Source organism: Rhopalosiphum maidis, chromosome 3 (assembly GCF_003676215.2).
Source record: "Rhopalosiphum maidis isolate BTI-1 chromosome 3, ASM367621v3, whole genome shotgun sequence".
NCBI lineage: Eukaryota > Metazoa > Arthropoda > Insecta > Hemiptera > Aphididae > Rhopalosiphum > Rhopalosiphum maidis.
In genome coordinates, this window is record NC_040879.1 from 42,589,398 (window position 1) to 42,661,486 (window position 72,089).

Consider the following 72,089-nt stretch of genomic DNA (forward strand, 5'->3'; position numbering starts at 1 on the left):
TTTTTTTCAGTCGAATTTCGTCTGCGATTCACATGCACATATGCACCGCTTTCCACCTTAACGACTCATAAACTTCGGCGTTTACGACCGGGTGACTGTACCCATCGTTATTATTACTATACGTATGGGCAATAGAATACCGTACAAACGGCGTGTATAATGTAACAATATAATATGGTCAACGTATGCTGCAAAATGCTAAAGGACAATAATATGATGTATATAATATAATATACACGCGCCAGACAACACTGACAAAACGTATAGACGTCGTAACACACGCGCACACCCCGCACATTGTGTCAGGTCTCGAGAGTAGAAAGTGTCCGGGACGCTGTAATAATACATTATATATATTTATTATTTACTTATATTATACATCATACACAATATAATATATTGTTAACATTTTGAGAATCATTAACGCAAAATTGTATTATGCGAAACAATAAAGATACATCATATTGTTTCGCATAATACACGAGATGAGCTTCGTTGTCCGCGGCGAGGAAACATTTATTATATAATATTATACAGGTAGGTATCTTTTTTACAAAAGTTTGCACTGATATAGAGACGTGTAAAAAACATATAAGTATTCATGTAAAAAATAATAAACAGATATTTGATTTTTTACAGGACGTTTGATTTAAAAATTAACTTTTCCAATATTTATTAGACCACTGTATTAGACTTATTCTTTTGAATCTAACATTTTTCAGAAATAAAACCAAACTATAAAAATGTTTCTGGTTAGACTTTTAACCCTAAAATATTCCGGTACATTGTGCCAATTTGGGCACTTAAATTTAATGAAATAAGCACCTCACTCGTGCAATACCGATCCATTACTAAATTAATTGTTTATAAATTATCATCTTTCAAATGATTTAAAAATGGTGTTCTCGACTTCAGTGTGTGTACAATGTACATACTATGTGATATGTATTACATGTGAAGTTAAAAAGTGACACAGTTCAAATATTTTTTTTAAGTACCAATATACTTTATATAATTAATAATATTATATGTATGATGGTAATTGAGATCATTAGAGTTTTATGAATTTCCCCGTATCAGAAATCACACACAGGTCGCTGACCCAACGCAATCTTTAAAAGTTCTTATCAGAAAAATATAGCTTACATTAAAATATGTTTTCAATAATTGGAATTCGTTAAAAAAAAACAACTTTTTGCGATTATCACATAAAAAGTAGACATTTTTATTCGAGTAATCTGTTATAATATTTTTTCAACTTTACTTACCCCCTTCCCGAACCACCCTTAAAAGCTTAATAAAAAAAACTTATTCGACAATTCTTAAACATTGTATTTAATTACGTTTCGATTTTACAAATTTTCCCTTTATTACATAATATGTATAAATATAATATGAAAATCTCTGTAACATAATGTTATGCAATTCTGGCCACCCTGTGTATAATATAAACTACTACGACTGACGAGACATTCCTATAGTATAGGTAATATTCATTACATTATTACACGAGACTGAACTCAGTGAAAGCATATTATTATAATCATCGGCGAGGCGACAATGGCATTAGCCTTGGATGTACAAATTCATTAAATGTTTGCAGTTATGTAAACTAATTTCCTATTACTTTCGGCTGGTGCGCTGAATTATTATATACGTTACAGTATGCGCTATAAAATATAAACTGCTATGTATACTTTTTTTGGATAGATTCGTGATTTTTTATCAATATTTCTCCTATTTTCTAATTTCTTCGGATTTTATTAGATGTACATAGCTTTTCATTTTATAATGATACAATACACTATGATATTACCCAAATTTGTATTGAAGTTATTTAGTTTTATCATAATGATGAAGTCGTACAAAGTCGTACCCACATACATAATATTATATAATGTCTGACATTTTTTATCTGAATAAATCAAATTGTTTTGATTTTCATTAACTCAAGCTTAGCAAATTGTGAAACATTTTTTGTAATATTAGATATACAGTGAAACCTCTAAATATCGGACACTCTCGGTTGTTGAAATTTTGTCCGCTATTTGGAGGTGTCCGGTATTTAGAGGGAGAAATATTATATTAGAAAAATAAAAAATTGAAATTTTAATTTAAAAATGTATTTATTTATTTAGTTATTTATACATATACAATGTATATTGTAGACATAGATACATAGTAAATTAAATTTATTTTTATGTACCTATTTTTAAAAATACAAAGGTACAAAGATAAAAAAATTTATAATATACAAATTAAAACTAACATATGATTTTTATAAATGTATAATTGTCGAGTTATTTTACATTTTGATGTCACTCTGCACATGTTGTTAAATAGTACGTAATGATTAAAAATCAATATTATATTTTAATAATATATTATATATGCTATGTATTGGAGACTAAAATATATTTTTTTCATACTACGCAATTTATATAAATTTTGCATTACCGTTAAATGCTTTTCCCCCTCACCCCTTAAAATATATTTACCTAAAATTTTAAACCATACATAATATCAAAAATTAGTCAGAGTTTCCGTTTAAATATTAAATAATATACAGTAGGTACGTTATTATTCTATATAAACATAGTTAACAGTTAGTATAGGTATATGTTATTATGACTAAAATTCCAAATTAGACTAAACATGAATTACTCATGATTCTTGGGCAAAATGTCATATTTCGGCATTTCCCGAGACAGACATAGTTGTGACCAATCTTATTCGGGAAAAACCATAGTCTTAACTACCTACACTAATAACTAATATTAAATATAATTATTGTTGTTCAAATAAAATAAAATATGTTTGAATGCGTATTAATAATAATAGTAATATAATTAATTAAGGTATGCCTATAATGTTAATTTTAAGGATGAAAAAAATTAATAAATTTAACTTTTAATTATTATAAAAATGCATGAAAAATAAATTTTTGAGGTTTATTCGATTTCAATTTTTATTCTTAAAATTTACAAATTGTATTAATATAATATAATTTGTTATATGAATCAATCAATCAATCAAATATAAAATGAAGAAAAAGCTATACAAATCAATTAGACTCGTTTACACTTTTTAATTTTGTATAACATACTTAGAATTTTGTACAATACAAAGTGTGTCGTATTACACACGATTTTAGCCTCGTAATATTACTGTAATATCTATTAAAGTATCAAAGTAAACACTCTTGACTATGAATTAGAATGTAAATTGTCTCCTTAATAATTTATAATAGAAAAGGAGGGTATTCATTTCAAAAACAGAAGTTTGTATTTTTAGAGAACATTACTTAAGTAGTACAAAAATCTTAAGAATTTGAATAAATAGTATTTAAGCATGCTTGGTGACATAACCCGTATTTATAAATTTTAAAAAACATTACTTTTATAAATAATATCATATACAAGATGGGCATTTTAAAATATATGTTGTATGATTTACTTGGGATTAGATTAAAAACTGAAATGAAAATAAGTATACAGTGAAACTTCTATGTAACAAAATATTGTTTGATTAATGAAATATTTTTAAGAATCAAATTCATTTATTTATTTCTCTCTAGTGAATTTTTCTAAAATGCGATTTTTAATTTTTTTTGCGACTATTCCTTTGAATTATTAAAGTTTCACTGCTGTTATATAATAATTTATATTTGACAACAACTATTTTGCTGAGTACAATTATTTTAAAACCAAAAAAGCTATTTTCGTTGTATATAAATTATTTGAGTTAAGAGTTGTATATGTATACTTACCTATAAAACATGTTTAATATGTTGTCAATAAAACCATCATTTAAGTGCCTTTAATGAGCATATAATTTGTATGGGTACTTATGATAAAGACCGTATATAGGCGGATTGGCTATATAGGTACCTATATCACTGCTATTATATTACAGTTTAAAAGATATAAAATCGAAACCAGAATAGATCTGTTTTTCGATAATATCATAGAATAGTCAATAGACAGAGCATATTATTATGGTAAAATAATTCCAATATTTTCTTTTCAACTTTATTATTTACTCAACTAATGTACTACCGTCTACTGTTATCTACGTCTCAGCGACTGTTTTCTATAATGTACATATAGCTGACATAGTGAAGCGCGTGGCGTGTTTATACTTATTTACTACGTGTGTAAACTATATGCAAACGTTGTAAAAATATGTTCCGCCGGGTTTTTAAAATTCACTCGAGTAGCCAAACAACCTATTCTCTTATTTGCGAACATTTCAAATTATTTTGAATCCAAGGACTTTTTATATTTGAATGCACACCATCGTATGTCTGTTATTGGTAATCTATACGTAATACATTAGAGAAACATGCTATACATATTGCAATAAGTCTGCGGGTACAACTGATGAATAATATTGTTCGGAAAGATAATAATATAGTATAATACACTTATATATTATACGGTTAACAAGCAGTGGTTTATTGAGAATAAGGCTGTACGGTGTATATTCACTTTTTAGTTTTACTTTTCAACGTATAAACAGCAACCTACTCACTAAATTTACAATGACTTCATATACCTATTAGCATTTTCAGTAACGCGTACAAAGCATTTTATAACTTTTTGAAATATCCAATTCTCAAGTTGGTGGGTTGCAGTGGCGTAGCCAAGGGGGTAGGCTAAAAAGAATATAGAGACCCCCTATTGGTCTTATTTTTTATATTGTTTTGAAATATTTAAATTTAAATATAGAAATTGTATTACAAATTTTAGTTGTTTAAAATAGTATATACTGTAATGGCAAATCAACGTTAATATGTTATCAGTATTTTTGTTTTGTTGATGTTTTGGCTTTCAATAACTCAAGTTAAAAGTATTTAGCCTTCCTATACAAAAAAATCATAACTACGACTCTACCTACTTGTAAGTTATAGTATGATGTCAGATAATTATAGAAAAATATTTTAAGCACCAATTATCAAACTCAAGTTGAGAATATATAGCCTCTATAATTCTATTAATTTTCATCAATTTAAAAATATCTATTGTTATATATTATGTTCAATTTATAATTTCAAATAACAATGTGTAAAAATTTCGTTGAACATTTTTAGCGTCAAATAATTTGAATTAGTATTGTATAATTCATGTATAAGTAATTATAAGGTATAAGTATAGTATAACGTAAACTGTTTATGAATTTTTAGGAAAAGTATTTCAAGCAATATCCAAAAACGTTTTTTTATAGTACAAATTATGAACTATGCTTGTACTTAATATGTACAATAAGGGCTAAGAGAAAACATTTTTTTTTCTAATAAGGTTTTCACCAGTGTTTTACTTACACAATAAGACGTGTTACATCTACGATTTTGTTTTAGACAATACAATATTGTTTACATTATTATATATAAACATGAATGTACACGAGATGTTCTAGGGAGATTTTAAGTCATATTTACTTAATAAACCCTTTATATATATATTATATATGTACATATTTGTTTTTTTTTAATTCATATTCTGTAGTCTATCTGCATATTATAGTAAAAAAGATAACAAGTTGTAGCTAGTGCACCATACTATATTATGTATTATAAATTGCGTATGTTTTCAGAACTATAAAAATACACGTTTAAATAAAAAAAACACACACATCAAATACCTACCCTTATAGGGTAGTTTTACAATACGCTTGTATAATATTTACAATATTTTTTTCACTTGAACCATACTAGCGTGTGGTACTAAAAATCTGGAAAAAAAATGAAAATACACTCACCCTCGTCACCGGAAATGCGTAAACAGAAAAAGTGTCGAAGATTTGTAGAAAAAATATAAAAGTAAGTATAAAAAAAAAAATCGAAAAAAACTTTTTTCCCATGCTCTGACCGTCTGAGTTATGGGTGCCGATAAAATATAAGGATGAAGGTAAAAAAATAAAAGTGAAATAAAGGGAAAACGATCGATATTGTATCTACTTGGTAATACGATATATGCATCCGACGAGTGTTCAGACAAAATCCATTGTTGTCTGTTTAGAATAAAAAAATAATAATGTAAACAAGAAAAAAATGTGGAAAGAACAATATGGATTTTATTTTTTTGGCCAGTTTTCGGAAAGCATATTTCAAGTATATGACTATTGTGGGACATCAGGAAGTATAATATTTGCAAAGGCACCTTTGGTTATTTAAATAAATGAAAATAAATGAAAATAACAACCGACGAATGTGTGTTTATAATAAATATAATTATAGCGCAGAGCAGGTCGTCAAGAGGATTCGAAACAGAAAAAACACCTGCTTTCGATTTCATGTTAAAAAAAAATCGAATAGATGTGTTAAAGGTGATGTAGGTGGTTCATTGCCGAACGCTGTATTCACTAGGCGTGTGTACAACAATATATGTATAAACAGTCATTTGAAAATGCGACGTTATTTTCAGAAATATATATATATTCACGATTCACTCAAAATTCAAGTTCTAAGAAATTATACAAGCCCGCGACTGCCATGCGTAAAACAAAATCATTCTTTGTATTTTTTTTTTTTTGTCTATTTTTTATGTCCTCGTCACGTACTGTATATAGGTAGGTTATCTATAATTATCACGCTATAACACACCAATACATTTTGATAAAAAAGTCGAAAACAGTCGAATAAAATGTATGGACACTAATCATTTGATTGCCGTGAAAATAATCATTGTACAAAACAAAAACTATTATTAATGTATTATTACATAAGATTAAATTCAAAGTACCTAAATAGTATGCATTTATTATAATCGCCTTGTAACCATAAAATATAAACAAAAATCTATAGATAGGTATTGTCAATTAATATTATAATAGTAATGTAATAATAGAATAAAAATCAACAAAGAAAAATGATTGATATTTATTTTGTATTTGGTGATAGAATGGCATAAAAAAATGACCATTTGAATGACGTTATTAGAAAAAAAAAAAATTATGATATTTCAAAATTATTATACAATTTCCCAAAACCGTATTTATGCGAATTTAATTAATACAATGACCAGAATTCGAATAAGGAAAAGGAAAAGATTGGGGTGAGCGTGCTCAGTGAATCGGGATGCACATTGCGAGACATACAATATTATTATGACCGTCGTATTACGGGAGTACCCTGACGTACTGTGTACGTATAAACTTTAAACCACGAGTTTGCATTTTGTTGTAAAATGCGATAATTCGACGTGTAAAATGTATTGTTCAATGACACGAGATAACAATATAATAACATAATATTACTATTACAGTGTATAATGGTAAAAAGCAATGGAAAAATACAACAGTGACGTCAACCGCGGGTCACACAGGTCCGTCGCGCGATCGCCTATCTCGTGTACCTATACATGGGCTATATGCTGCGGTACAATAATACTAATATTGTGTATTATTTGAGCGCAGTTTGCACCGTGTCACAGTGATCATCTCGACTGAGGTTTATTTTCGTTTGTTCTCTCCAATCCGATGTGCAAATAGGGTACAGTAAAATATATTTTCAGACGCTAACCGCCCGCGCGCGTTTACTGTTCGTATCGTTTATCGTACAAGTATAATAATATGCGCACGGTAACATCATATTAATATTATTATGTAGTTAAAAACTCGTGTCCGTATAATAAATAATTCAATAGAATTCCATAAAATACCCCACCCCTCACCCCCAAATATTTTTACCGGGGAAATGCCAATCGCGTTTAAACAAAAGAGAACAGCATATTAAATGGAATCGCTAAACAATGACGTAAAAAAAAAAAAAATAATAATAATAACAAAAAACAATTTCGACGGTCTGACGTACAAAATAATTTAATACACTTTCGTTTTTACAATCAATACTTGGTCGTCGTATAAATAAAATAATACGTACCCGCGTTATAGACGCATTTCTCTATTAATAATTTAATGAAATAAGATAGTTTTGTAAGGGAAATATAGCTAAGGGAGGTTTCTATATACATTAACAAATTATCGCTGGCGCCGTCTAATATGTCTACATGACAGGCATGGCGAACCTATGACACGCATGCCAAAGATGGCATGTATGCCAAATTTTAACGGTGTATTTTATTTAATTATTTAGAGTTGCATTTGATGTAAAAAAAATAAAATTATCAATTATACAAGTTTGGAACTCACTGCTTTCACATAAAATATTTTTTTACTTTGAAAAAAGTGGCTTGTTCCAAATAACTTAAATATTCGTGTAAAATATTAATAATATTATATTCGATAAAGTTTAAAAGCTTTTAATCAAATCACAAGAATCGGATGAAGCTAATGCTTCTTGCGTTTCATAAAAAAAACAATTAATATTAACAAAATACATAACTGATATTAAAAAACCATAGTAATTATTTTACTAAGACCGTCATCGCAGTAAGAAAATATTGTGTATAAATCCTTACTGTTTATGAATTTAATGTATTACTATAACGTGCATTTTTTTTTTAAACTGATTACAAAAATAATTTGGTAGGTACATCGTACTGAATTTGAAAAACATTCTTCACTAATGAATCTATGACGTTCAAATGTAACTTAACAGTTGATAGCCGACGGCGATTAATAATCAATAAATAATAATAATTAATAATCATAAATATTCAGTTGTATTGTGTTAACCATTCCGTTATGTCACGAATGAATTTTTAATTTTTACATAATCGAAATTTTATTGGAATTTTTGTGTACGATTTTAGTTGTTAAAAAAAATATGAAAGTCAAAATATCTTTCCACATGGTTAGTTACATGACCAATGGTTAAGGAATTCGGGGAATATATACATATATTTTTATTTTTTTCAACGTTTTATAAAGTTATTACAAGATCCGAACTCTAATGATGACACGTAATTGTTATTGAACAATAATAATAATATAAAATAAGAACAAAAAACATGGCATCCGGCAGATAACGTTGTTGCTGTGGTTGATTATTTACTGATTGGCGAATAACTGGGGCTAGATCGGCGTTTTTGCGTACGTTTTAGTTGCGGTTCATTTAGACGGGTATATCTAAATACCTACATCAATTATTAAATTCAAACATAATTATTATTTCAGACGGTTATATTGTTCCGTTCAAGAGCATTACCCTTGAGAGAACACTTCGCGGTAAGCTCGTTTTCCATGATATTCGCATACGTTATGACGGCTTTATAATATTATTATGTTAAACAAGCGAACCAACGAAAATAATCGCAACGACGGCTAAACAAATGCACATATCATAATGATTTAAAATCGTATATATATATATATATATAATTATAATGTGTACTCGCATAATATACATTTTATACAAATTGTACATGCAATATCTATACAGTATACGCACACGCCAATGAATTGAAATTATTATAATAATTATAGTGATCGCATAACTTATATGGATACGTGTGGGTATTTTTTTTATTTATAAATACAGCGAAATTAGAGGTTCCAGGTTCGCCACGACAAATGTTATACATAATGATACACATCACTAAACGATACCGACTCTCATATTTTAGTCCCTTTGAAATTGGTGATAGTAAAAGTTAACTTTTGATCTTGATTGTACAAAGAGATTTAACATGGTTTTCTAAACGATCTATAAAAATTAAGTTTTAACATTTTTACAAAGTATTATCTATTATTAATATTATATTATATATTTGTTTTTATTTCAGTACGTCAATTCTGACGTGTACGAAGGGTGAAAAGCTTTATACTATAAGTACGCGTCAAGAAAATTAACAACACGCCTATCAGTCTTAAATAATATTTTATTTTTTTTTATACATTTTCGTTTAATAAAATAATATAATAGACGATACAGTACTTCAATTTTAATTTCTGTGAAGTTAAAACGAGACGATTTATGAACATAACCATAGACATTTCATAATAATTCATAGTATTCGCTATTAAATTTATTAGCTGTCGAAAACATAAATATCCATATAGATTACCCATATATAATTCATAGACATTGCAAATGAAAACTTAATTAAATTAAAGTGCAACACTTTTTTGGAAATGACTTGTGAAAAGCATTTTTTTCGTTTAATCGTAAAGATTATTTTTAATATATGACTTATTCTTTGTTTTCCGTATCCCGTAGTAGAATCTAAATCCATTATTTCGTCACAAAATGAAAACTTTTAATATAATTAATTTGTCAGAAAAATGAAAATTATATAGGTAATAATTTTAAATTGTTTGACAACCGAACATAATATATTTACCTATGTGTAATATAATGTAGTTTTGCTTTTCGCATGTAATACGATACTTCAGAATTTCGTGTAATTGAAAAGGATGTCCGGGGCGAGCAACATCGAGTAGGATACTTAGAAACTGAAAGCGGAGGAGCGCAAATATTTTTTAGCACAATAAAATACACTTTTAAGGTTTTTTTTTTTACAATTCAATTGAAAGCGAAATCAATGGAGGGCGGAACAGTATTACTGAACGTTCGTGTTCGATTTCAGTAGAAGTACCATATGCTCGAGTTGCAGTGGGATTCGTAAAAATATCATAAAACCTTGTACCTATAGTATTTTTTTTTCACGTGAATATCCTCTTATATACCACAGGACACAGGTGATCAGTTATATGCACCACAATACAACGCAATACCAAGGTACACTGGAATTCATACTAAATACGAGATACCTTAGCGAAATATTTTATGTAGGTAGATAAAAAAAAAAATTATTAAAATTTTATTTATATAATTATCGTTTTTGTGTAACAATACACATTACTATGTATTATATTTGCTATCAAATGTATTAATTTAAACAGTAAGGTTATTTTTAAGGATTCATTAATTTATACACATGTAAAGCAAATTGTTGGAGTTTATAATGTATTATAGTTAACGTACTTAACACATATATATATTACACTATTTTACTATAATATAATTTCAAGATGTTCGAGATGTTCAACATTTATTTAATTTATATAAATATACGTATCACTTAGTATACTCAATCAATGGTAGTACCTAATGAGTATACGTGTAAATAAATTAGTATTTAAATTTCCATTTTTAGGGAAAGAAATTCATCGCAAGTAATTCAAAACTAAAATGCAATACAATTTCAAAAAATCGCTTTTGAGATTCTTCAAACTATTACGACTTAATATTATTATATATTATTATGCGGTTAACCTTTTACTAGAATATATGTATCCATTAGATTTTTAAAATAAAAACCTGTTGAGTTTTAAAATTAATCGGTGTACCTGCATAATAATAATATATTGTGCATAATGCATATATTATTATTGTGAATCTATATAAACTATAAATATTGAGTAACGCTACCGCCGTGAGATAAAATATAGTTCTGATAAAGAATATCCGTATTTAAATATGTCAAATATATTAATATATCGATTCTATGAGGATATACGTTGTTGATGGTTTGAAAAAAAAAACACAAATTAATTGTCACGCAAAGTATTAAACCCTAATCAGACCTATCTTACAACACATAGATCTTGCAACCACACTACTGCAGATGTCTATTAGTAATTTGTACGACTTTCTAGTTCTGATTTTTAGGTACCTACTGCGAACAATTCTTTTAACAACAAACAGTAAACACTTTTATTACCTCAGAAATTATTAACGTTTTTGAAAATATTTCTTGCACATATCCTGTAATTCTATATTCGAAATAACGCTTTTGAAAAAAAAATCGTTATTTATTTTACTATTCGTATCTTGGTATTTTTTGTTTATTAATTTTTTTACTTTTTTGAATGAAGAAATACATTTTTATTTTTATATTCCAAAGCATACATTAATTACAAAAATAATTCACAACTAGCAGCATTTCAGCAACTTACAAATGGATGGTATAAATAAAAATTTGAAATTCGAAAATCCTCATTACTCAATCTACCTTGAAAAATTGGTTTTTAATCCTCAACGAATTTTTTAAAAACGAGATTAATGATTTTACAAAATATTACGAACAGGTTATATAAACAAAGACTGAAGAAAAAATCGGAAAAGCCAATTTGTAGGTGCCGGGGTAGTATATTTAAAGTTCGCCTCATTAAAATGATCATTTAAAAAGGTTTTGATTTTATTCGGAATTAACTTTCTGTAGCCATATGTTTTCAAAACTTAAATTCTTACCCACAAAGACATGTTATTATTGAACAAATCGATTGTTTTTGGTATAAGAGTGCATTCATTGTATGCGTAATTAATAAAGTATCGATCGGTTTTAATATTATTGAAACACCTATTTATTTTTGTCAATCTGACTATAAAGTCACGTGTTTACTTCGAAGGTCTTTTTAGTAAGATTTTCGTTAAATTTAATGACTTTGTATAGTTACTGAAAATCCAAATTTTATTACTAATAATTGTTGCTATTGCTATGAACATAGTGGTATAAGTTATTATGCTATAACTTATGTTAGAATTATTATTGTACAACCTATTAAATCATATTATATACACATGACTATACTGAAATAGGTTCGTGTACATTATAGATTGTAACCAATTTATTAGGTATACCAACCATTTCAGTAATCACGTGTTATTGATACATCGATTTAGACAGGAACGGCAATATAATTTTCTATGGACAAATAATGTTATAATAATAGGTTGTAATAATTATGATTATTACGAATACACAATAATCGTAGGCAATAAATCCATTAGTCGTTTGTAATTTTAAAAACATTTATTTGTCAGAAGTCGCTACTCATTGGCTGTAGGTAAAAGGCATTTTCTTATTGAAAATATCACTTATTAAATCCCTTAATTCGTTGTTTTGCTGTTGCTCAACTTCAAGCCGTTTTTCCAGCGATATTTTGTGAATGTTTTCAGAATCGTAGCTGGTTAATATATTCAACAAGTCTTTCTTTTCCTTTTGGAGTTGCGCAATACTATTTTCGGCGATCTTTATGCGCCTCTTATTTTCGGCCAACTCCATTCTAAGCGCACTCATCTTGCTGTCGTAGTTTAAAAACGAACTCTTCTTTAATGCTTCATTTAGTTTACTGTCCAATACGATGCCGAACTTTTCAAAATACTGCTTGGATGAGGCCACGAGTTCTAATCCGATTAGTTCAGAATCATCGCCTGCTATTTTTAACATCGAATCGACATGAACTATTACGTCTTCCAGAGTCTTACATTTTTGTTTATCTATTAGCTGTTTCAAACATTGGTAGTAAGCATTGTTAATACTGACCACGGAAACAACATTTTGCCAGAAACGTCTAACCATACACAAAAAAATAAAAATAAAAATAATTTTGTTGTTTTATTTATTTTGATTTTATCTAACTCGGGCGTTCCAATTTTGAAATCAAAGTCTTTAGATTTCGACACAATGTGTTTTTCTACCTGCAGTGGTTTTGGATTATTTACTATGTGGGCAGTAAAAACATCATACACGTGATTTTTCACCTAAAACATTTTGATTTAATTTTTCAAAACATTAACTATAGAGTATAAGTATAATAATAACAAATGTTACCTATTTTTATATTGTTAAAAATAGATATATTTATTGTGAATTGTAAATATATACATAATATATTATAATACTCATAATGTTCTATTTTACTTTGAAATTATACGTATATTAATAAAATGTACGTTTATAAATCTAATAAATACACTTAGCTGGATAGCACCAACTAACGATAAAGGTAAATCGATACAATATAATAACTTGTTATTATAATATTTAAATAATCATATTATAATATGTTGTATATATTTATATGTTGTATTATAACCGTATCATCCAATAAATAAATAGCATATAATAATCTCACAACATTTTCGACGTTTTCCGTCTGCTTCGTGTCACCTTTCATTTGTATACAATCGTTGTCTGATGCACCTACATTTTTACAAGCATTGGTAAACGATTTCTGTTTGGTGTTGAAATCATTAACTTGAGAATTTAGTAAGTTTTCTTGAAACGACCTATGTTTGTCGATCAAAGCTTTTACGTTTGAACGTACTTCAGTAGGTTTCTGGATTTCGCGCTCATGAACCGTGTTGAAACTTTTGTAAGATGCGAACGAATGATCGGATGTATCTAATATGGGAGATGACAGTTCAATGCATGGCAACGATTTTGTGCCTTCGATTGTTGTATTAGGTCCAGGTTCTGACATGGTTATAATTGTACGCGTAGATGTCACTAGATGGTTAATTATGTATTGTTTTATTTTTATTTTTTATATTCCTCGCAAGTCGTATACCTAATTTACATATGGCTAAATGTATTTTTGTAAATTACAATAATTAAAATAAAACATATTCGAGTAAAATAAAATGTCTAAATTTACAATTTTCCATGCATTTTATAACATATTATACGTATAGTGAAATAATATGCTGTCAACAAACTCGTGGTTCTGTCGCGTAGCACATAATGAAGAATTATTAACAATTTAGCCAGCTGCTACTCGTAGACAATTTTCGTTAATTCTCAATATTACTCAATATCGAAAGACATCTTTCCACTTATTCGTCCAACTTTGCTATATTTATACCAATAAAACTATGCAACAATTATACGAATTGCAACGAAAAGATTTGTTTTACCAATCAGGTTTTACCGATTGGGATTATAACGGTGCTACGTATATTAACATGTTCTGCATAAAAAACAGTGTTTTATGTACCTGTTCTACACCTAGATAATAACAAGTATAGATGTGCATAATAATATACAGGGTGATTCACTAACCATGTTCATCCCCATTTTTCTTTCGATAATAGATTTATACAAATTCTAATTTTTACAATATTTATTTAAACACCATATTTTCGAATACGTTAAATTCTTGTACCATTTTAAAAGTGTCTTGTGGCAATACAAATTTCGGATTTTAAAATGAGAATATCCCTTTTTTTACTGTAAATTGCAAAGTGGACAATGTTCTTAAAAATGTATATGTATATCAAACTAGGAATTTGAACGAGTAGATTTAAGTTATTAAAATGCTTACTTATAGTAATAGATAATAGTCCTTATAAATAGTTTTACAAAAATATAAAATAGATATGATTTTTGATTTATTACTTATTCTTAAACCATTTTTAAGATTATAAATGTTGGTAGATTAATAAATATTTAAATGATGATAGCCAAACATAGCCCTAATATCTTCTAAATCCGTTATTGTAAACCTTCTTCAGTAGCAATTAGTACACAAAGTTACATGACCCAAAAACTACCTACTTATTAATATGTTATTTTGAGACGTCAGCATATTTAGAAAAATATTATCCACTAAATAATTTAGAATAAAAATGGAATTTTTTATTTGAAAAACAGAAGTTTTAAAAAAGGAAACTACCAAAGTAATAAAAACAAACTTCAATAATTCAAAAGTATGGTATTTTTAAGTATATATTTAAAAATGCGAAACATAAGATTTTGAATAACTGCATAATTTTTTTAAAAAGAGTTGAACCCAAGGGTGAATCACCCTATATAGTGTATATTATGACTCGATGAGAGATATACAGCAATCAACATAATATTATTTTAAATATTTGAGTGAGTACGTTTACCAATGTATTAAAACGTTATGTAACACGAAACCTCGTACTCACGTGTGCACGGAATACGTTGTTGTTTTTTCACCTGAACCCGACCGTTTTCCGTTTCAGTGTAAAATTGTTGCAGTTTGATACAGAGCAACTACGCCGCCGCCGCATTGATGTTATTATATGCGTAGGTATATAATACATATTATATATATATATATATGTGTACCGTTTTAATACCGTTTCGAATGTTTCGATACACGTGAAATAATGGTTTACGTAATGACATCGATGTACGCAGTATACCTACGTTATATTTTATTGTTACGCCCGACAATCTCGTATGAGATGAGCACATAAATAGTCAGGTACCCTACATATATTGTACACAATAGCATTTGTGTTCAATACGCATATAAATATATTATGTGTGCACGAAATTCTCGTACATAATAAATTGCGAGCGATATGCCGTATTTATCCGTAGTTATATGATGCCATGATTCCAGTTTAAAAGTTAAAGTTTAGTAACAATTTAGTTATTCATTTTTACTTTTATGCATTAAGTTTGTATTTATACTTGACTTTGTGTATAATTCATTTTTATTGATATTAACTTGATAAATATAACGACTTATAATTTCGATCAAATCTGAGTTAAGTTTATTTATAAATAATAAATTAACCATTGACAATACATGGGTAATACGTAGGAAATTAAAAATGTAATTCTTAAAATTTATTACTAAAAAAATAACTAATAAAAATGAATATTAAACATAGTCAAAATAACTCAAGTTATAAATTACTTGTATATTTGTATATAGGTAGGTGCTTAACTCTTGATCACTGTTGTACCTTATTAGATGTAGGTACATTAGGTTTTTAAGTTTGTATAGTATAAAATTAAATTATTTTTGTAAATATAAAGAAAAGTATGTAAAAGGCAAAAAAAAATTAAATGGGTAAAACATAAAAATATTAAAAAGTAAAATGAAAATGTTATATCTAACAGTAAAAATAAAACAAATACACTATACTTACGTTACAATGTTACGAATTTATCACCATGTAGTAAGTATGTTAGTATACAAAAAGTTAACATATTCAAAATTTAAACATTGTTTCGTTAGATACTAGTTTTTATCTTTATAGCTACAATTTCATAAATAGTTAGATTTAATATTATATCTACATTTATAAATGCAAACACCTAACTAAAAATGATACATGATTACACAATTTCCTTCTACTGTGAATATATATTATTTGGTGTTACTTATTATATTTTATATTTCACTAACACAACATCAAATTTTTTTCTTTTTCACTAATCGATTTTGATGGGTTGAAAAAAATATAAACGACAGACTTAACAGTATACTATAATAATATGTAAATTAAAAAATGCCGTTTTTTGATACTCACTCAGTCACTCGACAATTGAAGCCGAGCGCCGACACACACTTTACATAACGCAAAAATGTTCATCACTTTTTTTGTGAGCACTTAAAGTAAATCAATATTGTATAAAAAAAAAAAATGATTATTATCTATAATATCTAAACAATTTCATATTTCTATTAAAATTATTTGTTATTTGTATTTTAATAATATGCAATGCAAATACGTTTAATATTTATTTTTTTCGATAAGACCTAAGTGCTCAGTAGAATAAATAATGAACCCTTTAAATAATATATTATGATTTTGTGATTTTCATTGTTTAAAAACTCGTTTCCAATTAATTTATCGAGAAACATATACCTAACATATTAAAGGTCTCTAATCAATCACCTTTTATTATACGTCATTATTATGTAAACGACCCTGGTATTATACTGTTAAGCGTATATTGTATTATTGTTGATCAACTATACTATTTTATAATAGGCATATTATTTTTTCACGAACAGTTTAAAAGTGATAATTATTAAGTAACGGATTGCCGGATTCTATAGCCTTCAAAATTTTCCTTTTCCTTTAACATTACAATTAAATTCGAATCGTAGGATGATAAAATTACTCGAATAGCATCGTCGTGTCATGTATACAAAAACGTTCAAACGATGTAACATATCAGTTGTAAAAATAAATCTAGAAATGGAAAATAAACTTTTGCGATTATTTGCTTGTCCAAACGACAATATTAGAACAGTATACAAACAGCGGTGTACAAACATAAGTATAGTATTATATACATAGGTTCCAAGTGAACATTGATTACAGTTTAATAATCATGATTAAAAGAACAAATTAAGTTTTTTTAACTTAATAACTTAATTAATTAATTAATAAAATTATCAATCAACTAAATAATGTAACTAGTTAATTAATATTAATTAAATAATACCTATATGTCGTCTTAAATTGTATAGTTAGAATCAAATTTAATATATATATTTTTTATAACGCTTTATAAAAATATTTGAATAATAAAAAAAAAAATGTATATTCTTTTATTTAATAATAATTCTGTTGATACTTAAATGTTTTTAATAACATCAAATATGCCGAAGCATCAATACGCCTAGTGTCCAATAATTAGAAATATTAGACGGTTTTTTTTTAACAAAATATTTTGTTATTATTTTAAAAATTCTAAAGCGGGACTTTTTAATTAAAATATGTTTTTAGTTAACTATTGATTTATAATTTAATGTTCTTAGCGTTGATTAAACGTGGAACTGTATTGAAATATGTTTTTTTTTACGATAATAATACGAAGGTCAGTCACTCAGTTTTTACTGTTTAAAATACTTTTTCTCGTCTTGTTTTATGTAGTCGACGATTCACGCATTATATTCATTATATATTTATCTTAACCACATACAACTTTAACTTACTATTGACGCAAGCACCTACTAAATATAATAATAACACTCCAAAAGTCCTTGGCCAGCAACGACGGAATCGGGTGGTACTCGATTTGGCGGAAACATGCGTCCCAGACAGAAAAATATTACATTTTTCAAACGATTACAATATTCATGAAATACCAGTATATTATATTATTTGTTAAATAATAGGAGGTACTTATACACAAAAAACTCCACTGGTTCTATTATGCGTCTCGAAATTAGAGAAAACAAGCATCGTCACGTAAAATATTGTAGTTGATAATCGATAGGTCATGAAAAACATAATTCACAGCCAAAATCGATTTATCGGATAAATTGTATAGTTAAGTACATAAATCGACATTTGAATTGTCAGAGATTTTTTTTCGTTGCAATTAGTAACATTTTAGAATTTGCCAGTTCTTTGAATAACTTAAGCTAGTAAAATAAATATAAATATTCCTAGTGTTTTAATTATTAATATATAAAATATAGTTATGTATGTTTTTTATAAACTATATAAATATAATATATAACACGATATATCGTGGTGGATATGTGGTTATTTTTACTAGCAGTAAAATACGAATAAATATTTTAAAATGATGTACATTATTTTACCCAAACGTATGTTATAAGTTATAACTAAAGCGCGGATTTTTATGCACTTAAAAGTATCGAAATATGGCATATAATATGCAGTCAAAATTATAAAAATATGTAAAATATATGCAAACATTTTTTATTTATTTAAAATTTACAATAAAACTTATAATTACTAATTACTTAAATACTTAATAAAAAAAATTTAGGGAATTTTCTGAACTTAATTTATTTTTAAAATTGTATTTATTATTAAAATGAATAATCATATGCATTTCAAGTTTTTCTTCTGTGAAGCTCTGTTGTTTAACGGTTAACATATTTATAAAGACTGAGAACGAACTTCGACGTCAACCGAAGTTATTGGGGCATATTTGAAGCAACTTAGTATTGTCGGTTCTTGATAAAAATCTACGAGCTGAACGTTTTCGCCTGATAACACTGAATTAATTTTTCGTAGAATTTTCAGACCTTCATTTTTGTTGGAAAGCTCGTTTAATTTTGTCGTAAGTATACATTTTTTTAAATTTTTGCTTCAATATGCAATACATTTCGAATTTTGCCAATATATGCAAAAATATGCAAAACAAAATTTTACCATTAGCTTCAAATTATGATGATTCGTGAAGATAACTGACAAAAATCCAAAAATATTAAATGGAAAAAAGTATGCAATTGCATAGAAATCCGCGCTCTAGTTATAACTTATACGAAGTCTTATTCGAAGAACTATACTTTTCCGTAGAAATAATTTAGCCGTTTATGAGCCTGAACCCTGCCAACTTTGTCTCTGCGCACCAGTCCTGCGATTTTGTATAGTCCCAAAGGGCTGTAATTACCGATATCTACGAGGAATAGGTGAAAAGTTTTCATTTAAACGGTAAATCGGACAACTGATCGTTATATAATTAATTTGGTGGAACGTGCGGTGACTGGTGAGGATATGCAGAGGTCAGATTTACAGGCCACTCTTTTATTACCAATAATATAAACAATACATATACGTTATTATAATTCGGTTTGGAAATGCACTTAATCCGATAATATTATCATTATTGTTATTTGACATTGATAATGATTACGTCCTTATCTGCAGGCCGGCGACACTTCATAAGATCTACGCGTGACGCGTCTTTAACAACCATTATATTTATTTGATATATATATATATATATGTATGAATAGCGATAATAGAATAATAATAATAATAATTAATAAAGTCTATACGATCGTAAAATATGAAAACGCGTATCGACGTAATTAACTTGCAGTTATGGACATTAGAACGCGAAATTTTAATTGTTCGCGTTGTTATCATGTATGTATATAAATGTATAATGGGTATATAATCTATCGGCTGTGACGACGACGACGAGTCAGAGATAGGCCGACTTAAATACATTTATATAGTTCGATATAATAGAATGAGACGTGCGTGTATAACGCGTGTACGACATATTATGTCCAACTTCTATCACTTACAATTATACACGTATTAGATGTATCGTGTATATACATATATATTATTAAATCGTTATTAGCTAAATGATTCTGCGGACGCATTGCGGTGTGCGACACTGTTTTTTTACAAACACACGTTTCGCACAGTGTTTTAGCTTGTTGTATAGGACTTCGGCTATATAATATAATATAAATATATACGGTGACGCATTTAGGCACTATGCGCTCTGGAAGGAATTTTTACTGCTCCATCCGAAGAATTAGCACTGTATATATATATATATGTGTGTATGTATATAATAATTATAACCGATTCCTATATATTTTAATACACAAAACATTGAAGGTATGTACTATTTATACTCAGTAGGATGGTTTTGAGCTTACACGGGGGTGGATTCAGATAGGTAGTGGCCCCTGGGCGGAATGCATAGTGGATTATACATAAACAAGAAAACATATATTAAAATTATATAATATATTTTAAACAAGAATCGGATATTTTTCTCGTTTTATATGTCCTTCCTTGTCATATGATTATGCTGGAATGTATAAGATTGTCAGGATCGATGGCGTCGAGACAAGCTGAACTTTAATAACACTGGGATTTGATAATCGATGATTGACTCAAGATGGTTCTGTGTTGAAATTTAAAATAAAAAGTTGCTCTTAAGTCACTCTTAAACAAATGAAAAAATTTATCAAATACATAGGTATAATACACAACTTTCAAATCATTTGAGCATAATGTAGCAAGAAATCTTTTTTTATGTGACCTTACAATATGAGCTTATGTGATATTATTATTATTAATATAGTTAAGTCTTCATCTTATCTTCTTCTGATATTTACAACTCTCTAAGACTTTACTGTTATATAATAAGACATCTCAATACAGGTTATAAATGCGAAGTAAATATATTTTACTATTATACTACAGATTAATATTAAAATATTGTACTGCAGTACCGATAAGGTAACATTTTAGGTATTCGTCAGATATACTAATCGAATTCATGAGGTGCTTGAACTAAATCCATAAATCAAAACGCATATGCTTACTACCATACACACCTTACAAAATTGCAAACACACATCACCTTCAACTCGTTTACAATAATAATATACATTTGCATAATATTATAGTAATCATAATATTAATATATTGTGCTGTGCCGTAGTGGCTGTAATATTATAACAGATTAGTAAATTTTAAAACACTTGCAGAACGATATATTATTACAGCTAAGTTACCTAGGTAGATAATAGATAGCAAACTATATATTCTTATACTTTGTATTTTGCGCTCATTTATTTTTGAAAAGCGAGCATTACCTACTCCAAAATATTATCACGATTTACAATATTTACAACTCAACTATAACTACCTTACCTATACTATTATTACCTAAAGTTATTCGTAAATAACAATGTACCTGCGACTCATCGTTCTTACATACTAATTTAATATTGTTTCAACGAACGAGTACATTTTGTGGGAAAAACTAGACTCCTTAAGTCTGGACAAACATTGTTACAAATATACACGTCTGAAGAAGACTATTGAACACAATATTATAATGTATAGGTAAGTGCTGTATAATTACAATTACAACGCGCATTATATATTTTGAAAAATGAAAAATAATTGTAACAATAGATGTTTCTCAAATATATAAAAACTACAGTGCATGCAATATTGCATTAATATGCACATACATAGTTTTATATATGTATGTGTTCATATTTGTAAAATGTATAATAACTAACAATGGTTTCGGGCATTAATTAATTAACTAAAACGTTAAATTTTTTAACATGACTAATTAGTAAAGGGTCTTTATATATTATTAACTTGGCTTATCGAAATTAAATAGAAAAATAATACATCAAGCTTATATATATATATATAATATATCCTTATTTAGGTAACTAACCTTATAAGTGATTAATGTTATTACCCATAGATTAAATCATATTTATCATGATAAAGGCTTATAATATTATTTTTTAATTATAAACTCGACGTGTCACTACTTCTATTGTCAATATTTTCATTGACCGCATAGTTATAACTTATAACCGATGTTATATCGTAGAAAATCTGCATAATATTGTTGATTTAATAATAAAAAAAAAAGCGGGCTAGAAGGATACTTTATGCTCTGCTTGTAAAGTTTAAAACGTTAAGTGTACTTCGTCATTGAGTAGGTCACTGTAATGAATATAAAATTATGTTAAATTTCTGGCCGTTTATGCAATAACGTTGTAACTTTACTTTCAACAATAGAAACTACGAAAAGCTAATTTGTGCCATATTTGGTACATTATGCAGAATGGGGTGGTAATGCTTTTTATTACTTTTGATAAACAGGATATTATAGATATAACAAAACCCGATTAAATCAGTCGTTCTTAAATACATATGTGTTTATTCTTTATTCTAACACTATGATAAAATAAAAATTTCCCACATAAACCAAATCGATTGGCCATATTACCTTGTTAATATACATTTGTATTGGGACCAGACCATTTTGCCCATATTAAGCGGATGCCCATGTTAACCAGTGCCCACATTAGGCGGAATCCACTGTATTTGTAGATGGAAAATAAATAATACATTAATACCTTCTATATAATATAATACGCACAGTATAAAATGTTGAATTTCTATTAAATTGTAAAATCACATGAAATTATGTTATTCTCTATATATACAATAATACAAGACGATCCATGCATGGATGTAACCATGGTTACATTTTTTTTCTTAGTCAATCATTTGTTTTTTTTGAAGATGTATCAATCTCAGAAAAGAATGTATAATTTGCTTCAGTTTTCAACTGATGTGATGGTATATTTTGGACTCAGGACTTTTGTTTTATTTTCTGGGATTTAATTCAAATTATATCGTTTTAATACATTATTTATTAAATTTCTGGCTACGTATGAAACAACTGAAAGTTTAAGATGTTTTTGTTTTAAAACTATGTAAATATTCAAATCGCAAAAAATAGCATTACCTACTAATTTTAGAATATTATTTCTCTGTTTGGGTTATAAATTGTGACTAATATGGGTCATACGTAACGTACGTGTATTTTTTGTAAACAAACGCTAGTCGTAAACTCGTAAACCAACAAGTCAAATAAATAGTCAATAAATGTGACGAAATTGGTAAATAGCAATAAATGAAAATATGAAATGATCAATAAATAACGAAAAATGCGAACGGTTTTTTGTTGTATTCATTTTATATAAATATATAATAATAAAATGTATCTCCTATGAGTACTATGGGTATAATAATAAAATATTTTACATTTTTAATAATTTATTATAATACTATTTGTACTATCCGATTTTAATTAATTTATTTATCTTTCAATCGTTCATATACGTTTGATTTAGTTGAAATATACAATACAAACCTAGGTAGTCCTAGCACCCGAAAGTCATTCTTACTCCCTTAGTTCAATTGTTAGTACCAGGGTTGTACCCATCTACATTCTGCACCATCCTTAAACAATTTGTGCCACTTTCCCTAAGACGTAAAATCAAATCATAAATCCGGATGCCAGAATAACTCGCTTTATAATCCCTTATGAACTTATGATTTTCCTTAGCTAATTCTAGAAATATTTTTTGTGTAAACACAAAAATATGATAATAGATTCAATAAATGCTTGAAAACTTTTTAAATTCAATTTATTTCAGAGTTTTTGTTTTTAACTATTTACAACGTCCAGAACTAATAAATTTCAAATTTCAGTAAGTATATTTATTATATAATCATTGTAATTGTGTCCATAGAAATTTGATTTTTTTTAAATATATTTATTAAAATATCGATAAATATGATATTTATTTTTCTAATAATTATAGTAATATAATCTGTTACCAACAGCAGCCATTTAAATAAAAAGCATGTGTGATATAAGTTGTATTGAAATAGATCCAGAGGTTTATGAGATTGGCGATTTAAACATAAACTCTTCAGATTTACAATGTAATATTATATACTTTATCGTTTATTCGATTTATTATTTTACCCATCTGATCTTGTATATAAACGTTGATACAGTTGATAATCTTTAAAATCATCGCAATAGCGTCGTTATTTTTATACTTTCAAAGTAGACATATGCTTGATAGGTAGGTACCTACTACGCGAGATAAAATATAATATCTATGTGTCTGCGTATGTCTTTTTCTATCTCTCTGACCGGTCGTCGACCGTTACGATCGCATGCATTGCGCATAATACCTATAGCTATACCTATATACTTATATAGAAGGTACTTACTTACCGAAGAAACCATAATATCGATGTTGGTTTTATAATTATTATTTTTACTGAGTATCGATCAACACGTTTATACATAAATATCGCGCGGAACAAATTATTTTTTATGATCAGAGTTGTTCAACTCGAAACAAATTTTCATGGGGTATAATATAACATGTTTTAATATTCCAGTTAGGCATTATGAATTATGGTGCATATAATAAATGTTATATGCATAAATACAAACAGCATACAATTAGGTATGCATAAAAATATTATAATATTATACATTGTATTAATATAAAATCGCGTAGCGCTAAATATATTTTCCGAAATGATGTAATTAAATATCCAGCAAGGCAATAAGTGTTTTTTTATTTTACTGGTGATAAAAGTCTTAAATGTCGATATATTATTAACTTTGTAAATTTTTAATTAAAAATAAATAGTACCTTAATTCAGAGTGCGTTTCACAGGCTTTGTATCTTGTATGCACGGAGTTTAATGTAGGCAATTTCAACGATGTTTTTAGAATAATTAAAATTAAAAACTTAATATATGCGCATTTAAATATAAATTCAAAATTATTACTAGGTATAGTTTCGTATAATTGTTCACCGGTTGTCGTCGTCGTGTAATTCCGAAATTATACAAAAAAGGCATTTTTAATTTTTATTGTTGAATAATATATAAAATACCTATTTATTATTTTCATATTGAAGACACAAATCAAGTCCATATTGTTTTATTTATTTTTAAACAGCTACATTCGGGTTATAATTATTTTTTGCAATTTTTTTTACACTATTTTGAAAAACAAATCATTGTCTTTAAAATATTGTTAATTTTTGTAATTCTGTAATTTGTGTTTCTCTGCTCTTAAACTAAAACATAACCGTTTATGTATAAAAAAAATATATTATTGATCATATTACATTTATTCGATAATGCTAATAATGGTAAACAGTCTAGTAAAGGGTACTTTTTAAAAGTATTGAAATAAAAATAAAAATACATCATATTATTTGAATAATCGGTAGAAAATAATAATTTGAGACTTCGAGAAAGTGTTTATAGATACTTTCAAACACAGCACTGAAAATCTTTTAGTATAAAACAAGTCATTAAAATAGTTATTTATACCATTTTCAAATCTCACATTATTTGTATAGATCATTTTACAAATATAATTAAAACTTATTCTGATACATTTGTATAATTTTACTGTTTTAAATAAAATATATAGATTATATTTCTAACTCGCGTCACATATCCATTTCTCATTTTTGCCAACGATCTTGTGTTTACTCAACTTACTTAACTAAGTTAATTATTTTCAACTTGCTCGTCTTTGTATAAACGTATATCGATTTAATATTTTTTTTTTGTAATTGCAAAACTCACAGATATAAAATACATATAATTATAACTACACTCGTAGAACAACGCATATATATATATACATATATATTATGTATTATATTATAGTTCTAACTGCCAATTGATAATCGTAATTAACTAACGATGATACATCTCATTTATATAAATAACTTAATGACAAAACGGTTCTTTGTGAAAAAAAATATTTGGATGTAACTTTTATTAATATTTGTCACTCTTAAACGTATCTATATATAATTCGTATTAGTAATTAGTAGTCGTAATTACACATGAAAAATAAAATCATTAAATCATAATATATTATATTTATTATTATAAGTCATCATAACACATCCGATCATTATTATTTTTTCAAAGCACTGATGTAGCAGTTATCGTTTCTATTTTCTACTTATATCATAAGAAAATAACCGATTTGACCTTTAGGCTTTAAGTGTTAATTTCGTTATTTCTCTGTATTATAATGAAACTATTGTAATACATAGTTTAATATAAATTATAACTGTATGGAGATCGTGATTGATAAAGTACAATCGTTTATTATAACTGCCGTGTGTTTGTCTAGAGTACTTAATAATATTTATAACGTTAATTTAACTTATTTTTCGAATAACCTGTTTAAACAAAAATAAAATATATAATGACTTAAAATCTCGCTAAATTGACTGTAAACGTTCAAAAAATGTGGACATAGATTATTATCAAAACTATTAAAATACATATTGTTTACTCAAGATAATAAACGAATATTATAGTATTGACCTTTTTTTTATGTTAGTATCGAAAAATAAAATTAAGTCATTTCGGGTTAATTTTTATTTTGAGTAAGTATGTTATACGATGAATAACGGATTATAACCGCGGTTTTTTTTCTGTCATTTTATATTATTTCTTTACTATATAACACGACATCCTTTTGATTGGCTCTCTTTTGTGATGTTTTCAATATTATTTTGGAGGAGTAGTTGTTATGATATAATATTGTTCTAACCTTTAGGGTGTTACTTTTTTTTTTTTCATTGTTTAGGCTGGATTCGATGTAACAGTGTTCCACTGAATCACATATTATACATCGCATTCTTTATTGTGATTATAATATATACATCTTCAACAAACACTTCATTTGAACAGGCAAACAGCATAATATTATATAGGTATGTAAACACTACGCCAGCTATCTTTTAAAAAGAAAAAATTTGAAATAGATTGCCAAGCGCAATAATTTCAGGCATAGGTATTCGATTGTTCATTTCACAACGTAGTATATTTGAAACAATATAGTTTTTAACCAATTCGGATTAACGGTAATCGAATTAAACCATAGAATTGGCAGTGCGTATATACTATACATAATATTATACTATCTATACTCCAGAACTACGAGCCTATTGCACTTACTGTGACTAAATTTATTTCACAAACACGTTTGTTCGAAAAATGTATATTATAAACAAAATTCAAAACAACGTGGCAACGTTCAAATATATAATTAACACTTAATGGGTCCATTGCACCGTCATTAATTAATGAGATGCGTTTGGATTTTTAATGTTTAATATTAAAATTAATTGCACGTATTATACTACTATATATAAGCTTAACTTCCGTGGAAACGAGATGTTTTCTCAAAGCGAAAAATGAAGCTATTGTCTTTATGCGTATAATATAATAGATAAGGAATCCCTACTTTAATAAAACAATAAAGACCAATGCTCCAATGTATGACGTACTAGCTGGAATATATTTTAAAGATAATATAATATCTATACGTTTTTTTTATTCCGTGACCTACCACATAAATTATATAATAAAATTGTTATTTTATTACCGAATTGTGGATTATAGTTTATTAGCATAATAAATATTTATATAATATGTAATGATAAAGCCCCTAATGCACCGTATAAATTAGTTTAATATACACCTAACCACCTATATACTGTATAAATAAAACGTATTAAACATATTATCGTCTTATATCTTATAATCTTATATAATATAATAAATGTTTATATTAACGGGTCGATATGCGAATATTAATTGCGTATAATATTGTAAATATTTAAGACCCGATAATATTTATGCGCCTTTACGGCTTTATATGGTACGTACAGTGCATCATTCCGACACCTATACAGTAAACCAAACCGACTTGGCCGAGCGTTTTCACTACCTATATACTTACGCGAAACGCCGATGTCGTGTTTTTTTTTTTTTTTTTTTATATATTTTTACGCGATAAAATCTAAGGCCAGTTGTTAGTCACACGTTATTAGATTATAATACAAAAACAAAACTGTTGTAGGTCAAACATTGAGCCGGAAGAGTTTTTATAGGATCAATGCCGAAATAATGAGTTTGGCATAGATCGTAGCCCGTAGGTATTCCAAATTATAATTAACACGCGGGTTATCAGTATAGGTGCCTAACCTATACCTACGTTTTGAATGCTCAGACTTTTATACTAGAAATCTGAAGAAGTATAAATTTGTGCTTGAATATTACTTTATATTCTACGTCATATGGAACTGAGATTTGAATGTCCAAATATATCGCAAAAAAATGAAAATATTTCTCTAACTCTTAAAACATGGACTTTTAAAATGTATTTTTTATAGTATAAAATATGATATAACAAACACGTGTTAAACTATAATGCGTTTTTTATAAAAGACACTTAAAAATAATACAGATACCTATAAAATAAAGAAATAATCTTATCATCTACATTTAATTAGATATTTTTGTAAAACTGTGGTAAAATTGCATCATCAAGTATACGCTCTCATTTCGCTGATCACACTCTGTGCTTTACCTAAATTATACTTGTTTTATTATTACAACAATACTACTGTAATATATATTTGATTCGATAGAAATTAAAAAAATGTCCTAAAAACTAAAATTTATAAAAAAAATATCATTAAAATAATATGTGAGATTCTCTAAAGTACATTTTCACTTATGGAGCTAAGTTTTGAAACTTCAAAAAGAAAAAAAATTAAAGCGATTTAATAAAAAAACATTAATTTAAGTTAGTAAAGTCGACGTTATAATAAAACTTTAATCTTTAAGACAATATATCTCACTCTAAATAGTCTAAAGTTTCATAGATTAAAATGAAAAAAGTATTTTCAATTACCTTAGATAAAAACAAGTAAATTAATTTGCTATAACTCTATAGTCTTACATTTTTACCACAGTTATACATATAATATATCATGATTTCCTAACATTTTAGTTTAAAAATTAACTGGGAAAAGCTATGTTGTTAGTGATTACAATTTACACAATTACACTTGAACTATAGTTACCTATGTGATAATGATAAAGTTAATTAAAATAAAAAATATCCAGCTAGTTAGGTCAGTTAATATTTTAATAGTTAATTTATCATAGGAAACACTTAACTACCTATACAAATATAAGCTAGTTTAAATATTACATATTACAATACACTCGTACATTTGAACTCACATACGTAATATTCCATGGACACGAATGGCAAAATGACACGTTGCATAAAATGTCGCCGCCAACAATATATTTTATTATTTTATGTTCATTGATCGGAGTGGTGGACCATTATCGGAATCTCATCAATACAGATGGTTGTTTCGAAATGTCAACTGAATTGATGACTTCGCAGGCACACGGGTACCGTCACATAATACCGTATACTTATATTATTATATCTATTGATTGTGGGACGCGAATCGTGATAACAACAATAAAAGCGACAGCGCCGTTTCGTCAATGACGATCGAAGTATAATGTATTATAGATACGCGTGTGTTTGCCAGACACGTTTTTTTTTCGATCGCTGTGCATAATGGGACACAGGCACGCCTCATTCGAACGGGTTCAGATGTTCACAAATAGAAAAGCTGCAATAGGTATTAGTAAAAAAATAAGACTCTCACCTGGTCGATTATTCGAATTACTTCACGTGGATAGAGTACTTTGTAAGAATCTCGCGATATTAATACCTAAATGTCATTTGGATTTTTTCAACTCATTTTCTTATAATATATAATATAATGTATAAATATATATTTTATTCGTTGTATATTCTTGTAGTTATTTGAAATATGATATAAGAAAAAAATAGAATTTTAAAAATGTAATAAAAATAAAAAAACTAACGCAAATTCCATATTATAGGTACTTATATAATATATTATAATGTTAATTAGTATGCAATATTTTTAATATCGTTGATTACCCTACTATAATAAATGTACTGCGATTATATTATTACTTGTTCCCACTTACGAGTATGTATCGATAATAAAATATTAAAACAAATAATAATTGACCAATATCACCATAAGTATATTTCTATATTTATTTCTGTTGCCACCGATTTTTGTTGTCATTACAATGATTTAATATTAAAATGTTTATCGAACATTATACAAATATGTTGAATTACTATATTGTACAAATATTGTATTCATCAGGTGCCTATAAATAACAGAATCTCAGTCATCAAATATTAACTTAATTACCTAATGCATTGGTTCATATTTTGGGTATTATTGAAAAACGAAAGTGACTAGACCAACAAATTTATAACAGTTTTTGAATTTCCAAGTGCGTACAAATATTTGGTAAGCATGGCGTGTAACTGAATATTATTATGCAATAACATAATATATAATAACAAAAGATATAAAAATATTGTTTTTTTTTTACTACTGTTTCTTGAATAAATTCAAACCAAAATGGATTTAAACATTTATAGTTATATACATAATGCATTATTATCGCGTGTCCGTATTGTTACCTGATTGCTATTGAAATGACGAATTAAACAGTATAATAGCGGAAAGCATACATTATTATAGTAACTATTTGCAGGCATTTATTCTAGTGGCTATTATAAGCGTCTTTATTATAAATTATAATTTGTTTTAATGATTTTTTTTTTTTTTACACAGATTTTCGCAGGTGCGTTTCGTGTAGATACGAATATCGCGTAGTAGAATAACGATCTCGAAAAAAAGATCTTGCCGTTGGATTGTTGGATAACAAATAACAAAATTAATAAGATTTCCACCCGCGATAGGATATATAGATAGTAATTCGAGTTGAATACCAGGTGGCAATTTTTTTTTAACGGACTACAATCCTTTTTTTTTGCACCACGAACCCATTCGGCTGACAGGCGTGTGTGCGCAGTTAAAAAATTATACACAATGTGCCTACGCCTATACACGGGTATACCCATAAGAAAAACGTCTGTCGGGCGAACGCCGAAAACGCCTCTACACGCATTCTGCAGAGCATCATTAAGGACAATATAATATATATATATATATATAATAGTAATAATATATCCCTTTCTTCGATCATCATCACTTTCGATAATATGGCGAAGGAGTTTACCTCGGCCATATTATACTGCAGTTTATTTAATAATACCATACTCCGAAAATAAAGGCCAATTTCGCGATAACCATATGTCGGAGTACAGCAACAGTCTACGGCGAGTGTTTCGCTTGTGTCGGCGGACGCACGGCATAAATCGTAGGCAGGCAATGTGTACCCACACACACACAAACACACACACACACACACACACCATGCGATGGGTTCCGCCTCTTAGTCGTATCGCATTCTACATATATATATATATAATATTTTATGTATTTGTACACGTGTGAATGTATGTGGAACCAACCTAAAACCCCGAAAACCCTTTTCACTCTCTTCGGCTGTCGTATGGTGTATTTATATACAGGGTGATTAAAAATGAATACGAAATATTTGAAAATCTGTATTTATTAAAAGAAACGCGGTGGGACTTCGAGAAAAATATAAACAGTACAAAATAAAGTTGGTTTTTTTCATGATAACAACGACGTGTTCACAGTCGTTCGTGTAATCCTTACCTGAGACACACGTGTGACATTAACAACCCGACGTTAGTCATCAAATTCATTCCACGTTCTCCGTGGTATCTCGACGACGCTGTAATAACCGCGATGGTCGAAAAATCGTATTTTTAACACATATCATCGTAGGTTAAAAAACCGCGGGGGATGGGGGTAAGACCGGGGCTTCTTGGAGGTCAGTGATGAAGAGTTCCATCACGAGGAGCCGCTTAGCTGCCGATCAATAGTTTACGTGTGACGGATACATCTCGTTCGAACGGGCACGGGCAGACGGAGTGGACCAGATTACACTTTAGAAAGTCGCCTAAACGACGACAAATGGCGCTCGGCCCTCCGTTTCTTCAGTGTGGAGATCTCGGTTTTCGAAGATGTGGTATATTCTTTTGCATCGCCGCCTGTATAGTATACTCATCGGTATCCGTCCATCGTGCCGCGTTCGAGTGAGGGATAACTCGCGCGCCGGCAGATTGCGAGTGAAAACACACTACCTATAAAAATAATATTATATTGTAACGTCGCACTGTATGTATTATTAAGCCACGCATGTGTGTGTGTGTGTGTGTGTGTGTGTGTGTGTAGGGGCGACGAGCGATGAGAACTGGTCCGAGAGTCAGGTATAGCCGGTTCCCATGCATATACGCGTACGGAAGACCCGGTGCGGATAAAATACAATATTATTATATATGAGTCGCGGGCGGATGATGGGGTATGCGAACCCATCAGCCTCAGACGCCCGACGACCTGATTTTTTTTCGCATCCCGCACCCCGCACCCCACGAAGGTGTACATATATATATATATATATATATATGTATACAAAAGTACATTATGTATATATAATATTGTTTCGCCGCGTCACTCGATAATGTTTATCGTGAGAAGGGGGCAGGGATACCATTACCTATATGTGTGGTGTGAGCGAGCACGGAAAAAAGGGATCGCCGACGACGCAAAAACACACCGCGCGTAGCCATAATAATGTTACCCGCCGGGAAACGATTATAACATCGTTAAACGAGAAAGACGATTATGATATTATCGATAATACGAAAGATGATAAATCGTTCAATCGTGACGTACAACAACAACAATAACAACGACGACGACGACGACGACGACAATCACCTCAGAAACAGAAAAACATAATATTATGATTCTACTGGGTATTAATACTTATATTTTATTTCCATATATAATGCCTAGAGCAGAGTCTCGCCAATTCGAAATATTAAATTAAGGCATTTAACATGACTTTTTTTTTCTTCGCGTAATTCAACTACTCATAAATTAATATTGAAAATAATGAGAAATTAACGTTGTCGAGTACTGATGTTGATGTATACCTACTGATACTATAAGTCTATAACACTACATAGTCATGAATAATCATATTATAAGATCAAAAAAAAAAAAATGCATCTTTACTGTTGTACAATATATAATTAATTTATTAAAATTTGCTATCAGTTTGTGAATTCACATTTTAGTTTAAAAAACATGCATCAAAAACCTTATGCATAATAAAAAATACCAGAAAATTGGGAGAAAATACACTATCAACTATTACTATGATTTAAAAGCTACCTACTGACTAATATCATTTTACACATTTATTTAGCTTTTAAAACATTATGCCATTGCTATATTCATAATGCTAAAAAAAATTCTAAGTGCAATAAAATTCAACCCATAATAATAATAATAATAAATATACGAGTAGAACCGATATTTATACATAAAAAAATAAATGCTATGCTCCATATAATTTACTGTGAGCGGCGCATAAGTCGTAATAATTATATCGCCTTGACCGCGACCACGGTTATCCGCACTGCTGCCGTTAGGTCATCGTCACTGCAATAAAAAAAAAAAAAAAAAAAAAATACCTACAATATTATTAGCTTATAGTTTTTATTATGCACAACGATCGTATTATATAATCAGATTTCGTATATCGATTCTGCAGAGGTACAGCTGACGAGAGTACTGCGTATACTGAAAGTACAGCTATATCGGTGTCACGGAAACGCATGCACGTGTTTTTGTCGTGACTGCCTGTACAATATACGTTCAATACAATTTTCAAAATCTGATACAGAAGAGTATAATATAGAGGCTCGTGTAATCGATTTCCCGCACACTAAAGCTGCTGCAAAACTTCTCGAAGTTTTTATTCGCGTACTGCACATTATGTGTATTGCGGACCAGTCACGTACACACGTCTCACTCGTGCCTGACGGGCTGTGTACAAATAAATAATAAAATATTTTGTTGGTATTAATATACTATATTGCAGCGGTCGCCAACCTTTTGGACCTCGCGGACCGCTAAAACCATACTCTAAATTCTACGGACCACTTATAGCTTATAATAACTTTTTACATAATTAACGATCCACTACTGATTGACCTTTTACCAAATCAATATAAAAAATAAATATATTATATGTATAATTATAAAAAAGGATTTATACAGCAACATAATACGATTATACTTTGTCACATAGTATGATTATACGATACGCACTCGCCGGAAGGTTCATAAAGTAATATTGCAAATAACGTTCAAATTTTTCTGCGGACCACCTAAATTTTCTCGCGGACCACCGGTTGGCGACCGCTGCTATAATATAGTGTAGTTTAATTTTTACCATACTGCCACATAGACTTGCGCATATACGACAGTCACAGTTCGCAGTCTGAGAAGGTATCTGCATTAAAGTATACTATTTATTTCTATAAGAACCACGAAATGAAAATTATGGAATAAACCAAAAAAAAAGTTTTATATCAAATTAATTTTGATAGGTATCTACTTTATTATTATATTCGAATAGGCGCGTCTCCGAACAGCGAATAATTATTAAATTGTGCAGTGTAATAACTTCAGTGTTATATTATAACAAAAGTGGGTAGGTAGTATGAAGAATTTCAAAATTACGTTCTCAAAACCAGCTGAATCGTCCTGCAGGATCATTTCTCGAATAACTCGACAATAATAATAACAATAATAATAATGTAGTTTAAAATAATATAATGTGCGTCATTATAACAACACTACACCCACTCTGTTGTTGTGGTACCTTATTCGCAAAGAATGTCGGCTTTTAAATAGGTATTTTTCTTGTATTACACGTTTGTGTATATACATATTATACACACACACACACACACATATATATATGTATAAATAATTCATACTCATTTATTCAGTATGGCGCACATACCATTATAGTCTATAGATAATTATTGTTACGCTGAGAAGCCACGCCAATGTTTCTATTATCTCGGTTAGGTCTGCAGTCGGCGGACACGCGCAGTAAAGTGTGGTGAAAACACGTTCAGATCGGTGATATACGTATAAATGATGATTGCAGGAGCACGCGTCTGTGATTATATAGTGCTAGAAAAAGCACATGTAAAAAAATAAATAGCTCGAACGACATTTTCGAGGACATATTGTAGCGGCCCGTGTCGGTTTTAAACAATATACACGTCCTACGTACCTACGCGTTAAACGTTAAGCATAGGATATATTATTATTATATTTTGTTATAGCGGATTGCATCGACTTTTTTTCAAATAAACATTTAAGTGTTGAAGGAACAATATGCTAAGCAGATGTCCGCTAAATATCGTTGTACAGCGGAGTTAGTAAAAAAACTTAGGTATACTACGTACGTTTATTTAAGTATACTGTTAATCGGTTATCCTATAGCATCAATAAATACGTTATAAATACGTAAATAGAACTGAATGACTTTAATTTTTAATTTTATTTTTCATAATTTTGTGCACTGCTGTGACGCTTTAATATTTTTAATTGTTTCAAGTATTTTCTGTGTCCGCTGGCGGTACACGTACTACATAGATGATAATATAAATCCTTATACTTAAGACTCTCTTTACACTGAAAAAGTCGAGTTTTTAGATTTTGAAATTGTCGCACTCGCAATAATTTGGTGTTGAACAGTTTTAAATATTTTTAATAATTTAATCATATAGTGTTCACGGCCTACAAGAAAAGTAAATAACACGAATTCCTTTGTATATATATATATTATAATTATCTAGTAACTATTATTACTATATTTAATGTGTGCATGGGTGTCCAGCACGAGTAACCGACCTCAGAAAATAACGACTTATAAGTACTAATAAACAATGATAAACAGTAATAGTCAATAGTACACAATATAACACGCGTAAGTCCAAATACATGTTACGTTAATATCATAAAATTCTTCATTCTCCGATGATTATCATCTGGTTTTGAATCCTATAGCGACGTAAAGTGTGCACGGGCACACGGTGAACGGTTGGTTTATATAAATGAAAACACTTTACATTTTATAAATCCGAAATGACCATGTTATTGTAGTCACGCGCATACACAAAATACAATAATACAGACAGTCCGGGGACCGGAGAAAGTCGTCGTCGACAGACCATATTATGTCTACCGCACAACCGTATACGACGATAATAAATAATTACGAATACGTATATATACTGAATGATTCACTAAACACGTTCACCCCCCATATTATAAAATTCTTAAGATTTTTTTTTATACCACTTAAGGAGTGTCCTGTGGCGATACAAACTTCTGCTTATCAAATGAGAACCTCCTTTTTATTGTAAATTATCAAGTTATTGATTATTTAAAAAAATATTTTTACGGGAAAAATATGTAATATTGAATCTAAGTATTTATTATACTTAGACAATTTTTATAATTTATTAATATTGATAGATTAATATAGATTTCTAAAATGTTCGTATCTTCTAAACATCGAAACCCATTATCATAAATCCATTATACCAAGTAAGTACACAAACTCAAATAACTTAAAAACTACTCGTTTGAATTTTTATTTTTATACGTGTATTTAGGATATTTAAAAATTAACCTAAAAATCAGAACTTGACTAATTTCATTAATAAAGAAAATATGGGTGTGAGCATGCTTATATTTTGTAAATCATCTTATACGTGAAACATCATATTACGCGAATATGCGCAGTGGCACGGTCAACACATTAACACCATAACTATATCGTGTCAACGTGGATTTATCACAATAATAGTATAATGAAAATACTCTATTCCTGTAATATATGTATATAAATGGTGGCCGCCGGCCAATATGAATGTGTTCACAAGACACGTGGATAAATACAATGATACCAAAAGCCAAAATGTTTATAGATACATTTTATATAATTTGATAAATTTTTATAATCGTATATCAAAAAAATTAAAATTCATAATAATAAATAAATTTTGATTCTTATTAATATAAGAGATACGAACCGCATCTGACTGTGACTAGCGCCATCAGTTGACCCACCCTGATATATATATATACATAATAACTAAAATAACGTTCAATCTGTTGCCCGAAAACTTGATAATATTTGACATTAGTTTTCTGGGTATATAAGTAATAGTTACCAGCTGTTATAATGTACATAGCGACATCGTGCACTATTGTAGTAATGTTTTTAATACCACCTGCTTAGTTCTACGATATGTACACCGCAAATAAACTATTCAATAATATTTACGATCGTATATTGTATTGACTATCGATGATGATTGTAGTGCGCCATGGCGCCAAAACCAGACGTTAAAAAACATATATGTATATATTGTACATTATATTTTTCGTATTGCACAATTATTTACGTTGCGTGTATTGCCTCCGGGGGATTTTCCCACCTCACCGCCGTCGTATAAAAAGTCGATTCCATTGACATTTTCGCATAAACACAAGATAAAGTAGATAAACTGGTAAGTCTCTCTACAGTAAGTACCTATAGTAAGTTTTAAGTGTACCTCATCGTGTCATTGAGTAAGTCACTACAATACCGTAGATTGTAATGGATGTGTTAAATTTGAATTCAATAATAAATCGTTGCATACGTATAAAAAACAATTATTATACGTAATTCGCACGGCGTAACACTGTAGCAGCCTCTATAATATGATTAAGGGCATTTTATAATTTATTTTTCTGTTAGTAATACGGCAGGTTGATTACAATTTTAGCAAAATATGCATTACAAATAATGATAATTTAAATGATAGTGAAGTATTTCAATTATCTACTATTAATTTTGAGGAGAAACCATTATTTTATATATATGAATATGAATATTCAACTGCGTCAAGAATTAAACTTCAAACGCTCATAAAAAATGTATGTTGCTTACGCTCAAATTTCTCTCGACGTTATATACAGTTGGGATCACAAAAATTTATTGGCGGCCGATGCCATATCAGAACTCTACACCATCTGTAGATTTCCATAAGTTGAACAGTATCTAACTAATTAAATAGTGAAATAAATTTAAAAAAGTATCAAAAAATCATTTGTTTTTTAAATTATTCGCAAGTCTGCATTAAAAAATGGAATAGTTGACACAAATCATTAGAATATGTCATTATAGGGGTGTAAAATTGGAAAGTGTGGATTGAATATCAAAAATCATCTGAATTGCCAAATTCAATTTTGTTTGCACGATATCGATGCTAAATAATTTTTCTACAAATTAGTGATTGGTATGAATATTGAATTGTGATAACACGGCGGAGTATTAAATAATATAATATTTATTTTTATTTTTACGAACTCCTCGCAAGGATTGTAGGGTATGGACTGTATTAATGTATTATACAATAATAATTGTTATGATATTGTACAGCAAGATACCAGATGGTGTACTCGTATTAACGAAATCTTTGCTTTCCGACTGACCATCATTGTTCAATATCGATAAAATATATTTTATATACATGTAGGTATACTAGTATATGTTATATATTGTGTGTGTATGTGTATAACAATTCAACGAGGGACCGGACAGCAGAAGGTACTCGGGGAAAAATGAAATTGTTACAATATGATATAACAACACTACGTTTCATTATTTATTATATTTGTATTATGATTATTTTTCGTAAAAAAATTTAAAACTTTTTTTTTATCTAACCGACAAAGGTCATAAATTATTTAATTATAAATGTACAAATTATATTGGTTTATCATTTTTGTTTTTGTTTTTTTTTTTTATAAAAATATATTTTTCTGTATTAATTAAAAATAATATGATTTTGATTATTTTAAAATCTTATTGGTACTGTTTACTTATATACTGAATGCTATTGGATGTTGGTCAATCGGTTTTCGTTCCTTTTATCTTTGTATACTTCTGACATTCGTTAAGGATACATTGTATTTTGATTTATTTAACACGTGTTGGTTTTCTCATATATCATGACCAAAAAACGTGTTAAATATTAATAAGAAAAATAACTGTTAATGTAATCATGCACACACCGCTTCAATGTGCACTTACATACGCAAATACGTAATAATATAATCCTTATGCGGTATCAGTTAGTTATATTACTATTGGTGTGTTATATTAAAAAACGTCACTTTTTCGGCATGTGAGCACTTTGAATTATTGAATTGAAATATTTTATCGTAATTATTTAGTGTTTACAATGTTATGTATTCATTTGTCGTTACTCGTTATCGCGGATTAAATTTACCAATGTGTAATCTTACCGACTAATAAACACATCGACGATTATAGAATCAGTTGTAGCTGTAAAAAAAAACATTTAAATACTAATGACAGTTATCCATTCAACCGAAAATTTATCGAAACAACAATATAATCATTAAGTAGCCGGGTATGTAATAATTAATAATAATAAGCCACTCGCAGATTACGGTCGATGTTACTATATAGTCAACGACACAACAATATATTTTACCAATTACCATAATAATATTATGATATGAATTAGTATACTTATTCATAATAAATAATACTCATATTCAAGTACCTATTATTGCACAAATTATTGCGTTATATTATGTTCGTATTCGACATATTTATGTGACCTTATCTAAGCCCGAGGACTTGAAGATTATAATTAAAATACGAACAAAACAATGTAAAAACGCAGTAATAATATAAATGGAATAAAGCTATCTGTTTATAGAGGTACTATTACACTTTACACTTAATATTAACACGCGTATGTTATATTATATCATATTATTAAACGACTCTTTCAATGTTCTTACACCTTTTTACGTTTTACGAATACCTGCAATACACACACACACACACACACACATATAAATATTATATAATGTATATAATAATTAGTAGTTAATACTGTTGTTGTCTGTTTGGCGCTTGCTTATTATATATGCTGCAATGGGAAATAATACGATTAACCAATATTATATGCGAAAGCCGTTTAATTTCATAATTTGGATGGAATAACCGGTGCACGTACCGAATTCTAAATAATATCTGCTATATGTACATGAGAGTTATAGCCAGTACTTACCTATAATAGCTACACTGTTAAATTACGACTATTAAACCTATAAAAGAAAAGAAAAAAAATTCGATTAAAAAAGTACTACCTAAGTATAAAAATATAATAAATCATCGGCACCTACCTATATTGTTTTTGGAGGGTTGAAAAATATATTACTAGTATAAGGGTCAGATTTTTATCGCGTGTAATAAACGTAACGAAAATCCATTATATATCGCGTGTATAAAACACGCACGTTATATATATATTGTATCATTATATCGATTGATACCTCCGTGTGCCTAAGGAGTATAAAAATCATTAGCATCTTTATGTACCGCAGTTGTAAAACGAACATGAGATGACTTTTACTTTTGTCGAAATCGATTAGGTTTGTATGTTAGTTTCGATTTCACGTGTAACGTATTATATAAAACGCATTTTTTACTTCGGAAAAAATAATAAATTTACAGATCACGCAAACCCTTAAAGGATCTGACCATAATCTGGCGAATAGAACCTTCTGCGCGGATCGCTGCATTTATTATGCTGCCGTTAATCGATGAGGACTTTGACAATAATAACGACAACAACAATAAATTATGTATATTTCACCGGTATACACATCGTGACTAAATCGTGTGTGTGTATGTATATATATTGCAATAATATCGATCACCTGACAGTATCTCAATAATAATATAATACTACTTACAATAATAATAATAATAATAATGTAATATCTGCAGCCGCGTCGACGACGGCGTTCCCACGCCCTCCGTATATATAAAACGGTGGTTTGCACAGGATTTTAACCTTTTCAAACGGACGGTTTCCGTGAGAATATGTTACATTTCATATAATATGATATCGTTTCGTGTTTTGTGACGGTTTGGTTCGGTTTTTAAGTATTTTTTTGTCAACAACGCACCGTTTTCCGAAATCTGTGTCGCGAATGAATAGAGAGACGAACCCGGTGCATTATTATTTCATATCTCCGTGTGTGGTTGTGCGAAAAACGAAACGGTGAGCGAACACCAACCCGTTCCGGATATTCCCACACCCTATACAGTAAATATATATTGTTTACTTCAGGTGCGCGTCGCGACGATCAAAGTATGTACACTCCCAACACAATAAGACGTGTATTACATATATTCATAACAACCTATAGGTGTACATAGGACGTACGTATTAGACAATATCTATATTATATTATATACTCGATATAGTGCTAATACTTAGCTCCGTTTCGCTTGCACTGCTACTTTTAAATTTTACTATCAAACCATGATAGTGATATATGAATAAAAAAAAAATATCCGTTTTTGGCGTTTTTGCTATGCGTTTAATGGAAATACGTTTCGACAAATATTTTGTTTTTCTATGTACATAAAAACTATATAATTATGACTTTAATGCCACCCAAAATTGCATTATGTTCAAAGAGATTTGGAAAAAATAATGATGAATTTGAGTAAATGTTTTTTTATTACACGTAATGTATAAAAACAAGTTTTCACAAGTTCGAAGAGATTCACAAAATTTTTTTCATAAAATTGTACAAAGTACATAATACTGTCAAGGTTTTGATATTAAAATTCGAAAGTGGTAGTGCTATCTATCACGTGTATTTGAGTAAACAATTATGGTGTTATAATTACGATATAAAAATATAATTTTAATATTACCAGCTATATATGTTATTAAAAATAATTGATACATTACAATATTTTGTGTTGTGTATATATTTGAGAGAAAAATAATAATATCAATGATAGTGATATTGGAAACGATATATTTATATAATGTTATTTACAATTTTCCATAAATAATAAATTTGATTTAGAAAATAAAAGTAGATATTCTATCTTATTGTGCCGTACTGTTGTACAATAGAAAATTGTGGTCAATCTGTAATAATTTGTAACTTGATACTTTTTATGGAGATATGATCACGACTTTGACATAGTATAACATTTTTATGGTTTATAAGTTGTAAATACGCAATTATTAAAAGTATATGAAATTAAATTTGTTCCTCGTGCATGATGTGTGTTATACAGATGAAGGATATAGGGGAAAAATGGTAGTAGTTAATTTCTGTAATATTTCAAGGGAACATACAAAAAAGCACGGACTACAATCTACTTCGCACCAGTATACCTAATCTTTCCCTTTTAATAATTATAGACTGAATGACTTTTTCACTGAATCGATTTCAACAGTCAATAGACTCCTAATGGATAATCTGCTATCGAATCAAACCATAAAATAAAAATCAACAAAAATAATATAAAAAAATGGACTATTGCCGTTTTTCTCCTGTACCCTTCATTAATTATAAAGTATTTTTGACGAAAATAAAGTTAAAATATAGTTTACTTAATGATGTGAACCTAGAACTGTTGCAGATGGTCTAATTTACATGTATATTTCTTGTTATTAGCTTATCGTTTTGTTATTCTCCACTTTTGCTGAATCTGTTACTTGATTATAACAATTATTTTTTCATCGCAGAAATGTGTTAACTTCCTTTTAACTGTTGTTTTATTCAGACGAAAGAAGAATTTATACTATAACCTGTATTGAACTCCAATTCTTTATTTTGTTTCAAACAAGTCGATATTAAATAATTTTTAAAAAGCTTAATATTATCTTTTTTAAAATATAAATTATAAAGTTTGAGATTAAAATATTGAAAAACGGAATTAAATGCGGGCTGTAGAATGTTTCCCTATACATATATTTAAAACAAACACATTTAATTCAGTTTATCTTACAGGATATGAACATTATTTCCATTTTTTGCATTTATTTGACATTAGTACCGATATTTTGAGACTTAAGTATTATTAGTAGTTACTGAAAATGTTGTACAAACAACTGCTGGCTATAGGTTGTTATTAGTTTGTTGTTGTGATGTAATCGTGTTTTTTTTTTTATCAAAAATAAAACATATAAAACTTAATACAACGTAGATAATATTACTATACCTACAGTATGTTTTATTACATGTTAAATTGAACTTTAGCCATTTTATTTCACTAGATTTTTATTTTATTGTTTAAATTTACATGAATTAATTAAGGAATACATCCTTTGAGGAATATTGACTAATTTGTGTACAACAAATCGTCTGTCATTTGCACTTATTATTATTGCCATGTCAGAACCTGAACCTAACACAACAATCGAATGTACGAAATCGATGCCTTGTATTGAACTGCCATCTCCCATATTAGATACATCCAACCATTCATTAGGGTCTTACAAAAGTTGCGATGTGGTTCGTGAGCAGGAAATCCAGAAACCTATCGAAAGATCATCAAACGTAAAAGCTTTGATCGAAAAACATAGGTCATTTCAAGACAAATTACTAAATGCTAAAGTTAACGATTTCAACACTAAGAAGAAATCGTTCGCCAATGCTTATAAAAATTTATGTAGTACGTACAACGATTGTATAAAAATGAAAGGTGACACGAAACAGGTGGAAAACGTCAACAGTTTTGTAAGATTAGAAAATATTGTTTAAATTTAATCATACTGATACAATACAGCATATAAATAATATTTAATTATCATATTAAAATATTATAATATCAAGTTGTGACTTGATTTATTGAATCAAATATCAATTAAAAACTAAATTAAGGTTATTAGCTGGTATTAAATTGTTTTTCTATTACATAGTTATAAATCTAATAAAACGTTTTATAGATATATAATTTTTTTTAAAAATGCAGATTACTATTTTATATAATGATATTTTTCGGGTATTATATTATTTATTATGTATAGTAAATTTATCTTTTACTAACAGTGTAAAAATTACTATTATTATTTTAAAGTATTATATTTAAAACTATTTTCTCGATTTGACATTTTTTTAGGTGAAAAATCATGTGTTTGAAGTTTTTAATGCCAACGTTCTATTAAATAATCCCAAACCATTAGATGTAGAAAAATATGTGTTAAAATCCGACGAAATTGATTTCAAAACTGGAACGCCCGAGTTAGATAAAATTTTAACCGCTATGGGCAAACGTTTTTGGCAAAATATTGTTTCTGTAATCAGCGTTAACGATGCCTATTATCAATGTTTGACACATATAATGGACACTAGTAAATTTAAAAATTTCGAAGACGTAATAGTTCATGTCAATTCAACGTTAAAAATAGCAGGCGATGATTTTGAACTAATCAGATCGGAACTTGTCGCTTCTTCTAAGGAGTATATGGAAAAGTTCGGCATCGTATTGAACAGTAAATTAAACGAGAAATCTAAGAAAATTCCACCATCGAACCACAACAGTAAGATGAATGCGCTCAGAATGGAGTTAGCCGAAAATAAGAGGAGCACGAAAATCGCCGAAAACAGTATCGCACGACTTCAAAAGGAAAAGAAAGACTTGTTGAACATATTAACCAGTTACGATTCTGAAAACGTTCACAAAGTATCTCTAGAAAAGCGGCTCGAAGCTGAGAAACAGAAAAACAACGAATTACGTGATTTAATTAGTACTAATTTCAAAAAGAAAATACTTTTTAATATCACCCCGCCAATAAATAGCGACATTGAATAAATAAATTTTTTTTAAATACAAACAACTAATATAGTCATGTTATAATTATTTATAGTTGTAAAATAGCTGTACGTCATCGCGATTTCGCTCGGGAAATAAATGAATAAACATAAAACATGATGGTTTTATTTTAGTGTACCAAACGGCCAACAGTTCATGGACAATTCGGCATTAGTGCGGCCTCGCTTATTGTGTATCAATTCCACCGAGATCAGCCATCCGCTTGTGGCAGATTAGATATTCTTAACTTTTCTAACATCTCTAAAACGATTTCTAAGACTTTCGTCAAAATCGGTAGTTTTTGAGTCTATAATAACCCAAACATAAGGATATTACATTTTAATATCAAGTAATAAATTGAATAATTTTTTATTTAAAACAGATCCCAAAGCAACGTATGTGTCGGTTAGACCATACTAACTTTTTTTTTAAATCATTCACAAACATATTATTCAGTTAAATTGTGTAAGTATACGTGTTTGAGGATTTTAATAATTATGGAAATTTAAATATGTTGATATTTGTTTTTATATGAAGAAAAAAATGGACAAAAATATTCTGAAATATTGGAGGCTATTGGAAGGCAAACATTCGTCAGAGGTCATTTTTTTCGTGATTTATACTGATATTAACCCTTCTACACTCACACAGAACGACAGAATACTAGGGATACGATCAGTAAACATTTTTATTGAGTTTCGAACACCTTACTAGTTACCACGGTTGTGAATAGGTATTAATTTAATGAACAGGTAGTAAATATGAATTTCTATTGTATGAATCGTTGTTTATACAAATGTATTCCTGTTTATATTTAAATAGAGATCACCAACATATTTTTTTATTGTTGGGGGTTTGTTATACTGGCAATTTTAATGAAAATTTAAATTTTAAATTCAGGTACTTATGTATACATTGTAAAAACCATTAATGGTTCATGGTTGTTTATGGAATAATATAAACATAAAAAAAAGTTGTTTGCACAGGGTAAAAAAATTACAGACTATTATTATATACTCAAGAAACAACACTTAGGAAAATGGACGTAACTTTAAACTATCTATTGTTTGATTTTCATTCTATGGACAATTTTTGTGGTGATAATCAACTAAAAATAATCAATTTCGACCAATTAAAATAAATTGGTTAATATATTTTTAAAAATACGGTACGATTAAATTACTCAACACTTTAGATCAAACTCACGCGATCGGTGTTAGTTTGGCGGCATTTAATAGAATAATATTCATACACATAGACCATTTTAAAACCACAAAATAAAAAAATAAGTACCGATTTTTACATTTGTGTCAGTCTACATGGCGATAAATACAATATTTAGGATAGTCCACATAACGTTTAAAGATAAAAAAAATCATAATAAAGTGTACAATTATATAATATCTTTAGCGTTTGTACCAGTCGAAAAAAGGTTACTAGTTAATATCATGTATTCAACATTTTATAAAGATCTACTTCCCTAAAAGTAACTTTAGGTTTCTTATTTTGATTCTAGTTATTCTACATAGTTATATTAACTAACTATAATTTATCAATATTAATTTATTTCTGTTTTAAATCTACAATCAACCTTATAATATGTGAATATGTCTAACTGCTCATTAACATTTGTAATTATAATTATATAAAATTAATATATTTTTTCCTACCCGAAATAGTAAAAATTGTTCACCATAGTCAATATTGTCTATCTAAAACTATCTGCGCTTTTCATTATTTATCAATGGCCGTACAGTATAAGTACTTCTATAACAAACATTTTCAATAATTGAGCTAGTTATAGTATAAGATATATCGCATTTATTAGTTCAATAATTATAATTTAATCATATTTATGGGCTTTTAGCTAACACAAATATTACTATTTATTGACGTTGTATCGTCTCCAAATATCTAAAATAATAATTATTATATTTGTGTATTAGCATGCTTCACTACGGTTTAAAATATTATTATTTATTTCACATTGGACGATGGTATACTGTGTTTTTCTCGTGTATATATTTATGTCCCATTAATGTATTTTTGTGAATAAACAGTAATATACAGTTTATTTCATGCCACGAGTTTCGGTAGTCGAATGAAAATTTCAAAATTGGACTGACTATAATCTGATCGAAGAATAACCACGCGTAATTTTTATTATTATGATATTATATAGGCTAAAATACCCACATTTCCACCAAAAATATGTTATTCGTCATAGTACTCTTTATTAAACACAAATCTTTACCAGCGAAATATATACTTTTTCATTGTTATCATTCCATTATATTATTGTATCGTATATATAGAAAAGTTTCATTTTTTCTGATTCTTTCGTATTTTTGCATTTGTTTAACTATACTATCGTTTTGTTTGATTTTTTTTTTAACTTACAGGTCTTATTGTGCAAACATTTCAAGGACATTTAATGTGATTTTTTAGATTTAGAATACATTACGTTTATAATGCAAAATTCACTCTCATGGTTATATTTTGAATATTATGTCCCAACACGTAAAATAATGAAAATACAATTCGTCATTTGAATTTTCTGACAATAGATTTTCTGACGATTTCAATCTTGAACACTACGTCAAGATATTTTAATGTTCTATTTTTTGTAATTCTCAAAAACATCTAAAAATGTTTCGCCAAATCTTCAAAAAAATATAATATTTATTAAAATATAGTTAAATTTAAAAATGGTTATAAATTAAGCAATTCTTACGGTATCTAAATATTTTGAATAAAAATTAATAATAAATGAATTATAAGAAGTTAGTAGATATGTACGTAAATATTGCCATGTATAGGTGTAATAAAAAATAAACTACGAATTCGTGAAAAACCGCACAAATATTAAAAATGTTTCGCTTACCGTCTAGTTCTATATTTGTACTGATATAATATATGATTCAAATCTTACTTTCAAATTTCTACTGAAATATAATAATATAATATTTATCGTATCAGAGTTAGGAAATGAAGCCCCCTTAACTTTATACAATATGGCTAATATAGGTATATGTTGACCTATGTATATTATGCGCTTATCTTATAACAGTTATAACTTACTATTTAATAATTAACAAATTTCAAATAATACTATAAATTTAATATAGTAGTATATTCGTTATATTATTTTTGGTTCGATTTGACCTGTAAATATAAAATGATATGTATAATATTATATTATTAAACCTGCCACACCATAAGGGTTAAAATCAACAAATATTTATAAAAACTAAAACGTATACCTAATCTTACAATCGAATAATGCCGCATGCAATATACCTAATAAGTACCATCACTGGAAAATAATAATTTTAATTATATTATGAAGATGCAATAAACTGCAGAAACATTTTTATGTTTTGCTATGTGCTTATTTTATGTGTTATAACTTATAATAATATATATATAGATATATAAATATATAAAATAAAATGTTATATTATCACTATCTCCAAAACTTAGCAATACACTATGATTATAAGTTTCTTACCATTACACATATTTTATTTACAATAAAAGGTATATAGCCATATTGGTAGATTCTTATTACGTGCGGTGTGTAAAACACAATGAGTTGAGTTTCCTTTGAATCGTAGGCGAGTTATAATTTACAACGACTAGGTATATCATTATAATAAGAACAGCACAGATGACTGTGCTGTGATGATTTTTAATTCTTTTCAATTTTCGTCTATACAATGTATTATATATGATACATAAGTGCATAGTTTGCTGGAGTTCGACGACAGAAAATTGTGAAATAACAACAATAATGATTATTATTATTATTATTATTATCATTTAATTTTCGAGTGCATTACATTCAAAAACTGACTGACCGAACACTATACAATAACTTTACCTATTGAACCATAATATTTATTATATTATGTATAAAGCCGAAATAACGTCATATTAGCCATTATTATGTGTACGATAAAGTGATCTCTTAATGTTTGTCCTTATTATTAATATTTATGGAAAGAAGGCGTGCCACGTGGCACACGAAATGTTTATCCTTGTGGCACTTGTGGACGAATTATTAGCCGTTATCATCGCTCACTTTGAACTTTGTTATGATTATAATATATCAGTTAATTCACAGTTAAAGGTAGGTACAAATAATATTTGAATCATATTTTATTGTTACAAAATGATAGGTATAGGCAGGTAATAAGTATAATTCTAAGTAGTAAATAAGCGAAAAAAAATCTGTTTATGTATAATTATAATTATAATTATATTTTTTGTATTTATTATACTTATATATATGTATAATTTATGTGTATAAGCAAGTTCTAAATAATATGCAATACAGTCACTCAAACTAAACTATTACTTGTAGAAGTTTATATTGTGCTGTCATTAATGCATAATTAGTGATCTACTAAATTATTTTCATAAAATATTTCTAAAAATTAATTTATCTTAAAAATCCTTTCCTCTCAATTGTTTTATAGTGTTGGCCAGGCGATGTGAGATCACACCTCAATTGTAAAAGTTGTTATTATATTATAATATATTATATCTACATACTACATATCAAATATAAAGGTCCATTATGTATATTATAATAGATAGATTGTTATTGGTTTCCCATACGCGTTTCCGACACCTGTAGCAATATCACGAGCTTGATCTGTTTCGCGTTTATCTAAGTATATTATAATGTTACAATTTACAGTCATGTCCTTGCACCGGTATTGTATAGGTACGCTCTTAAGTGAATAACCTAGCTGTGTAATATATACGCATCTATCTACACATGATTAAGACTAGAGCAAACAGTTTTATTTCATGTATATGACTATAATATACATAAATTATGGACAAACAATAATCGTTCGACTAAAACACTCATCATGGGATATTTAGATTTTGGATACTTCTATAATGTTGTTTAATTACATTACACATTTTATGAAGTACCTATAATAATATCTTTAGATAATTATTATTTATGTATAGATAGAGAATGTAGATGATATTATATGGGCACTAGAGACAGCCACCACAGCCGACAAACTTATTGTACTTATACGCACGACTTTATAGCTAGCACCATCATCTGTATCACTGTATAAAGTGTATGTACAATACATACTTACCTTCTATACTAACCGTATACATTATAATAATATATATATATATATATATATATACATATCCATAGTGTAGGGCTGGAGAGAACTGTCAAAGTGTCAAGATTTGGCAATGAACAGATGAGAGAAGTGGCAGGGAATATTATACTTGATAGTAAGATCTTATAGGTCGCTAACTGAAGAAAAAGGCGATATAGATAATATTATGAATCACAGAAGGTTACCCGTCATATTTATAATAATATAAATATTAAATAAATCATACAGAATCTCTTAAAGGCAATAGGTATTTAACATTATTTATGGTTGGAGGGTAAAAGATAAAACTTAAAGTTACAATATTGTTGTTTGAATTTGTTCATACAAGAAATTTAATTGTTAAATAGTAGTACTGTAGCTTAAACATCAATAATCAAAATTTTAAATATTTCAATAAGATACTATCACCATCCTTCACTGTTTTTCTAATTATATGCGGTTTAATGCGCCAAGTAAGAATCCAAAAATAACAAATGGCTTAGACAGTTTTCATTATTAAATGTACTTACCTATTTATCGAAACAATATTTCAAATTTAATCAGAATTAGATTTAAAATTAAATTTATTAAAGAATAACATCTTTAATATTCATTGAAAAGTTACAATAGATAAATAAAATTATTTAGACAAATTTTGGAAAGCGATGTAACAATCCATAAATCATTTGAAATGTTTAAAACAATTCGGCACATAAAATTACGGTGATTTTGATTTAGTACAACTTACTTTATTATTATAGGTAGACACGATATAATACAAATATATACAGTGACGGATAAGGATATTTTATGTTGCCGGGAAATGCTTTCGAGGGGCGAGGGCCTCTAAATAAATAATGCGATGATGTAATAGCGTTAATGTGTATATAATTTGTTAAAAAAAACCCTATCGTTATAAAAAAATATAAAAAAATCTATACCTTACATTGCTAAAACTGATAATATTTTAAAAGCTTTTCAAAATAATAAAACTACAAGACCATCATAATACGTGGTATAAATACGTATTGAATCATTCATAATTTAGTTTTGCCGTTTTGCGTATTCTAATCTAGATCCTAATCTTTACTAAAATGATTTTAGTAAAATCTAAAATCTAAAGTTCCTATTTTTCTTTCACTTCTCTACAACTATCAATAATAAAAATTTAACATTATTAAACGAAGTCTAATTTACTTTCCTCGAGCAGATTTATCAGCAGAAGACAGCTGCCCATCTCACAGTTCGGTACGCCGGTACTCGTACTCGTCGTCAAACTATATATAATATCTAAGTCCACGGAAATGGTATACAGTTGCTTAAGAATATAAATAATATATTAATACAATACATGTGTTCGGGTGGTCTATAGCTGCACATGTGCGAGTACCATATTGATGGGTGCAAGTATACCATAATATTACCGTGTTATAGGTAGGTACCTGCACATCCGTCTAAATGCAATATCCATTAAATTAAACGCAGACGACGAACCCACGCAGTTTCCGGCGTGCGAAAGTGTTTGAATCGAAAGGGATGGTTTCCTATACAACTACATGCACCTTTACCTATAATATTATAAAAACTTATATTATCGGCGCCCTCGAACCCCTATCGTGGGCGTGGAACAAACACCTGTTTGGACTACGGATGCCGGGATAACGCTGTTTCAGTACTTGCAGGGGGAGGCGTAATTTCAATGAAAAAGATGCTGAAGCCTTCTATAGTGTTTTCAATTGACAGGTTCTTTTCCAAAACTGCCTGTTTCCATTTTCAAAGAAATTGAGTTATACTTATATATGTAACACTAATATGTAGGAAAATACGACAAATTGGTGGGCGTAATTAAATTTAACAAAATGCATTATTTCCTATTTCAGTGTAGATCGTAAAAATGATTAAGAGATATTTATTTTAATTGCCAAGTATGATCTCATTTTAAGAGCACATATTGATAATCAAAAAATCTTAATTTCTCGAAAAAAAAATGATAGTGTGAGAATACTATGAAACTGTGTATCCTTTATGTTTAAAACAACTAACTAGTTATATTACTGATAAAATAAATAAATGTCTTATTGTCATTGACAGTAGTATTTTAGGTACTGAAAAAACTTATATGATAAAATAGGTGAAATGAGATAAAAGCTGCATGTACGTTTAAAACAGAAGAAAAATTAATTAATTAAATTTATAATGACATTTGGCATTTTGGCAATATGCCACACCTATTGTAATATAGGTTTGTTTTTTTTAATAAAATATACTTCATTTTACCTACGTTAATGTATTATATATTATATTTTTTATTTTTGGAGTTTGCCAAGTTTTAAATACCACCGCGTAATACTAGTCCATAGACTTATGGATAATTTAGGTATTAACATAAGAATGTGTTTTGGTAGTTTCACAAAGTGCTTTCAATATAAGAAAACAATTTAATGGATTTAGTGTGTAGAATGAAAATTCAGGTCATGTTTACATGTGGTGTTATGTTCATGTGTTAAATTTGGTGATAATTGACACAATGCAGGGACGTACGAAGAAAAAAGTTTTTGAAAATCAGTCATTAAAAAGTAGAACTTTTTAAATTAATATACAAAAATAATTCATGAAAATTAGGTATACTTAAAATACTTTTTTTGAATACAAACATTGATATAACAAAATTAACATTAATATTGAATAAGTAAATAGGTAACCTTGCAAATCCCAAGTATTTTGAGGGGTGTTTTAACACCCAAAACACCCCCCTATGTACGTCCTTGTCACAATGACACCACTAAAGTTTGCGTTTATAGTTTAAGTTGAACTAATCATTAAATTATTATAATACCTAGCTATTATTTAATTATTGAATATATAACATATAAATCATATTATAAATTATAATACATTAAATTCATATGCTGTATTTGTAAGAGAATCATATCTAAGAATGGCTAAATGGGATAATGTAAGCAAGTATAGAACTAATAACAGTGATAAGTGAAACGCGATGATGGGTCAAATATAAAAGTTTAATTAATGATTTTGAATTATATTCTAATCCAGAAAATTTGTTATTTTTGTATTTAATAAAAGCCTTGGACTAGGTTTATTATAACAATTTATTTCTATCCGATATCACATTCAGATTTAGCTCTGCGCTTCGTTATTCAGTTATTGAATACTCTAATTAAATTTGAAACAATAGTAACATCTAACAGTTTATCATTTTTTTTAAAAACTTTCTTTAATAACTCCACTTTCACTTTATTTACTTTCCAAAAGAATAAATATATTACAAGCCTATAATATGGTAGATTCAATAAGTGCGTTATGATTAATTGTTTATTGTAATAAGAAATTCTTGATATTCATATTAGAAATCAGACTAATTTTTTTATTTTAACATTCGTTTCTATAGTCTACATATTAAAATGTGAGATTATTGTTAAATAAATATACCCATAATCTTTATAATTTTAATAAGTACATGATAGTTATCTACAAAGTTGATCACTTTTTAGAAAGAACATTTTTTTTTTATCAACAAAAAGAAGTGTTCAGGTTCTACCACACAGTACTAAATCCTCCAACAGTAAGCTTAATGGACACGAAATTTAACAAATCAAAATGTATCAAAAAGGTTAAAGTTAATGATTATAAAGATGATGTATTTGGCCTCATAGACACCGAATACGACATATGTCTAATTAAGATCAGCGTGGCTGAGAAACGTTGTTGAACGACAATTAACTGTGTACGGTAATACAAAGTCAAATGCAGTGATTGGTGTAACATCTGCACAACTACAAATAGACCCCGTAGTTAAACAAGTTGAGCTATGGGTAGTGACTGATTCATCACAGGACTATGACTTGGTCATAGGGCGTACGTTTGCCGACAAAGAAAATGTGACTTTTTTCAAAACACAAAATGAGGCAAGATTTACATTGCTACAACTTTACCTTTCTATTTGCAAACGATGAAATTAATAAAACAGAAACAACAGTGTTTGGAGTAAAAGATATGATCAAATCGCCGAAGATATGATCGACTGAGGATCAACGTTAAGTGATAATTTGAGAATTGAATTAATGATATAAATAAATAATTACCAAAATTGTTTTGCGCTCAAGTTACAGGAACTAGGTTGTACGGATGTTTTAAAATTGAAGATAGAAGACCACCAGTACAATTAAGACCGTATAAAAATTCGGAAGCAGAACGTAACTAAATAGATGCAATAATAAACGAATGGAAGAGTGCCGGAATAGTAACGGAGACTGATTCAGAATACACATCACTTGTTATGGTGATCACAAAGAAGAATGGAGAACCTAGATTAATGTAATGTACGTAGTAGACTACCGCCAGCTGAATAATCAAACAAAAAAAAAACAAATTTTCCCGTAGCAAATTTTGATGATCATCTGGAAGATTTAACGGGGATTATGATGTATACTACTGTCTGGATTTGGCTTCAGGCTATTTTCAAGTACCACTTACAGAGAAGGCTAAACGAAAGAGTGCTTTCATTACACAAACGCAATCAGGTCAGTTTGAAAGGATGATGTTTGTTCTTACTAATGCTCCATACATATTTTCAAAACTGATGGTAAATGTACTGGGAAAACTAGCAAATAAAATAGAAAAGTGTCAAAATGGTATCTGGATGACATCCTTATTCCGGCAAACAATTTTCCTGAGATACTAGAACGATCGGAATTGATTTTCAAGGGACTTCAAGAAGCAAAACTAACACTCAAGTTACAAAAATGTAAATTTGCATGTGATATCGTACTATTTCTAGAATTTATATTGATTCCAGAAGGTCTTAACACAGGTAGTGAAAAAACACAGGCAATATGTAGTTTTCCACAACCAAAGAATAAGCATGAGGTACGACGGTTTTTAGGTCTTACGGGTTTCCTAGGAGGTTTGTGCCCGCTTACGCAGTTAAGGTGCAACCTATTAGCGACCTACTCAAGAAATATGTAGACTTCACTTGGAGCCAAAATCAGGAGGTATCCTTCAAATTATTAAGATCAATTTTAACTAAGAATCCTGTTTTATAGCTGTATAACCAAACAGCTGATTCATTTTTCCTGCGCGCGTTAAATATAACTAATACCTAACATCTCTTCTTTAGATTAATTAGATTTTTTTTCATCTACTCATCATAGTTTTGAATACTATGCTATATTATTTTTAAGAGATAGTGAAATATAAGCTAATTTTATGTAAACTTCATGTGCCTATATATTTTTTGTCAATTAATTTATTGTAATAATTTTTTTTATCTATTTTGTTTTTTTTTATATTCATACACAATAATATATTATTATAAAGGACATAGGTCCGTTAAATTGTTTATAAATAAATAATCTTTGTAATTGTAATACGTGATAGTTATCTAGAACACTTTTTAGAAAGAACATTTTTTTGTCATTTTTGACGTAACAAAAAGAAGTGTTCAGGTTCTATCACACAATCTATCATTCAAATATTTAGGAAAAATACTTAATGGGGCCTTTAAGCACGTGTTTTGTAATTGATAACCACAGCATATCGCTGCGACAACCATCACAACGCATTCCAATACACTTGGCAACAACACATCGTGTTACACAATTATCGACGTTGCTAGTTACGTTATAGTATAACTGGCTGCTGTCGTTGAACACGGTGCTGCTTGGGAGCATCATCTAGCGGGACTACATTTATACATAATAATTTTGAAATATCTTTACGCAGTCTGGTTAGAACATGTCTAATTTTGGTTTTAGAGAAAAAATACTTATTTTAAACTTAAAATATGACAATATATGGGAGTGCAGGACGGTGCATTATTTATTTATTCCGAATAACCTGTGATTTTTTTTAAATATGAAATGTTTTATAACCTGATGAAATACCTAGTTCCGCAATCAACAAATGAATCAAAATTTTGAAAATTTTATTTCAAAATCAGGTTTGTGGGCTTTTAAGAACAAAAGAGACAGTGAAATGTACATTTGATGTATTATTTAATAGATAGAGAGAGTTAAATATGACATACTTCTCTATCGATTGAATCTGACTTTGACGACAAAATCATAAAAGCTTTTTAAATGCATCAGTTTCATAACAGTATAACAAAATATAAAAACTTGATTAAGTAGATTTTTTAATAAATTTGAATCATACTATAATATCAATTATGTCTGATGTTTTAATGCTTATATTATTTAATTAAATAATTATATAATATAATTCATCAGTTAGTTTTTAAAATATATTATACTGATTTTGTAAGCTAATAATATTATAAAATATAAATAATTATGTGGACAATATTAACATACGCGTTACAAATGATGCATAACTTGGCCTATTCATTTATGCTTAATATTATCTAGTGTTTATCATCTATATTCTATACTAATATTATAAAGCTGAAGAGTTTGTTTGTTTGAACGCGCTATCTCAGGAACTACTGGTTCGAATTGAAAAATTCTTTTTGTGTTTGATAGTCCATTTGTCGAGGAAGGCTTTAAGCTAAATAACATTACGCTGTGGCCAATAAGAGCAAAACATCAGTAAAAAATGAAAAAAAAAAGAATTATTAACCGCTTATTAGACATATTTTTAGTATCCTAACAACCGCTTAGAAGAAATGACAAACATTATTAAACAATTCAAAAATGCATAAATCTATTATAGATTTTACCCCCTTAGAGGTCGAATTATGAAGTCATCTATCTAAATAGATTTGTTTGCGTTTGAAAGAAATGCAAAAGAAAGAATGAGTAATGAGAATCAGGAAGTGACATTAGCATATAGTGATGACTGATGATATATACAATGATGCACTTATCATAATTGAAGAAAAGATTCATGAGATTTGCGATATATCTCATAAAATAACCTGATTTTGAGCTTCCTGCATCAAAAAGGAATAATTCACATAATAATTTGTTTCCGTCAGAAGTAGCGTTCCCAAAGCCATATGATGTAAATGAATTTAAACGAGTATATTACTGAAAATGAACCAAAATTAGTTAATGATCGTACAATCGTGTTATGCACAGTGTTGATTTTAATAAAAGAAAAATATTGATTTTAAATATTTCTTTGATTCAAAAACTTATAAAAAAATTGTTTTTTTTTATTCAGTGATAAAAATAAATTGTTGACTTACTAAGGAATGCATCGTTACTGGTTAGAGGGCAACGTCGAGTAATTCATTATATAAAATAGAAAATTATATTATAGTTGGCACTTTTAATGGGCAACAAAGTGCACGGGATCAGCTAGTATATTATATTTAATTTATATTGTATCATTTATTATTATTAGTTTTTAAGATTTTTAAATATTCTATTACCTGATAATTGATATAAACTCCATAAATGTTGTACGTATGTTGTATATCTTTTGATTTCAATTATATGAATAATTTGTCAAGTGTTTACTATAATAATAGTTTTAATTTACATTAGGCAGTTATGAATATGCTAACATTTTTTTCTCTTTTCGAGCTGCTGTCGATTCTTCTCGATTTTTGTAGGTATAGATAAGCTATAGCTAAAGAAATTTCATACCGAATAATGTTTTGAGCCTACATCCCAATATTCTATACAATCTCTATTGACTTATCTCGATTATTAGCTTTTCATAATCAACATTTTGTTTATTGATGAATAAAAAATTATTATTTTCATACGTTGTGTAGTCAATAATATTAATACAAACGTGTTTTTTACTTAAAATGGTACACTGAAACCGCCGCATCACTGCGAAATCTCGCTACATACGACAACACTGCATCGCATGACTAAGCTATTTTAAACTATACGTAACGTATAGAAACTTAACTCATGTTCACAATAACGTACACCAATGCACTCTGCCAAACCGAATGACGTGGCACAATTATTATCGACGCTGCCAGTTGCACTGCAATGTGTGTAGTTACGTCATTGTTGAAATTCACAGTGCCGCTTGAGAGCAGCACCTGATGGGACTACATTTAAAATTCTCCCCTTCAAAATGTGTATATGTAATCCGAGTAAAACTCGTTTACATTTGATTTTAAAGCAAAAATACATACATTAAACTTCAAATGTCTTGCACAACAAAATATTGTAGGCGAGTTATATTTAGACTACGTATTCGCCTGTTTTTACGACTAAAGATCACCGACGGGTGTGGGATCCTTTAGATTCTATTTAATATCTTTCATGTGAAGTATCGGTATTCATTTTAAAGATGATACTAAATGTTTCCTAAAAGTAATATATATTTTTCTTATTGGTTTAAACGTTTTAATTTATCAAAATATTTAAGTATTTTAAACTTAAATTTAAGTAGTTAAGGATTTCTTATTATTTATTATATTATTAAAACTAATATGTCTTCCTAATGAATCATGATACATATTTATTCTTAAAATATTTGTTATAACATCATTCATTATCCTTTTCTCTAATTCACATTAAAGCGCTATCTTCGTTGGGATTTCAATTTCTTATAATAAATATTATTTACCGAAAGTTATGTTGATGAAAAAAACAACGTAAAATTGCCTAACAATTAATAACAATAATAGTAATATAAAATATTATGGTTGGAGGAAAAATTCGTTTACTGCTAGTGCTATATGACGTCAAAATATATTAAACCATAATAATACACTGATAACGGGATGAAAATTGTTTGTGAAATTTCTGAATATCTATGTAATAAATGCTAAAAATGTATTATAATTATTAATTGTTTTATATCGATCAACGGATAATTTTTTTAAACATGTAAGCTAACTAATGTTTAACAAAGCGATATGATTCAGGGGGAAAAATATTATTTTAATACATGTGCTGCCACCTACCTTATAATATATTGTACTTATAGTTATATATAATTTAGAATTATCGATATTATTTTTATTACGACTATTTAAGTATTTATATTCTCACCGAAATGACGACGTTTACGATATCTATAATTAGTATTTGGCTATAATGAAGTTCGATTGTTCGAACTTCGAAGAACGTAGATATGTAAACAAATTATAGGTAAACATTGACAACAATCTAACTAATATTATTTAACAAAGCGATATGATTCGGTGTGAAAAAACATTATTTTATGATATGTGCTGCCATCTAGCTTATAATATATGAATTTATCTGTAATTTAAAATTAATAAATCGATACAAATTCATTCTAACACATCTCTTACCTAATCAAGTAAATACCCCAAAGAGAATTTATTTTATTACTTACTCAAGTCAAATACAACTTTTGTATACTGTTTGTATCCATGCATGTATCCTCATAGGATATACGCTTATACATAAATCTGGTGATTTCAACCGTATGTCCGTATATTTGAATTTTTGTTACGGCTACATAAGCATTTATATTTTCACCAAAATAACAACGTTTAAGATATCCATTATAGGCATTTGATCATAATAATAGCATTTAGCTAAAACTTTGAAGAACGTAGATACATAAACAGCGATAAACTGAAAATCAATACACATACATACGATATATACCTATTGAATAATCAGCCGTCGCGCCCGTTCGATGTATAAATTATAATTATGTTGTACGATTTAGTTACTAATTACGAGTTTATTAACAAATATTATTTTAATCTAAGATTACCTATAATCTAACAATTTGAATCAAACTTTAAATATATTTAAAATTTAATTTAGTTAAATATATAACCAATATTTTAAGTTATTTTTCTTTTTAATTTACGGTGTTTAATGTTTATCCTTTTTAATTTACACATAATAATTTGTAGTTACTTAAAATGTAATCTAAGTAAATAATTTTGTATTGTGAATGTTATTTATTTTATTATTCCATAAACGCAAATTGAAGGGGGCTTGGGGAGGCTAAATCCCCTCAAAATAAATCATTGCCCCCCAAATGGTTTGTATTTATCCCCTTCCACCTCTATATATATCTCAGAAAGCATATACACAGTATACATGCAAATTATAAAATTATAATAGCCCCCAAATTTAAAACTTAAATTGCACCTTTATGGTAATAAACTGGTAACATTTTTTTACATTTTTTAATTTTTTTAAGCCATTTTTATTTAGGATTGGTTAAATTCGATAAATAATTAGTTACCATTTATTCTAAAAGAATAAAAATACTATTTATCATATAAATATGCCGTAGGTACTTCTATTTTTATTGTTTATTATGTGTTTACCGATGAGATAAATGTGTATAAAACAAAAAAACTAAAAACTTTCAAATTACTTATAAACCACTTACAAACTAACCATAATCAGAATATTAAAGTAGAATTTATCAAATTTAATACTATGGAAGGTAAATTTTAAAATTTTTTTTAAAAAAAGAGCTAGGTACTTTTAGTAAATGTTTTAATTTAATTTAAGATAAATATGAAGTATTTATGGTCACACTTATCAGTTTTAAAATAATTATTTATTATATTATGTATGAGATAAATTAATGGAACAAACAAACAGAAAACAGAAGTCAACATGTTATAACATCAAAAAAACAGCACGATTATGAAGAGTTTATGTATTTTGATTGTCATGGATCTTACATAATTCACGCCTTTTAAGCAAGATAGGATTAGGTTACAACGCATATCTATATCTATTAAAGAGAAAAAAATGGACTAACATTAAAAGAGATTTCAACATAATATAGGTTCCACAAACATCATGAAAATGAATAAATTATGGCATGATGGCATGGTGCTGTAAGTATTAAATTATCGGTAGACCGAACGAAAAGTAAAGATGATCATAGTACGGTTCTATACTTTAAACTACACAAAGGAGAAAAGATCCAAATGTCTCACATTTTACAGAAAATGATTTTTATTTGATTATGATGACATATTGACACAATCTTAATAAGAAATACTTGTACAGTTTGATAAATTATACATAGCTGTTGATATTGATAGATATATAGAAATGGATATCCAGTTTCTTCCTGCTTTTCCAATAAATTAGATACTGAAATATATAAATATTTTTTCCAACACGTTAACAATTTTATTGGTAAAATCAATCCTTATATTTTTATATCTGATGACAAACTAGCATTGTACAATACTTGGAGTAGAGTAATGGACCAGTTTTAAAGCAGTTATTATGAACATGGCATGTTTTAAGAAACTGGTTTAAAAAATTATGTAAAATGCGTACCAGTGTAAAAAAATTGTGTGTATAAATAAAACCATAAAAACGTTATTGCGCGATACAGAGCCAGAACAAGGATGACTTTTTGTTGAAATATTTCAAGTAACATCACAATTCATAAATGATACAAATACAGTTGAATTTGGTAAATATTTTGTGAAAAATTATTCAACAAAAGTTGAAAAATGGGCTTATTTCAACAGAAAACCTTGTGGAATAAACACTAATATGTACTTAGAGGCACTACACAAAAATATAAAACATTCGTATCTCAACGGAAAACAGTAAGCGACTAAACTTGGATATTCGTGTTATAATAACATTAGCCATTACTCATTAGTATGAAATAAGAGTTTTGAAAGGATGATTAAAATGTCTAAACAAAAAAAATCTTCAAAGTTAGTACAAATTATTGCAAGTCACAATAAGACTACTAATATATTATCAAGTACAATTACAAATTTTGAAGACTTTTGGTCTGAAAAATATACGACTATTACATACCGAAGTCCATCGCTCTGGTGCCCTGGAAGTCGTTCGTCGTGCGATACCGTGATCGCCATACTTCCCGATGTATAATAAATCTAACTTACCGAAAGATGACGAAAATGGCGTTAAGAAATATTGTCAAAATATTAACTTAACTCACTAAAAATAAAGACATATATTTTAAAAAAACTTAGATTAATAATAAAAGAAAAAGAAAATGTATTCCTGAAAATATAAATAAAGTTCAGTTGATAAAATATTATTAGAAAATCTTTAATAATAATATAAAAAAATATGTATTAATCGTAAATTAAAATAAATTTGATGTTTATTTGTATGTAATGTACATTGTTTATTTATTATAAACGAAATACAAAGGTTGGATTGAATATGGAATTATTATTATTTATCACGACTTTTTTCGGTATAGGAATCATTGATAAGAAACCATGCTGTCAAAATCTTAAGTCCTAACCTAGCGCGAATGAATGTTTGGAACGTCCCGGCGCAAATCGAATCGTGATAAGATAAAGTAATATATTCACATGGAAGAAACGATAAAATGCAGTTGCTGATCTCAAAATTGAAAAATCTAATTTAAAAAAAAAAACACTCTTATCAGTTATTTTCTGAGAAGTCCGTTGGGTATAGGGTGAGATGATATATTAGATTTTTTCTGACCACGAGTTACATAATTTGTTTATTTTTTATGTAAAAAATTCGTTAAAAATAGAAAATATTCTTAAAAGAGTATCTTCAAATTAAAAATACAATCTTGATTTAACGAAAGACCTTCGAAAATTTTCGAAATAATTGATCTCAAATTATTCTTGTATCACAACAAATTTCAAAAGAAATTTAAATAATACCAAATTTATCTGAACGTGTAAGATGTAACACAAATCAAAAAAAGTAAAACATTCTCTGACAAAAATACAAAAGCAGAATCTTCTATATCAAACGACAAAAAAAACTGTACCTACAAAAGCTACAATGATATACGTACGCCTCACCAGTACCATTAATTGACATATCTTAACAGTTTTATTATTTCATTTGTGATTTTTCTAAATAACTTGGCAAGTTAAATCAAGTGATAAAGCCACTGAATTCAGATTTTTAAAAATTAAATAGCGTGCCTGTAGACTGTAGTCATAAAATCGATTATAAGTAAACCGAAATATTTTAATTTATTGTGTATAGTTTACAATGTATATCAAAAATACACTATAATACACTATAACATACTACATGTTATCACAATTATATTATTAAGTCATAAACATGAAAAATTAATACATTTTACAAATGAGCTATTAATTTACTTTTTAAAAATAGTTTGGTGAGCTTTATGGAGATGAATTTATATCACATAATGTTCATTCATTGTGACAAACTTTATATGGTATGACAAGTACAGCAGTAGGGTTTATTAGATAATTGCTCTTGTTTCTATTTGAAAACTTAAAAAAGAGGTTAGAACTTAGAAGTAATAATAAACTATTGAACAGATTAAAAATGACTCGATAAAAATAAAATCATTTTGTATTTTTTTATTGGTAAATATATTAATGATTATTTATATCTATTAATTATGATAGTATTTAACATTTATTACAAATATGTTACAAAAAAAAATTTTTATTTGTAAATAATTTATTCCTGTAGTCATTTTAATTAAAACATATGATTTTGAGAATTTCTTGTGTTAGTAATTTAATATCATTGAACATCTATTAATATTGATGATAAATGTTGGAAGAAATATGTACTATTTAATAGGTATTTACAATGATAGAAATATTATGATTGTGTTTCTTTCTTTATACTAAAAATAAATAACATTACATTATTATATAAATTTAAAAAATCTATAAATGTATGTATGTCGATTGTAAAAAATTGTATATATTTATTTTAGATTTTATAAATTATGATAATATTTTGTATAATTTATGACATTATTATTTAATTTAAATTAGCATTTTTATTGATTGATGAAAAGTACCTATTCTGTGGTTCATTTACCATTGAAGAGATTCCAAAAGTTTGAGTCTATAACAATATCATGAATATACTTGGTCTAAAAGTTGTGCAAAGCCATTAAACTTAATTAAAAAAAATTATACTAAATGAGAAAGAATTTAAGTAGTTCAAAGACCAACAGAAAATATTATATAAAAAAAACTTGTTTGATGAATGGTATTAAATTATTAAATAATAGTTATCTAACACTGTCATTTAATAAGGATCTTTTAACAAAACAATTCGAAAGCTATGAAAGCATAATTTACTTTAAATTTGTCAGAGTGATAACAAAGCTAATCAAAAATACAATACTAAAAATATTACTCATTCTCCATCAGCAGCTTTAACTTTATCAGATAATTACTATCAAAACTTTTCTTAAGATTTATAAATATTTAATTATTTTACATTATAAAATATCAACTAGTTTATGAATAAATAGGTTTTAATATTACATATTTACATTAAATATTCTGTAAAAAGATTGTGAGCATTTATTATCCAAGTATACAATTAAAAGTTCTACTAAAAATGAAAAAAGCTCATATTGTATGCAGATGACATCATATAACAAAATCAAATCTCATTTTAAATAATACAACTAAATAATGAAACAAATGCTTTAATACACAGAATATCAATTAATTAAAAAATATTAGAATACTATAATTCATTATCAATCATATTTATTTTTAAATGTAGTTATTTTATGGCAAATGTTGGTAAAGTATTAATTTCTATCTTAACCTTAGCAATATCATAGAACACTAAGTTCAGGGAGGGACACTCTTCCCTATATAAAAAATTTCCATTAACACTTACTATTTACTCTAAAAAACATAAATGAACCTTTTGGTAATGCTAATGTTTATATTTATTTGTGTGAGAAAGCAAACAACAAATCCCTAACAATTTCAAATATTTTTAATTTGTCATTTTTTAAATAATTTATGTATTTCATTATTTATTATGATATAATTTTACCTAGGTTTACCTAAATTTGGGTAAATAATTTCTATAGTCAATATTTCTAAATATGTGTTATAAATGTTATAATTAGAGTTAGGATGTTGATGACTTTTGCATTTTTTTCTCTTTAATTCTATACAATGCTATTCTAGCTAAAATTTTAATTCATGCTCTCTTGATGCAGAATATTCTAATTTTATTTTGCATTTTTTTTTTGTTTTTTAATGTCATTTTTAAGTCATTTTTTGTAGTTTTTGTACAATATGGGGCAATTTTAGATTTTAGAGCAAGTGTTAAACTCAAGTTTGGAAACAAATTTAATTTATTTAAAATCTAATTTTATTTATATTTTACTTTTTAATTTATTTTTAATAATTTTATATAATGCTTAATATGTAAATGTATACTATTGTTTATTATTTTATTAATATTATAATCTACAACTCATATTTTAAATTACCATTACACCCATTATAACACCCATGTCTCTAATAAAAATTATTATTTATTTTATAAATACATTTTTTTCACTTACTTAATTAGTTTTTTAGACCATTTTTAAGGTAATTTTTTGAAGCTTTTAGGGCATTTTTGTGTGTTTATTAGGTCATCAATATCCTAACTCTAGTTATAATATAATTTATCTAGATATAACACAATTAAAAATGTTATAATAAGGTTATATTTATTGTATTCTTAATCATAAAGTTGTATAGATATCCATATTAATTATTTATTGTGGTTCTTACGCCAGAAAAAAAAATGAAAGGTAAATCGTGTATTAAAATGTTAATAGATAATAATTAATATTTTGCTAAGTTTATAACGTTAATTACTAAGGGTGTACGTTAATTCCAAACAATATTAGTTTATCATGTTAATTGTATTTAAATATTTGTATTATAATTATTTATTTTTAGACAATAATTAACTATGGTATTATTGATATTTCGAATTGCATAATTTTCCAACTACTCGACAGTTGCATTTATTCGTTTTACACTCCTACCGTCAAAAGGCTATTACATCCTGCTGCTTTTTGAAATGTTATCTCTTTTTCTCCAGATGATTCAAATATAGTTTTAAGATCAAGCAAAATTTCTTTGCTTATCTTGTATATATTTGTTTGAGAAATCTATTTTTGGTACTTTATTCAAATATAATTTTTTTTATAAATATATAAATTATATATATATTTTATTTAGGCAGATACGAATGGCTTTATTCTGCTATGTGATTAATGGTTTAGTTTATTCTCAGTAGCTCCCCTTCCCCCTTACTATTATTCCATATTGGCAAATAGATTGATATAAAGACATGTATAATATTCTCATGATATTATTAGAGATAATTTGTTTATTATAAAGTTTGAAAATGATTGTCCTTAACTGTGTTTTAATGTTTAGTATATGTATATGCCATCTCATATTATAATCGAAAATCAGACCTAAATATTTTATTTTAGTGACTATTTATTCTGGAGTATGTTGAGTTATATGTATCATTATTGTTATTACACACTATTAATTCTTTAATAGTGAAGTTTGAGCAATTGTATACAAAGAGGCCATGCAAACTGTTTTATGATAGTTTATAGTTTTTTTTATAGTTTAGTTTCTGGATTAAACGATTTGTTTCCATAATTGATTTATGGACTAGGTCCCTTGAATTATCAGAAAAAAACTGAACATGTATCATCCACATATGTAGTTATAGACCAATCAATTTGCATGTTGCATATACTATTTATGTACATTATGAATAAAACCGGTCCAAGGACACTCCTTTGAGGTACCTACACCACAATTTAGAGTTGACTTATTTCAAAATCATGAATACATTTCATTTATTTTATTTACAATTGGGTGTAGTACAGATTATATTATTTATTACCTACTCATATTATTATTTATTTTGTGTCATCCGTATTGCTAGCATATCTTTGCCATTTCGGTTAGCTCTCTCTCTACACACCCTTGACAAGTTTAATAAGACGTTCTTTAATATTTATTGTTAAAACATCATACTTACGTACCATTTGATAATGTTTCATACTTAATATTTTTTTTCTAAAATTTTCATCACAAATTTTGAATGTTTTAATTGTTCAATACGAATATTGTACTCATAAATGGTAAGAAATTAGTTATTATCGTTATGTTTTTTTTTATTAATTATAACTGATATAATATTGTTAAATTTGTTTTCCATATCAAGTTCATCTAGATTTATTCTGTAGTATTACGAGTATACGACAATAATATAATGAACGATATCGATTCTATGGTTAGGTACCGTGTAAGGCTGATAAAAATATTATCTAAAATAATTACAATTGAGTCCTACATTCTTACAAGCCCACCCTAAGGTTATTTGTAAATATAACTGTAGTAGTTGTAGTTACATTTAGATAACATGTTAACAACATTTATTACATTTTCTGTCGTATGTAGAAATTATCGATAATCAAATCCAAAAATAATTTACCACGATAATTACTAGTCTGTTAGGTAACTATTGTTTTTTTATTATAAAATACGTTAGTTTGATGTATAACATCATTTACTGTAACATTTATATATAATTAATAACATTTTTGATTAATATAGTAGGTATTTTGAAAAATAGTTTAGCATGCAAATGTTTTTTTAAATTTCAACACCAGAAATTTGTAGTTTTATGTCTTACCATTAAATATAAATTGGTGATTATTTTATTTGATAATTTTTATTGTTTCGTTTATTTTAAGCAATAAATTGGAGAGACGTATTTTAAATCTTTTGTTGTAGCTTAAATTAGAACTAAAAATACTAAAAAGTGTAAGAAATACTCAAAATTAAGTTTTATAAAGAATTTTTAGAAAAATAGCTAGAAGGAAAGGCTAACATGAATCAAAATGATTTATGAGAAATTAATATGTAAGATTGCTCCATTCCAATAAACAGAGAAGTTAATTTGGTTATCTTTGCAGATAAAACGCTTGGTAAATTTAAATTAAACTTGGAATATTTAATTGTATCATTTGTACCTATTAATATACAATTTAAAAATTAATTCTTTTAAAAAGTAGAATTTATTCTTGTCGTAAGCTTCATGATAGAACTTAGAAGCAGTATCAAAGTGCAGTTAAGAGGATAATAAAAAAGTTCTTTACCGGCAATTTATTAAAATAATATTAATTTTCTTAACAAAAGATGAAAAGACATTTTTCTTTTTATATGGTCATTGATACTTGTGTGTGACCATTCTACATTATATTGTTTATAGTTATTTACACTATATTATTATTTTTATTATTATTAACATGGATTTATACAAATACTTATACTACTTTTCTAAATCAAAATAATCGACTATAACCTATAGATAGGTATATATTTTATTATATACGTGTTTTTTCTGGTTGGTCCAAAACTTGACTTCTAAACATTAAAAGTTCATAAATTGTATTACAGCGAATATTAATCAATCAATATTAACTTCACAAATAATAATATAATCTTGTATTTTAAATACTTTAAAACATAATTATTTTTTTATAAAGCTTTAATATTTTTACATTGATTTCTTGTATTATGGGGAGAAACATTTTATAACTAAAATTTAAATACAATATTAAATATAATTTGCTTTAATTTGTGTATATACATTTTTTTATTGAAATCACTGGCATAAGCTCCATTTATTGACTAATATAAAACTAAGATTATTTATTATTTTTTTTTTAATTATACTAATAATAATTATGATATTTTGAAGAAGTCTCAGTTTAATATTAAATAAAAATTCTATATGGTATTGACATCAGATGAATTGATATTATTTAATTATAGAGTCAAAATTCTTAGAGAAGAAGAATTATATAACCCCATTAAAAGTTTAATAATAAAATAAAATCCTAAATAATAAATAATAATAATAGTCTAAGAAATAATAATTTATATATAAAATCATATTGTAACAAATTGTTTTATGTTTAGGAAAATAATACTAAAAGTGTAATAGTATAGTAATAAAATCTAAATTATTACTCCCTTTTTTCACAAGCATATCCACTGGAATTTACTTTATAGTATTTACTATATCAAATTAATTTTATGAGGCATATGCAAGTATAATATAATCAACTAAAGAAGAAATTGTTCAGACATTTTCAATAATAATACGGCAACTATAGTTAGGTCTTAGATATAGTAATATACCTCACATTGTAGAGTCTACAATATTAAATAATTGTTCCTCAACTTGATCTTCGTACTAATCTTCAATAGTTCACCACCACCATTATTATAATATTATTTTGAAGATAATTTTTTTTTTGACAAAGTATTAAAAACACAATACATAGAATAACTTTAATATAAATATATATATTTTTTGTATATAAATAGGTATTTAATATAAAATTATTGATTTTACCTTTCTCCATTCAATTCAAGTCAGACCAATTGTTTGGTTCAACATATTTGTTATATTTTGCCATAATATGCGTAACAGCTATGAATTCTTCAAAATAAACAGAATTCCTAATTCTTTGGTATTTAATTTAGGATACTTATGAAAAAAATCAATTAGTAAATATTCTTACTCATAAGTTACCTATACTTGGACTTTTTTTTGCTTCCAATATGTTTTTCACACCACAAAATATACTTATAACTTATACAGTAACTACTTTTATGTTTTCTATTATACTCATTTAATTTTGTATTTCATTATTTGTTATTAAATTTTAATTTTAATTATATTACCTATTATTATTTTTATAATTTTAACACATTTTATAAATCATGTAAATTAAACAAATAAATAAATAAAAAAAGGTGGGCAACTGGATATCACTGCCGTATAGTATACATATGATAGTATTTATCAATGATAAATAATAAAAGGAAATACCAATTCCAGTTAAATGCACAAAAAGTTTAATTTATTATAGGGTTGGTAAGGTACTATAACATTTGCTAGTGCGAACTTAAAATCAGTAGTTTATTATTATTTTTATTGTCATAAGCTTTCATATCATCGTCCCCAGTTCCGCAGTCCGCACTTAACTGTATGTTGTTATTATTGTATTGTTTCCAACTCGTTGTATTCTTGTTTTTTTTTTTGCAAATTATTCCATCGACCGTCGATTATTTTCTTTGTTCGTACGAATATACGATCACTAGGATCACAGTATTACACTGATGACTGATCATAGATTTAATAAAACCAGATAGTGCACTTCAGGATTTATTAAAACTACGAACCCTATGTGGATTCAGCGCCTCGTGCTGAATTAGATTAGGATCGGTAAAACTATGTGTACATGCCAAACAGTTTGCTAGTAAAAAAAAAGGATGAAACAATAATTAATTTCCAAATAACGGTTCGTGTCGTTTGACGTTTATAATTGATAACATAAATATTGTAGATACAATTTTCAATGATATTGTACACGTGTGTAAACAAAACAAAAAAAAATCATTATGAAAAATCTAACATACTACCAACACACTGAAACGTAACGAATTTAAATTTGTTTTCTTGGCCATACTGATTCGAAAAGAATAAACATATTATATTTTGTTTATTACAATTTTCGAAAGTGCACTGTCTCAACTACATAGTTATTTTGAATTTGTGGTATTTTGGTACGATCATTAACACGCCCACACACGAACGCCCGTCCGTCAGACATACAACACTGTGTGAGTGATTCAGTCTAATTAGATAAATTGAACACGGCAGAAGTAAACGTTTCCGTAATTCAGGTAAACAAACGCATATCCTAAGACTTTAGGCAAGTGTCGGCAAGTAATTTCTATTGGAATCCGGAAGATTAAAAAATACACAAATGAGGCCCGAACAAAAAAAATGTTGTCAAATCTTTATAATAAATTAATTACGTACACAATCTAATTGAGATATTTTGAGGGTCCAATTTTTTGCCTTCCGGGTTCAGATTATGTCCACCAGTTGCCGACTGTTGTTTTTAGTAAGAAGACTCGTCTCCTTGTTTTCATGAAGCTCATATTTCAGATATATTATAATATGGGTTCTGAGATACAATCAAGCTATAAGACACTGCGTATTTATACTCAAATCTCAAAAAACATGGTATTCTCAGGGGGAGGGCGTAGTTACGTTAGATAAATTATATCAATACTCAATAGCATAAGAATCACAAAAAAAAAAAAATAACAATATTAATATATTGTAATATTAAGTTCCTAGTAAAACGATCACGGGTAATGCGACAAAAACAGTACCGTTGAGAGTATTGAAAAACGAAACTATGAAAAAATAAAACGCATTTGGTCGTTAGGTAATGTTTTATACTATTGTTTATAATTAGGGAACAAAGAAAAATACACATTGTGTCGACATTCTATCAAATTACGAATACGGTTTAAACTTTTGAGTTGAATATTTTAAAGTAATCCAAACCTAAAGGGGTATAGTCATAAAACGCAATATAACCGACAGTCATCTTAATTCCTTTGTTCGATGAAAAATATTTTCATTGACCTCGAAATGTTCTCTCCTTTTTTTTTCATCATACTTTGATACTTGTAAAAATTGAAAAAATGTTCTGTGGATCTGATAAATAAATAAATACGTTATAAAATAAATGGTTATTAATTATTACAACACCATGCCGAGCCTCCACAGAATTCTTGTAAAGCCTCCAGACTAATGTGAACAAATCGAATTGGAATAAAGTACAGTGGATCGGTCTGTTGATTGAATATCGCTTCCATATTGTTCTGTGATACAACACATATTTTTTCGTTGAATAAATAGATTTATTTATGTAAAATAAACGCCAAAACTCGTTTGGCATTATCAAATATCTTTAACTAATAACTATTCGGTATACTTCGCACTACAATAAGAGATCACAACTCCGCTACGCATCTAAATCATAGAATTCCTCACTATGTGGTCTCTAGTACTCTCTGCCGTATGACTGGTTCTGGGTGATGCACAGATTATGACGTGTCGCCACCGGGTATTTCGATTTCTCGTAGCGCTGAGTATTCTCTGTTCGCCGAAAGCTAACACACGCATCACAATAAGTATGATAACAAATACTGATAACTCATGGCAGTCTTTCGAAATGTGACCAACACAGAATTTCACCAACAATTTCAATCGATAATATGGCGTCGTAACATCTATCACTGCCGTCAGCTTACACATGCGAAACGGGTGTATTATCTCGTCAAAGAGTTTCGAGATTTTCCGCCATTTGCAGAGTTAATAATACGAATTGGGTCCCGGTTTTTTTTTTTTTTT

At 27.8% G+C, this 72,089-nt stretch overlaps 2 protein-coding genes across 2 annotated transcripts; one reads left to right on the plus strand and one right to left on the minus strand.

The window, feature by feature from the left end:
• Positions 1-12,740: 12,740 nt before the first annotated feature.
• Positions 12,741-14,172, minus strand: LOC113555750. Its single transcript, XM_026960273.1, has 3 exons — positions 13,825-14,172; positions 13,329-13,450; positions 12,741-13,260 (listed from the first exon to the last, which is right to left on the minus strand). Exons 1-3 carry the CDS (start codon positions 14,170-14,172, stop codon positions 12,741-12,743), a joined length of 990 nt encoding a protein of 329 aa, XP_026816074.1.
• Positions 14,173-43,563: 29,391 nt separating this feature from the next.
• On the plus strand, positions 43,564-44,992 carry LOC113555746. The gene is made up of 2 exons (XM_026960268.1): positions 43,564-43,917; positions 44,300-44,992. The coding sequence occupies exons 1-2, from the start codon at positions 43,570-43,572 to the stop codon at positions 44,990-44,992; spliced, it is 1,041 nt and encodes a 346-aa protein (XP_026816069.1). The 5' UTR covers positions 43,564-43,569.
• Positions 44,993-72,089: the final 27,097 nt, after the last annotated feature.

Bases quoted from the DNA above. Each gene is read 5' to 3' on its own strand.
- LOC113555750 (XM_026960273.1), bottom strand. From the start codon at position 14,172: ATGTCAGAACCTGGACCTAATACAACAATCGAAGGCACAAAATCGTTG. The intron at 13,451-13,824 runs GTGAGATTATTA...AAAATGTTTTAG, and splicing joins CGGAAAACGTCGAAAATGTT to GTGAAAAATCACGTGTATGA. The intron at 13,261-13,328 runs GTTAGATAAAAT...GTGTATGGTTAG, and splicing joins TTCAAAATTGGAACGCCCGA to ACGTTTCTGGCAAAATGTTG.
- LOC113555746 (XM_026960268.1), top strand. From the start codon at position 43,570: ATGTCAGAACCTGAACCTAACACAACAATCGAATGTACGAAATCGATG. The intron at 43,918-44,299 runs GTAAGATTAGAA...ACATTTTTTTAG, and splicing joins TGGAAAACGTCAACAGTTTT to GTGAAAAATCATGTGTTTGA.